Source organism: Sylvia atricapilla, chromosome 27 (assembly GCF_009819655.1).
Source record: "Sylvia atricapilla isolate bSylAtr1 chromosome 27, bSylAtr1.pri, whole genome shotgun sequence".
Classification (NCBI taxonomy): Eukaryota; Metazoa; Chordata; class Aves; order Passeriformes; family Sylviidae; genus Sylvia; species Sylvia atricapilla.
The window spans coordinates 4,939,472-5,004,062 of NC_089166.1; the positions used below are offsets into that span (position 1 = coordinate 4,939,472).

The 64,591-nt window shown below is 45.4% G+C and overlaps 1 protein-coding gene and 1 pseudogene across 1 annotated transcript; one reads left to right on the forward strand and one right to left on the reverse strand.

The window, feature by feature from the left end:
* Nucleotides 1-21,515: 21,515 nt before the first annotated feature.
* Nucleotides 21,516-34,044, forward strand: LOC136372377 (CMP-N-acetylneuraminate-beta-galactosamide-alpha-2,3-sialyltransferase 1-like; annotated as a pseudogene).
* Nucleotides 34,045-34,611: 567 nt separating this feature from the next.
* Nucleotides 34,612-60,677, reverse strand: LOC136372378 (endoplasmic reticulum-Golgi intermediate compartment protein 3-like). The gene is given in 14 exon segments (XM_066336975.1): nucleotides 34,612-36,797; nucleotides 39,359-39,414; nucleotides 40,258-40,394; nucleotides 41,164-41,174; nucleotides 41,177-41,227; nucleotides 42,890-42,986; nucleotides 43,629-43,660; nucleotides 55,134-55,191; nucleotides 56,812-56,977; nucleotides 58,121-58,214; nucleotides 59,481-59,600; nucleotides 59,719-59,806; nucleotides 60,351-60,421; nucleotides 60,567-60,677. Coding segments are annotated over 14 exon segments (1,149 nt in total). The 5' UTR covers nucleotides 60,655-60,677; the 3' UTR covers nucleotides 34,612-36,717.
* Nucleotides 60,678-64,591: the final 3,914 nt, after the last annotated feature.

Consider the following 64,591-nt stretch of genomic DNA (forward strand, 5'->3'; position numbering starts at 1 on the left):
GATGACCAGAGGCATCATGGGCCCAGTGAGCTAAGAATAATTTTCCCTTGTGCTGTCAGTCTAGATCTACTTGTGATACTTTCACCTTGGCAGCTTTGTTTACCTGCTCGTTGTTGCGATGCTCCTCACTAGCTCGGCTTTTGGGTATATGCGCATTTACATGTCGAACTTTCACGGTCAGCCTTTTTACTCGGGTGGCGATGTCTTGCCAAATGTCAGCGGCCCAGATTGGTTTTCTTCTGTGCTGCCAATTGGCTTTTTTCCAGCGATTCAGCCATCCCCACAGAGCATTAGCTACCATCCATGAGTCAGTGTAGAGATAAAGCTTCGGCCACTTTTCTCGTTCAGCAATTTTTAAAGCCAGTTGGACAGCTTTAAGCTCTGCAACTTGACTCGATCTACCTTGTTCTTCGGTAGCTTGTGCAACTTGTCGTGTGGGGCTCCATGCTGCAGCTTTCCATTTCTGGTTAGCTCTTACAATTCGGCAGGAGCCATCAGTGAACAGAGCATTTCGTCTTTCAGTCTTCGGTAGCTCATTATATGGTGGGGCTTCTTCAGCGCGTGTTACTTGCTTTTCTTCTTTTTCTTCTTCAGACGATAATCTAAAAGTTTCACCTTCCGGCCAGTTCGTTATAACTTCTAGAATTCCAGGGTGATTTGGGTTTCCAATGCGGGCGCGCTGTGTAATGAGGGCAATCCATTTGCTCCATGTGGTATCAGTGGCATGATGTGTGGAAGGAACCTTTCTCTTAAACATCCACCCCAGCACTGGCAGTCGGGGTGCCAAAAGCAGCTGTGTTTCAGTGCCAATCACTTCTGAGGCAGCTTGAACTCCTTCATAGGCAGCCAAGATCTCCTTCTCTGTGGGAGTGTAGTTGGCCTCGGAGCCTCTGTAACTTTTGCTCCAGAATCCCAATGGTCGGCCTCGAGTCTCCCCAGGCACTTTCTGCCAAAGGTTTCAAGACAAACCATTGTTTCTAGCTGCGGAGTAAAGCACATTCCTCACATTTGGTCCCGTCCTGACTGGGTCTAGGGCTACTGCATGAGCAATCTCTTGCTTGATCTGAACAAAAGCTTGTTGCTGTTCAGGCCCCCAGTGGAAATTGTTCTTCTTGTGGGTCACCAAGTAGAGAGGGCTCACGATCTGACTGTACTCAGGAATGTGCATTTTCCAAAAGCTTATGGCACCTAGGAAAGCTTGTGTTTCCTTTTTGTTGGTAGGTGCGGACATGGCTGTGATTTTGTTGATTATTTCTGTGGGGATTTGGCGACGACCATCTTGCCATTTGACCCCCAAGAACTGGATTTCTTGAGCTGGTTCTTTAACCTTGCTTTTTTTAATGGGAAAACCAGCTTTCAGCAGAATTTGGATAATCTTCTCTCCTTTCTTGAAGACTTCCTCTGGTGTATTCCCTCATATGATGATGTTATCAATGTACTGCAGATGCTCTGGAGCCTCACCCTTTTCCAGTGCAGCCTGGATCAGTCTATGGCAGATGGTGGGGCTGTGTTTCCACCCCTGGGGTAGTCGGTTCCAGGTGTACTGCACGCCCCTCCAGGTGAAGGCAAAATGAGGTCTGCACTTCCCTGCCAAAGGAATGGAGAAGAAGGCATTGGCGACATTAATGGTTGCATACCACTTTGCTGCTTTGGACTTCAGCTCGTACTGAAGCTCTAACATGTCTGGCACAGCAGCGCTCGGTGGTGGCATGACTTCATTCAGACCACGGTAATCAACTGTCAGCCTCCATTCTCCACTGGACTTACGCACCGGCCAAATCGGGCTGTTGAAAGGTGAATGGGCTTTACTGACCACCCCTTGGCTTTCTAGTTTACGGATCATCTCATGTATGGGAATTACAGAGTCTCTGTCAGTGCGGTATTGCCGACGGTGTACTGTTGCTGTGGCAATTGGTACTTGTTGTTCTTTTACTTTCAGCAGTCCCACAGCAGAGGGGTTATCTGAGAGACCAGACAAAGTATTCAACTGTCTGATGTCTTCTTTCACTACTGCGGCTATCTTAAAAGCTCAACAATATTCTTTTGGATCTTTGAAATATTCATTCCTGAGATAGTCTACGCCGAGGATGCATGGGGCCTCTGGGCCAGTTGCGATAGGGTGTTTTTGCCACTCGTTCTCAGTTAAACTCACTTCGGCCTCTAATACAGTCAATTTCTGGGACCCTCCTGTTACTCCTGTAATAGAAATGGATTCTGTTTCTACATACTTTGATGGCATCATGGTACATTGGGCCCCAGTGTCAACCAATGCCGTATATTTTTGTGGGTCAGATGTGCCAGGCCATCGGATTCACACAGTCCAGTAGATTTGATTGTCCCTTTCCTCTTCCTGGCTAGAGGCAGGGCCCCCCTATTCCTGGTCATCGCATACGTTGTTTTCTTTTTGTAACTGAGCTGCTGAGGTTCTTTCAAGAGGATCAGTCATATCATCATTCTTGTAACGTCTGGAGTTCTGTGCACGAGAGACCGGAGCAACACTGATTCTAGATGAGTTTTTCGTGGTAGGCATTTCTCTTTTCAGTTCACGTACCAGGGCTGCTAAGGAGGAGGTAGGTTTTCCATTCCACTTCTTCATATCTTCTCCTTGCTCCCAAAGAAAAGACCAAAGGTTACTTCGGGGTGTGTATCCTCTCTCCCTGGCTGGGGGACGCCTGCTCCTAATCGCAGAGACTCTCGTCGGCTTTGGTGAGATATCGTAAATTTTTTCCTTAAGTTCTTTTTTCAGTTTCTGATGGCTTTCTTCAATTAAGTTCCTGACTTGCTCAGCCAGTCTTGTTTCCACAGATGAGACATGGGCACGAACTGGGGCGGTGACAGTGTCCTCGTAAATTCTTAGTTTGTTAGCCAGGACATCCACTTTGTCTTCACCTTCTCTCCATTGCAGTGTTGCCAGGTAACGTGAGTACATTTCTGGTCCAAGCCGTGCAAATTTCAACCACATCCGTGATGTGCACTGGACATCATCTGGGCTCTTAGGAAATCTCTCATCTTCTGCAAAAATGATCTCCAGCACAGCCAATTCCCTTAGGCATCGGATACCTTGTTCTATTGTGTTTCATTTTTTTTGGTGCACTAGGAGGTCTTCTTTACAAAGGTATCTGTCTTTCACACTTGTAAGCAGTCGCTGCCAGAGGCTGAGAGTTTCTTGGGTTTTTCCAATTCCCCGGTCAATGACCACATCCCAGGACAGTGATCCCAGTTGCCTGGCCTCAGTTCCATCCAGAATGGTGTCATTGGCTGCAGCATCCCAGATGCGGAGCAGCCAGGTGAGGATGGACTCGTTGGTCTGACGGGTGAATTCCCTTCGCAGGTCACGCAGCTCACCCAGAGATAGAGAGCGGGTGATGATCTTTGTCTCTGTCTCTTCAGCTGAGTGCGAAGGTCCTGCTCCATCTTCGTCAGTCGCTATGCGGACTGATTTGCTTATTGATTTCTTTTTTTGGGTGGTGGCAACTGTTACTGGTTTAGGCTGTTCCGGTTCAGTGACGGTTTGTGTGGAGATGCTGACAGCACTTTTGGTTCTTTTCTCTTCTGTAACAGTCTGTGTAGTCGTCGATGCTATTGCTTTGCTTCTTTTTACCTCTTCTACTTCTTTAAGAACATGCTCCAACACACCATGTAGTGTTTTGATTCTAACCATGGTGCAGAGAAAACAAAGCAGGACTAACAAGAACATTATGCTGTCCTTGGCATCTAGAGGGTACTCAATATTTTCAAAAACTGCTGTGTTTTTCCTGAAAAGCTGGAAAAAATCATTCTTTACTCCTCCCCACAGGGACTGGGTGAGATTGTTGAGGCTCCAGACGTAGCATCCTAGACTAGAACAAGAATACAAAACTGGGTATATATTCTGAATAATGTTCATTGCCTCAGATTTTATCAAGCAATGGACATAATAGACCAGTAAAGCAATTTTAGTACCATATCCTGGTTTACGCAGGAGTATTAAGGCCGGCAGATAGTGCCCCACGTTTGGAAAAATATAGAGAGATAGGTATAAGACACATGTAAGCATGTTGGGCATCATAACAGACAGGTGTCTTCTTCAATAAAATTGTAATTTCTGACTTTTTTTATTGCCTCTGCCCCACGTTGGGCGCCAAAAATATGTTGTGGTTTAAAAAACAAACCAAGAGGCTCTAAGTCAGAAATAAAATGTAATGAGAAGAAAAGGAAAATAAAATAGAATAAAATAAAATAAATACAAAAAGAAAAAAAAAAACCAGTGACAGAGTCAGAATACAACCTGATCAGGGTGATGGAAACAGTCCAGATGAGGTGGTCTTCTTGAAACAGAAATCTTGTCGAAAGGTCTGGTAGCTCCGGTCCTCTGGGAATCCAGTGGGTGAGGGCTGCTTCTACTGTCCCAAATCCCAGCTTATATTCAGTGAGAATGCTTGGCTCTTCCCCATGGGCGGAGCATCTCACAATGGGATGATGAGTCATGGAAGAGGGCCTTGATGGCCCATTAAAGAGAGAGATAACTCCCAGAGGGTGTTATCTCTGAGTCATGCAAAAGGCATTGATGGGCCATTAACTGAAGATGGTGATAGAATACATCCTAAACTACAACCCAGGACAACTGACTACTTAGAATACCACAAGAATACCTCAAGGAGACTCAAGAATCTTGTATTCACAGTGAAGGCCCTACCACTGGTCTGCAGATACTCTGCAGTCCCTTCAGGTGCAGATCTCTTGCTGTTCCGTTCTCCCTCCCAGCTCATGTGACCCCAACCAGACTCATGCTGCAGCCCTTCAAAGGGGGGTTTTGCAACAAGGAGGTGTTACAGCAACACCATCACAGGTCCCAGCCTCTGAGTTTAATCTACAACCCCTTCCACTCCTTGGAGGTCTAACTGAAATAAAATGGTTTTCACTTGTTTGCTCTTACATTCACACCTCTGGTTGTAAGCACGGAGACCAGGGTGTCCAGGTGGTCTGGGTGTCCATCAGGCATCAGGACACACATACCAGGTAGGCCCAAACCTCTCTGTGGTGACAGAGAGGACAAGGGATGTCACCTCCTTCTCTGGTTATATAGCCTTGCTGCTCTGGCAATGACAGTGCTCTTCTGTCCCCCTCTCTATCCTGACCCATCTCTGTGAGTCATCTGGATTTACTCCTCCTCCCTCCTCTCTTTTTTTGCATCAGCTTATTCATCTTCCCACCAGAATCCTTTAATGAGCTGAGCTTTTGTTCTGATCTGGGTATGGGCTGTCCCTTCTTTTAGGCTTATTTGATACCAGACACCTCAAATGTGACATTGCTCTTAATTTCACTGAGCACAGAACAGGCTCACGGGCTTCAAGGCTGCCGCTTCCCCTCACAGCCAATAAAACAGGAGAAACAGTCCTGGATGTTGCAGGGATGAGACACTCCCTATGTGAGTGTGAAAGCTTTGCAGGAAAAGCTTTTTTAACCACCCCTCCAGTTTCAGGACATGTTCCAACAACAGAGAGTGGTGGGGGACTGTAGAGAACTGTAGAAAGGACAAATTGTTTCACCATTGTCTGGCTCTCTCAATAAGACTTGCAGTTAAAGACCCAATGCAATAATGGGTCATGACCGTCAGTAGTAGTGGCAATGAACCTGCACACACAGAACTGGGTGTATCACACCAATTTGCTGTGAACACCAATGCTGATGTGGGAAAGGTGCTGTTGCCACAGTCCCCAAGCTGGAGCAGAACTGCTGAGGCACTGCCATAAAGCACTGCTCAGCTGGTGCATGAGTGAATGCTGGAACATCCTGGCAGAGCTCTCCACCACTGACAGATGGAAGAAGAAAGGATCAACATGACTCTGCTCCTCCATAGTGGTGACTGTCCCTTGTTTTCTGTAATTCTTTGCTTTTTACTGCTTTCCTGTCTTCCTTGTTTTCTTCCTTGGTAGTAAACAAAAGTGAGTTATTGTTTTGGTTACTAACATTTGACCTAGTTTGTGTCTTATTCTCATTTTGGCTGTATTTGAACTTCTCTCTGCACATGCAGACTGGGACAGGGACCTGCACTGTTTTGGACCTATGGTCCACATGGCCATGTGTCTCTCAGCGTCTCCAGTGTGGGATGCAGAGGCAGGCATAGGGAGGGTCCAGTGCATGTTGGCTCTACTGGCAGGACAGTTTAGGGCAGACCAGGGCAGGGTTTACCTCCTGCTTGGGCAGTAGGACTTGGATCTGTACTGGGACTGTGTATCTCCTCAGCAACTTCAAGTTTGGCTTCTGCTATATCATTATTTTTGTGTTTGGAGGACTTGGCAATTGGCCCTTGCTGCTGGGTAAAGTTGGGGACCCTTTTGAGAGGTCGGGCTGAGTCACGACATTCACACCGAGGCTGTGTTCATGTCGCACTGGCATTTATTGTTTGTCTCTTCATGTTTATTCTCTTGCAACTTTATTGACATTACAAGGCAGTTAAAAAATGTACACATTTGCTGCCTTAAGGAGGCCTCTGTATTAACACTATAAAACTACATATGAACACTCGTTAGAACCTGGAACACCTTAAGGGAGAGAAGTGAATTTTTTGCTGCGCCACAAAGGCTCACAGGCTCTGCAGGCCAAGGGTCCAGTCTGGAATTGCTCACCTTATTCCAAATATTTCTGCAACAGCTGGGGAGCACTGCTTGCAGCTGCAGACACTGGTGAGTGGTCAGATATGCAGCCTTATGGGACTGGTGGGACAGGATGGGTCTGGTGGGTTCTCAGGAAGATCCTCTGTGCCCCAGCTGCTGAAGGCCCAGAACAATCAGTTCAACAACTTCCAAGTCCATATGCAATACGAGTGGTGGTTGGGACAAGATGGCACATTTGAATAGTGATGAAAACCTGGATGAGAAATGTTGGCTTGCAGCCATGCATGCTCTTGCTGCCTCACTCCCACTGTGCTGAAGTGGGTGCTCCTGTACCTGTCCTGCTGTACCCACTCCATCTAACCAGAAAATCCCTTTTTTCAGCTGGATCTAGAGACGCTACCACCAGTGAGCAGACCAGAGGCAGCAGAGGCTGTGCCACCTGTACCTTGCCAACAGCCCACCTCCACAGACTGGATGTGCTGCATAATCCCTCCTATTCCCTTCCATTCTTGCCCCAGCAGGCAAAGCAAAGTGAGAGTCTGCAGCAGGGGCCTGTGGGGGCTAGCATGATGAGCTCCTGCTTCTGCAGCCTAGCACCATCAGTAGAGTGGGGCCTAAGAGGGAGCTGAGCCCCAGCAGGATGTGATGGGTTGTCTGGCGCCCTAGGAGACCTTTGTTCCTGAGACACCAATGCTGTCTTGTGCTGGCTTCTTTGACCTAGCACTGATCTCTGCTTTGAAGAGCAGTATACAATGTATGTGTGCCTTTGTGGCTTCTCCACTGGTGCTTGAGGATGTGCTGTCCCCTCCCCAATGCCGTTGCTGTTGGGAGAGGCAGAGGAGCACATATTTAGAGACAGGGCTGGGAAGCCAAAGCTGCAGGCAGAAACAGCGACATCATCACAGTTATGCTCCTTAGCCAGGCTCCCACTGTCCTTTGCCCACTCAGCTTTCCCATGACATTTCCCACTTCCAAGAGTCCACTCTGCTTCCTGGGACACTCACCAAGTCTTGTTTGACCTCCTCTCTTGTAGCAATACACAGCTGGTTTACAGCTGGATATAATGAGCCTGATCATAACAGACCTAATTCAGCTGACCTGGCTTGTTCTAGAAGTCCTTAGGAAAATAAAAACCTCAGTGTCCCCACCTAAGCCCTGGGTGCAGACACATCACTGGCCAGAGATCTGGGTGGTGCAGAGATTCCCAACCAATAGGCTTCCCAAGACCAGGAAATTCAAACTGGCTATAAAAAGAAGCTTGGAACAATAAAGTGAGTTACTGGCTGTTGCCCAGGACTCAGAAGAGGTCTGTGTCATGCGTCTGTTTCCAACCCACAGAGTTAGTGTTGGCAGAACTCTCTGCCAGTTCCAATTCCAACTACATCAATTTCTCAAGTCATACCTGTAAGCAGAGAAAAGAAAATCCGTGCCCAGATATCTACGCCCATTCTTGCCTGGAGCTTTGCCCAAGAGCCCTGCTTAGCAGCATCTTGCTGCAGCCCCTTGATCTGTGTTTAGCTCCCTGGGGGACATATCCAATCTTCCTTATTATCTTGTCTGGGCTTTTCAGTCTTTGTTGAGGACACAAGCAGCAGGAGGAGGCAAACTCTGAGTTCAAGCATCAAACACAAGCATGCATCCTTGAAGCCAGCACCTTGGTAACTGCTCTGCTCTGAGCAGCCCACCTGATCAGCCCCCCTGCAGTTAAAGACAGAATAGGCTCAAGACGGACAAGGAGCCAGACCATGGTGGTGTAAAGGAACCTGCTGAAGGTCTGTAGCTACCTGCATTAGATCAGGTTGTTGGTGGCTTTGTCCGGCTGAGTCTTGATCATGGGTCAGGCCAGTGGAGTCTCTTGCTTTGACATGAGGCTGTGAGAGCTGTGAGACCTCTGAGAGCTGCAACAGTGGACAGTGTGCTTGCTCACTGTGCCTCCACTGTAGCATCAGGGGGCTCCCCACATCCTGGCTGTGAGATACAAATGCCACCAGGCCTGGGTTATTCTGGGGTTTACTGGGCTGTTGGAGATGCTGAATTTGGAGAAGGGAAATCCCTGTTCCTAACTTTCAGGCTGTGGGTTTGTTTCCATGGATGCCCTCTGGCAGAAGGATGCTCGCTGCTCTCACACACCCAGGCAGGGTGGCAGACTGAGGGCTGAGGCAGGTTGTTCCACAGCACAGATCTTTGACAAAGGTGTGAATGCTGCCAAGAGCAGCCCCAGAGTTTCCAGGCTGGTCAGCTAGAGCCTCTGGGTGCATGGAGGAACCAGCTTCATTCCAGCAGAGCTCAGCAGTATGGGGAACATGGTGGCAATGAAGGGTGTCAAGCACATGATGTACAGCAGCTGCACCATGATGCTGGCAGCTCTTGAAACACCTTGGAGCTGCATATCTCTCACTTCCTGGTAACATGCTTCTCATCCCAACGTTCATGCTATGTCCTTCTGCTTCCTGGCCATGTCCTCTTCCCCTGCTGCTGCTCTCCATCTTGTTTGCAGTCTCTTCCCTTTCCAGCTCCCAGAGTGATGGTGTGTTTGTTGCCCACACCATGGTAGAGCACCATATTGCACTGTGTTGCCTTACAGTGGAGGTTGCTGTTGTCCACCTGTGACAAAAGCTGTGAGGAGATTACTGTTACTGTGGTGTCAGAGACAGGAATGTGACATTAACACACTGTGCAGCAATAACAACCATTTATTGTCTGACAGCTCCTTTTTTAGGGCTTTCAAATTTGCTTTGCTTACAGACATGATTGACCAAGGCTCTCAACCCCACCTAGCTCACTGGCCAATGATATGGGTGCATCCATGCCTCAAAGGGTTTGGCTGACATCCTCTGTTTGGGTTTGAATCTGACCTATTGTTATCATGCCCAGAGACTTGTTTACTTCGAGCTAGGCCAGTCGAGCTGGTATCTCTTAAGCTGAATTATCTGTGCAGCTACAAACCAGCTATATCTGTCACAGATGACCAGTCTGATAGTTGTGCCTGAAAGCCATAGACCTTATCTGTACATCTGACCCAGCACAGTGGAACAGTCTGGCCCACACTGATCCCTTCAGGAGCTATATCCAGGTTCTGGCCATGCTTGGGTTGTATCACCCCTTCTTCCTTGGAGGAGTAATTTGGTAGGTGGCCAGAGGACAGATCAACTCAGCTCCCACATCTGTCAGTATTTACTCCCTTTGGTTTTGACCTGAGTTGGTGTTGGCCCTAGCAGTTTCCCTTTTTAGCAGTGCTGTGATTCCTTGGCATTGACATCTCCCTGCTAAATGCTAGGAATGCTATCTCAGCGTTGTTTATGATTTCAGGTTTTTGGCAGGTCACAGAGTGAAATTTTGGACATGGAGAAGAGTGCAGTGTCTACACTGGCCCTGCTTTTCTGGGTTGCAGGAGATATCTTTCTACCTGAGGACACTGCAAAGGCAGAGCCCTTCCCTTAGGAACACCTTGCTTGGTCTTGAGATCATGGTGAGCAGCACTGCTGGGTCCCTGAGCAGACCTGCCCTGGGAAACTGAGACCTCATACAATGCACCTGCATATGCCTGGGGCCTGGTGCAAAGAATCAGCTGCCTCTGTAAGGATGCTCCAGCAGAAGGAGGCATCTTCTGGATTCCTCTCCCAAACTCCCAGGAGATGACTTGCTAACCTCTGCACTTCCTCTGCACATGAAATCTCCTAGTCTCTCATTCTTCACACTGTTGCCAGGGGCTTTGGGATCAGGACAGTGGAACTAGCTTTGGTTTGCGTCTGATGAAGCTGTTCTCTCCTTCTTGCAGAATCAACTGCTGCTCTGCAGGGTTCATGGTCATTATGACTGTGGTGAGGATTGAGAACACTGGAGCTTGGGAAAGCAAACAAGTGGAGCCAGCGCCACAGGGCCTTTGCTGTCCCTAATTCCTCCCACCCATGTTTCATTCTCTGTTAGATCCAGAAAATGTGCTTTATGACAGCTCAGGGCACAGCCCCTGCCTGGCTCTCCAGTAGAGGTGCAGAGGCCCTTTGAGCCTGTCAGCAGTAAATACAGACTCTTTACGTTTACCAGTGCAGTACCAGTTTGAATTTCTAGATCCTTGTTCTTTGGCCCAAACTTCCTTGCAAAACCAAGTGTTGACCTCCCCTTGGATAGAATTACTCATAGTTCAGCTTGCACTGCTTTTTCCTTGGCTGTGCTTTTCTAATTGTGCTGAGCATATTTCACAGTCCTCTGTCCTCTCTGAGCCAAAATTACATCCAGGTGTGCAAGAGTTCTGGTGAGGTGCTGAATGTATGAGGCTGTTGAGAGATCTGCACTGCTGGTGTCAGTGAGCCATCCCAGCAGGACACACAAATGTGGGAACTGACAGTGGTCAGGGAGAGAATATTAAGGCATCAAGCAGCAGTGGAGTCTGTGGGAATGCTTACTTTCCCACTCTGGGCTGTGAGAAGATATTCCAAACAATTTCTAATCTCACACCTGCTGTTCTAACTGACTTGTTCACTTGCAAAGATGTTTACTAAGGAGCATTGGTCTGAAACGACCAATCGGTCCAGTTGTACTGAAACTTGGTATACAAAGGATGTGCCTTTTAATAAACATTGCTTTTAAGTTCTCCAAGAAGATTTGGAGTAATATCATTATTAAAGCCCTCCCAAATAATAACAATATCTGGTGACCTCTGACATTCATTGCAGCCAAGAGCTGAAGAACAGAAGTCTCCCTCTGCCTCCTCTTGAGAGGTATGGAGTTTTCCCCCTGCACCTTCCCGGAGAAGGCTAGTCTTTCCAACAGCAGGGTAGTGGAGCCAGACGAGAGCTGGCTTGAGATGGTGCCCCAGCAAAGCTAGAGTTTGTGATCCAGAGCAAACCGCTGCTTACTATAGGCTGTTGGGGAGAGGTCTTCCAAAAACAGAAAGACCAGTTCTCTATAGAGGACAGATTGTACCTTCTCTGAAATTTTTCCTTCATTGACCGACCAGCAGCTGGAATCCTCCACTGCAGGCAGCTCGGGTTGCCTTGGCTTGTTCCTCCACCTCCTTTTTTAGCATCGCAAGTGACTATGGAAGGCTCTTCGCTTCATCAGATACCACAGGTGATGGGTAGCCTGAGCCTGCCCGGAGCCAGTCCGCCTCAGATCCAGCCCGCCTCAGATCCAGCTTGAAGGTCTTCTTGACCTGGGCACTGGCATCACAGTCATACCCTTTTCTGTGTGGTCTCCTGCGTGGCCACTGGCTGTGGGACCGACTCTGGCAGAGTTGGGACGCACAATGCAGGCCTTTGTTTCACGGTCTCTCCTGATCAGGAATGCAGAAGGACAGAAAGCAGCTGCCCGGCCCTGGGACGCAGCAGTTCCATACAGCCTCTGGGGACAGGATCTGCTGACAGCCTGGCAGACCGTGGAGAGGCTGCAAACAGCAGAGGCTGCTGGCCCGGGGGGGGGGGGGGTGATGGTGGAGACTGGGGTTTCAACTTACGATTGTCTTGTGTTTTTCCTATATTTGTTCTATTAGGGCTTGTTTGCTGTGGTGGATTTTTTTGTTGTTGTTGTTGGTTTTTTGTTTTTTTGTTTATTCCCTCCGCAGGCATTTTGGGGATGGGGGGAGATGGAGATGCCACGGCCTCGAGAGGGCTATGGCGGACTGAGCCGAGAGAGGTTGCACCGTGTCTGTGCGGTTTCCACACACATCCCCCCCCCCCCCCCCTTATTCTGTGCTCGGGTCCCATGGCACCGCCGAGCGCTCCGGGCAAAGAACCGCCGTTGCGATGGTGGCGAAGGGCAGGGCAGCCGACCCGGGACCGGAGTGCCGAGGACAGCCCGTGCCGCTTCTGGGCTCTATATCGTGTTAAAAATGGGCCAGGAGACCTGCTCCTTTGAAAGGCCTTTATTAGTCAGCTCTTTCAAGGGGGAACTCGAGGGGTCGCCTGCGCCGTCGCCGCTCCTATCGCCGTTCTCGCCATTCTCGCGGTTCTCCTCGCCGTTCTCGTCCGGGCCGCCGCTGAGGATGATGTGTCAGACGAATCTGCTGCTCTCGCCGCAGCAAAGTCGGGAGTTCCGGCCTCGCGGGAATCTTCAGGAGCTCAAGTAGGTACGTGTGGTCTAGGGGGTGTTACTGTTGCACAGTCTCTTTGTGGTCATGGCGAGGCGGCAGAAGCAGAATTCAGTCCTTAGGTGGCTGGGGGTCTTCTCGTTGTTGTAGTGTCTCTCTTTTATCTGGATTTTGTGCTGGGTCGCGGCTTTTGGGTCCGTTTGCCGGCAACTGCACTTCGGTTTGGAGCGGTGCACCATGGAAGTCCTTGGATTTTCCAATTAGGCGGGGCCAGCAGTTTGAGGAGCCGGCGGGGAACGGCGACAGTCTAGCCCGACGGAAGGGGAAGGGAACCCGGGGTTTTAGAGGGGGTATACAACTTGGAATAAGGTTTTGAGGGTACAAATTTTGGTACAAAACAGCATAGCTTTCTTAACAGGCAGGGTACAACTGGCATAACATTTTAAACAGCATAACCTTCCTAACAAATGACAGACTGTGTCAAAATGGGAATTTTTTACATTTTATTCATTTCATATCGGGCTGCGGAGTGGCAGCTGCCGGAGTCCTCTCTGTGCTTGCCCCTCCATGCCACTGCAGGCGCTGCGCAAGCAGCCACCCCCCCCACCCCGGCGCCTCCCGGTTCCGGTGTTCGGAGAGGGACGGGGCATCCAAGCGGAGCAAGGAGAGCTAGGGCCAAGCCCCAGCGCTCCTGGCTCTTTCTATCAGCTGCAGGTGGGCCGGGAGCAGCTTCGGTTCGGCACGGTTCCTCCCCCACTCCTCCCCCCACGCGGCGCTGCGGGAACCACCACTGCGGTGTTAACGAACTGGGAGCAGCAGGGGGCGATTGCTCCGCTTCAGAGAGATGCTGTGCATGGGCAGATGCAGGGGGGTCAAGGGAACAGCTCGGGTTTGGCCTGCGCCTGCCTCCCCAGACAGCTTGGTTTACATTTTGTTAAAAGGTTTCTTTTAGAGGGAGACGGCCTTGGTTTCTGCCCGATTCTCCCCCCACCCCCGCCCTTTTCTTCTTAGGGCATCTCCAGTTTAATAGAGTTTGAAATTTTAAATGCCTGTTTGTGAAAGGAGGAACAGGTAACTTTCGTTGCACTCCTAGGTGTAGCATCTGGTTGTGAGTAATCTTACCAAACCACCTGCAATTTTGTTATTAGAGCTCTCAGGAATTCATCAAGGTTACTGGGAAAACAACAGGATCAAAGATGGGAGCAGAGAGCCTGAGAAACTGTCTGCAAAAAACATAAACAATAGATAGGGGAAGCACAATGTGATGATGGACGCTTGACCAATTGGATGTCCTGAAGGATGTGTGCCTGCCTCATGAAGAAGCAGCTTAGCCAACTCAGAGATATGTGCTCACATGGACAGTAGACCTAGTATCTATATCTGCCATGAATTGTAAACAATAAACGCCTTCTGTTGGAATCATATTGATTCGTTTATTCAGTGGCCCATTTTTCCCCTGCACCTGAGTGTTATTTTAATGTCATACGCATATGGCTGCTTAGGCAAGTGTTGTCTCAGCTTTTAAGGTGAGTGCTACTGATATATTGATGGCACGATGTGAGTTCATTGCTTTCATAATAAGTATTATTTATGAGATATCATTATTGTTTTATAGCCAGCTTCTTCTTCTCATATACTATACCATCTCTTTGTGTGACACTTGTAATTTCAGAATTTTTCCTTCTTTTCTACTTGTGTATGCTAGTTTCAGGACTGGCTCAGTGCTGTTTCATGATTTTTGAAGTGTTTTTCATAGCTCCAAGGAACGTTGTTTGAACTTTGTAAGAAGCCTTCTCTACATTGCAGGATTGGTATCCAGTTCCAGTTCTGGTCATAGAACCACTCCAAGAGTTTACTAAGTTTAAAGCGCCCTTATCCTGACAGAATTTTGGAGGAGACCAGTTATTACGGGTTCAATTAGTCTTTAACCCAAGATTCTTAAGAATCTTGTTTTATACCATGTTCACGGTATTTTCTTCCAGGTAGAGTTCAAGCAGTGGCCAGGCCTTAGATCTTTCTGGATGAGGAAAATTGCCAACATGTTTTTGCATCAAAAAATACATACAAGTTATTTGACTCAGCAATTTGACCTGGAAATATGACAGCTGAACCAATTTTTGGAGTGAACCGGAGACCCTTGCTGTTGGAAATGATTAAGATTTACAAGGAAGTTTTACAGATATGAATGCTTAGCAGAAGGCTCTCTGAAAGTAAAACCTGTAAGTGAAATAGAAATGAAAGCAAGTTTTGATATAGAGGAATAAAGGATGCCTAAAGTTAGAATTGCTGAGCCAGTTGTCACTGGACAACTAAGAAAGCAAAGGTTAAGTCAAGTTGGAAAGAGCAAAGGACATGTTGACCACAAACAAAGGTGTTTTTACCAAGCAGAATTAGATCTTAAGAAAAGCAGAAGATACTATAAACAAACAAAACCCATGTTTTTACCAAGTAGAAAAAAGGTCTAAGAATTTTCCATTGCAAGAAAATAGAAAAACAACTTTAAGCTTAAACTGTAACATAATATGGTAATTATAGTAGTTATGACAGGCTAGAGGTAATAGGAAAGGTATTGTGTATAATGCTGATTGTTTTTTATGTATTAAGATGCTCAGCAAAGAAAACTATTTAATGCATTGTAATCAGAGCTAACTCGGCTTCAGGCATACCAAAGCTGTAGCTGGCAGCTTTAGGTGTGGCTCTGTCATCCACTACCCAGGACTGCTGTAACATCTTTGATACAATAAACAGCATTTTGAAGAGCCATCTGTTGTCTCAACATCCTTCTTCGACATTTCTTCTACACTTTGCCCAGGAAAGGTGTCCAGGTCTTCACTGGAAATGAGGTTTATCGGCTGTTTGCAATTTTTGGACTCATGGTGCAGTCTTTCGTGCTTGATAATAATTTGATTTCCCATGTGATATTGCTTGTGTCTATTATCTGACTAATTTCTGATTACTGCAAGGTTTGTTTCCTACATGTGTTATTTTGCCTTGATGTTTGTCCTGGGTTGTAGTTTAGGATGTATTCTATCACCATCTTCAGTTAATGGCCCATCAATGCCTTTTGCATGACTCAGAGACTCCCTCCGGGAGTTATCTCTCTCTTTAATGGGCCATTAAGGCCCTCTTCCATGACTCATCATCCCATTGTGAGATGCTCCGCCCATGGGGAAGAGCCAAGCATTCTCACTGAATATAAGCTGGGATTTGGGACAGTAGAAGCAGCCCTCACCCACTGGATTCCCAGAGGACCGGAGCTACCAGACCTTTCGACAAGATTTCTGTTTCAAGAAGACCACCTCATCTGGACTGTTTCCATCACCCTGATCAGGTTGTATTCTGACTCTGTCACTGGTTTTTCTTTTTGTATTTATTTTATTTTATTTTATTCTATTTTATTTTCCTTTTCTTTTCATTAAATTTTATTCCTGACATAGAGCCTCTTACTTGGTTTGTTTTCAAACCACAACAATGTTTTATCCTGTGTATAACCACAGTCATACATCTCATTTTTAAGAAAAAAATAAAAAAGGGGAACTTAGTGCCCTAAGAATGTTTGAATAATACAAGATGTACATTAGAACTTTAGAAAATAGATAATTCTGAATAATGCAACATTTATACTAGAAATTTGAAAAAGGAATTATTAAATCTGAATTTCAATTGAGTAACAACAGTAAAGCCTAATTGTTTATTAATTTAAGAAGAGATGCCTGTGTTTATCATCAGCAGGTTCAAAGCTGTCACCTGTTCAAAATTCAATCAGACACCAATCACCTCTGAAGAATGAGGCCTGGTGAAAACGACAATCTTTGTACAGCCTTTGTGGCCAGAACAAGGTCAGAAGGAGGACTGCCAAAACAGTTATGTCTGGAAATTACAGGGACAATTTGACAACAAAGGCCCTATGTTAACATCATAGTGTTGTTTTTCTACTGACCTTCAGCTGTTCCTTGTTTCATAATTCAAGAAGACATCCAGTGATATCAGAATCAATATCTTCAGCTGATGGACCTTTTCCTGAGTTTCAATTATCTGGACTTTAAAGCAACATTAATTTATCTTAATTCTCCTAAAAGGATGGAATTATACCTCATGTAGTATCTCACGTGCCTTTGGTGTGTCTTTGCAGATACCAAAGGATGTGGTATTAATTTGTGGTGATTGGGATCATGCAGATCTTCAGGGATCTGGTTCTATTATTACTGCATTCCTTTTACCACCTGAGAAAACTGTAGCTCAAGCCTGAGTTCATCTACATTGCATCCTGCATATTTGGAGTCATACCAATTGTACTGGCTTGAAAGCAAAACCAGTGAGACACACCAAGTCAGAAATACAATTTAATGGGGGGGTGGGGGGAAGGTAAAATAAAATAAATGAAAAGCAATATTACAAAAGAGACCCCTGACAGAGTCGGAATACAACCTGATACCCTGTTAGTCAGGGTAGTGGTAGCAGTCCAGATGAAGTCGTCTTGTTGAAGCAGTAGAAAGGTAGAAAGGTCTGGCAGCTCTTGTCCTCTGGGAATCGAGTGTGTAATCCCTGTGCTGTCCCAAATCCCAGATTATATCCAGGTGGGAATACTTGGCTCCTCCCCCTGGGCAGAGCATCTTACAATGGGATGATACCATTCTATGAGTTAAGCAGTGGGTTCTTTATTGCCCATTAAACAAAGATAGCCCCTGGAGGGAGTTACCTGTGAGTCATGGGGCAAAGCATTGATGGGCCGTTAACAGAAGATAGTCCAGAGGCGGGGAGCAAGGGAAACACTGCCCCACCTGGTTTCAACAGTTCATCAAGATGATGATAGAATACATACTTTGGGCACATCTTACATTGTAACCTAGGACACTAATTTATAAGGTTTCATGCCAGAAGGTAATGCCAGGGCTGACTGGTTTGCTAATCCTGCATGGGTAGCACCTCAGCCTGACAAAATTGTATATGCCGAAACATCACATGATTTTCTCCATCAAAGTGTACGTACTCTGTGGAAGCAGTTTCAGTTAGCACCAACTGAGGCTCGTGACACTGTCAGTTCTTGAGGCAACTGTCATCAACTTGCAGTGGGGGTAAAACCCAGAGGCCTTAAAGACTCGCAGCTTTAGCAAATGGATGTCATTCCTATTGCTGAATTCGGCCGATTTAAATATGTGCATGTGTTCAGTAACACCTTCTCCTCTGCTACGTGGGCATCTGCTCATACCAGAGAAAAGAGTCGCGATGCTATTGCCCATTAGAAGCTGGCTTTTACAATCTTAGGTATACCTTCTTCTGTGAAACTGATAATAGTCTCTTGCCTATATCTCACAGAAGACATGGCAGTTTTTGCAGTTATGGGGAGTATTGCACCCATTTGGTATTCCACATTCTCCAACTGGTCAAGCCAGTGCTGAATGCGCTCATGGAACTTTAAAGTGTGTTCTAAAAACAAAAAAGGGGAATGCCTGGAGAAACTCTGCACAGTCAATTGGATAAGGCTCTATATACGATTAACGACATTATAGTGCCACAAAATTCAAATAATCCTGTAATTTCAAATTACTCTCTTTCATTGCAGTCTTCAAGTAAGATGCACCTGCCTTAAATGAAAGTCTAGATATGGGATCTAACCACTATAAGTGGAAGGACCCGTGCGAGCTTATCGCTTGGGGTCATGGGTAAGGCTATGCATATGTTTCCATAGATATTGGAGTACAGTGGATACTTGCAAGATGCATTCACCCTGACTTGCCACACTAAAACCTGAATGTGGCCAACATGCAACATTTGAGTGATGATCAGGATGCTGATCATCAATCAAATGGTCTCTCTACAAGTAGAGAATGAGCATCCTCTCTCTTCTAGAGTAGAGTGTTGACAAGTTAGACTGCCAGTTCTTCGAGCAGACTAAGAATGTTTTGTTACTATATTAGAATTAGTTTACTCCTTGCAAGAATGAACAGCAAAGCTTGATGTTGGTGCATGGATGAGATTGTGAAGAATTCGAAAGAATCTTCTTGATCATTCTAAGTCAGTGTCTGATTGAGGTTCTATCTAGTAACCGTCAAACTACTAAAGGGACCTCTTGCGCTGTGTTTGTTCTCCTTCCCACAAGGGCCCTGCAGGAGATTACAAATACTGCCTTCTGCCTTTAAAACAAAAAAGAGTGAATTATGGGAATTGACAGTGGTCAGAGAGAAAATTTTAAGGCAGCAGTGGAGTCTGTGGGAATGCTTACTTTACCACTCTGGGCTGTGAGAAGATATTCCAAACAACTTCTAATCTCACACCTGCTGTTCTAACCAGCTTGTTCACTTGCAAAGATGTTTACTAAGAAGCATTGGTCTGAAATGACCAATCGGTCCAATTGTACTGAAACACGGTATACAAAGGATTTGCCTTTAAATAAATACTGATTTTTTTTAAGCCCTCCAAGAAGATTTGGAGTAATATTGTTATTAAAGCTGTCCCGAATAATAACAATGCACAGGGGCAGAGGGAAGCTCCACTCCAGGCAGCTTCTCCCACCCAGAGGAACTTCTTAATCATTAAATTCTTGATTTGGCCTTGGAAACCTGACTGGGGCATTCACCTTCTGGGCTGCATGGGGAAACTGTAACCAGAATGCCAGAGTGTCAGGTACTGCTGAAGAAGGGACAGCAGCTCTGACCTCACTGTACCACCCACAGTTCTTCCCCAAAGCATGGTGCAACACTTCCTCTTCCTGTGGCAGTTGTTGCAATTGCAACAAACACTGGAGAGGCTACCAAGCCTGGAAGCATCACTTTTGCCTGCTTGTGCTCAGTGAAGCTTCCTCCTACGAGGTGAGGGGACCTGGAGAACTGGCTGTGGACCAGATGGTCATGACACCAGAAGAAGCTCTTTCCTAGTTGTGAGGCTGTGGATCTCCTGACAGTTTTCCTTGGGGCTGAGTGGGGTCTGACAGGTCTATGGCACGGTATGTAGCCCAATGCAGGGGCTGAATTGCTGTGGCATGTTGGTTTGTGGCAAATATCTCTAGACTGGGGCACCTCTGGACACAGGAACAGAGGGATTCCTTGAGCTGCTGTTGGTTGTGTGGGTGCATGTTCTGGGTTGACCTGCCTCCTATCCCATATATCCATCCCATATCTTGGATACATTGTTATGTCTCGCAGCTGAATCCCGCCCTCTTGGGCGGGAGCCTGCAGTTCTTTCTTTTTTTTTTTTTTTCTGTTTTCAGCTCTTGCTTTTGCTAGCTCGGCTGCTTTTGCCTTCTTCGCTTCGCTTCGCTTTGCTTTGCTCTCTGGCTGCCCCTGCCGCCGTTTTTTTTTCCCCCGCTGCTTCTGTTTGTTTTTTTTTTCCCCTCCTTCCTTCTTCCCCCTCGCCAAGGTTTGAACCGGCTCCGGACCTGACCTGAGAAGTTGGAGAAGTCCTGGGCCTGCCAGAGACGCGTCAGCACCCTCCTCATCACAGTAACCCATCTTTTTCCCACTATTCGGCGTTGGGGAGTGTATTTTTGTCAATAAATTGGTTTTTCCACTTTTCCTCCGAGGTATTTTCCTTCCCGAACCCAGGGCTGAGGGGGGAAGGGGTGGTGGAGGTTTGGTTTAGGGGACTCCTTTTGGAGGTTCTTCCCTAATTTACTCCAAACCAGGACATTGCATGAGGGTGTATGGAGCATGGCACAGAGAGAGATGTGGGGCCACTCAAATCTGCCTGTCCAGAGCCTTGCCTGCTCCAGCCACAGATGGTTGCAACAAGCCACATGCAATATTCCCTGTGTTGAGTACCCTCTGTCTGGGCTTACTGAGGCAGCTGGTACTGGCCATTCAGCCCTCAGCCTGCTCCCATGTCTTCATGAGCTGTGGCTTAAAAAGCCCTGAGGCTTCAGGAGTACCTGAACCAGCCTAAGGGACTGGGGGCACCTGGCCTGACCAGCTCATCAGATGGGTACTCTTTGCCTCCATCATGGCAAGTGACTGTGGGTGCTTGCAGGAGCATAAAAGAATAAGTCACAGGGACTTGTGACTGCCAGCAGGGAAAGTATGGAGGCTCTGGTAGTCACCCTGACCCTGTGGGGAAAGCTGGCATTTCATAGCAGCTCCCTGCTTGGGAGAACCCACATCTGGGTTTTCAGTGCACTACTGATGGCTTGTTTGTGCTTCCCCCTTTAATATGAGCTGATGGTTCACTGGCTTTTAGAAAGGACAGGGTGACACAGATAGTACAACCTGCTGCAGCTGCCTGGGATCATGCAGGTTCTCCCATCCTCTTCCATCCCCTATCTCTGCTGGTTGCCTGGACCTTTGGGGCAGAAGTTTTTTTGCTGTCTGTGACATGCTCTGGGAACCAGATCAGAGTGCAGTAGGTCAGACACCATTATGAGCAGGGACGTCCTTAGAGCTCTGTTCTCCAGGAGCTGCAGAAAATGGTTTCTATGGAGAAATGGAACTAGTGCACATAGCAACTGAGGGATGCACAGGGTGCTAGTGTGGGATTTTCTAGTACAGAAGGACACCTCCACAAACCAGCTGTGTTCTCTTCTGACCCTGGATGAAGGCTGCCCATGAAGCTCTGCTCTTCATTCTTGCCTTGGCCCACAGAATCCAAGTCCTAAGTCACTGAGCACTGCATGAATTCCCTGAGGAGTATAAAACCCTTTTCTTTCTGATCTTAGGCTACATGAGAGCTTTTTGACAGAGAACAGAAATGTTCTTCCTAGCAATGATTTAGTGTCCTTATGAAGCTGCAGAACCCCAGGACCGCTACAGTGGGAGCTGCATGGTGCCTGCATGGGCTCAGCCAGGGCAGAGAGGCTGTGGGGGTCCTCTGCCCTAGCTTCTCTTCATGCATGGAGAGGAGGGCTCTTGCTAGCATTGTGCACTTGCTAGGTGAATGTACACCACTCTGGATGGAGAATCTGGTGTTTGACTTGTGGCCAGGGTGATGATGGTTTGCTGCTTGTTCACAGGTCAGTTTGCAGGCCCTAAAAGTGCTGCAGAGAGCAGTTTCCTGTACAGCACATGCTGCCAGCCAGCCCTGTCTGGCCTGAAGTAACTGGTGGCAGTGGCAACAGCAGAACACAGCAATAATGTCATTGAACAGTTAGAAAAGGAAATGAATATTGGGCTATTTCAGGCCCCTCAGAGTGGATGAGCATCCAAAGGGGTGTCCTGGCATGCTGGGCAGAAAGGGTGGGTGAGAAGGCATTTGTGGTGTCACTGCCACAGGTTGTTGTGACATATTACTGCAGATGGCACATGGGATGCTGTTCCAGAGGTACACAAAGATGGTGCTGGCCCTGTGCCTGCTGCTGATCCCATAGCCATGTTTCTGAGCCTTCACAGATGCATTGATCCTGTCCCTTGGGTTCCCTCCCTCCTCCACAACCCTACTGCCTGCTGCACTGTCCCTACCAAGAGCTCTGCATGGTTCAATGCCCGCTACAAGGCACCCATAGGGCCTCTGCTGACAGGTCTAGACCACGAGCTTTCTTTGGATGTGGTTCAGTCGTGGCTGGTAAGTAATGGGGAGGAGCTTGTGGTCTTCCCATGCTCCCTGAATCTGTCTGCAGTGGGGCAGGGCCAAGAACAGATATGATGGGGATAAAGGGATGCAGAGATCCCAGCTCAGCCCTTCCTCCTTTTCATGCCCTGCCCCCTAGACTGTTTTGCACCCTTTTCCTAATATACCATCTGTTTTTTTCTGTCCTTTCCCGGGTCTCTGCTAGGAGAAATGGGGCTCTGTATCCCTTTGGGTTACAGGTGGAGGTGCTAATGCTGTCACTGTGCTTGCTCCCCTAGTCCCTGCAGGGTCTCCCAAGTGGTGTCCAGCTCTAGACCATAATTCAGCAGCTCTTCAGTGTCCTCCAGGTCCCAACAGCTGATGTGTGGGATCTGTCTTGCTGAAGGACTTACGTGGTAGTAGAGAACTCAGGGCGGCTAAAAGGGTCCAGCCATGGGCTGCTAATGGATGCTCACGACAGGGTGCTGAGGTGGGTGACCTAAAGGGACTTGGTCTCTCCTTGTCTTCCCAGAACCCTGGCATGGCCCAGCTCCTGGCCATGATGTTGAAATCTGCCAACACAAACGCTGTGATGGAGGTGACTGTCTTACCCTGCTCTCTGGAGCCCTCCATCCTGGGACACACAGGCCTTGTGTCACCCATGTCCACTCTTTGCTGCCGGTTAGGGTGATGTGCTGTCCCTGCCTGGTGGGACCAAGACCCTGCAACCAGCAGGGCTTTCACCTTTGCTTTGGGACACACCAAAAGGACATCCTGCTGTCCTTTAGGATGAACAGAGCAAAGATCGCTGGCTTTGAGCTGGATGTTAGCATGACAACAACCCATCACTTCATGTACCCAGAGAGTACAGTGAACTTCAGGCCCGATGTCCACCTTGTCCTTGTCCCTTTCAAATCTCTGCACTTGCAGTGGGAGACCAGTGCCTTCTGCACTGGAGAACCCACACGGTGTGTCAGCTTTGGGGAATGGTGTCTCCTGTGCTGGAAACACTGCAGATGGTGCAGCGTGGTCTGAGGGTTCTGGTGCTCACTGGAGCCCTGGCACTAGTCCTGATGGCACAAAGAGTCCTGGGTATCCCTCTGCCCTGCAATTTGAGGTAGTTGGGCATTAACCTGTCCCAACATGTTGGGATTCAAGAAATCTGAGCTAAGGCCATAGGAAAAATCCCCCTGGACAGAGTGAGAGAAATCTCACCCTCAAGGCTTCATGGGAGTTCTTTATGTTAGTAAGACTAGAAGGTTCTCTTTTCTTTGTTCTATGATTGGTTAATTTTTGCTGCAGTGTTATGAATATTCATTACTGTATTCCCTCACTGGACCCTATCCCTAAGACTCAGCCTAAACCTTACCTATATAAGTTACTGTAACCTCTGGCCCTTGCCGTTTCAGTGCATCCCCATACTGAGTTTTGGTTCGCTGTTTGTTGCTTTACCCATTAAATCAGTTCTGTTTTACATTGCATTGAAGTGTGCCTGTCCTTCATATCAGCCCCTGCAGAGTCTCATCTGACTCCCTAGACATCGGAGCCATTGTCGGGGCCTGCGAAAAGTGGTGCCTGAACAGGGATGTCTCAGACTGAGGCAACCTGTTGGGACAGTCGGAAAGCTCCACACCAACTAGGCTAGCCTTCCCATCCTTGTCTACAGACGACACCAACAAGTCAAAAATCAGCGGGTGACTGCCTTGGCTGCAAAAGGTGGAATCCTTGGAAGGTGAAGAAATGTGTTGGAGCCCCTGCTGCTGCAGCAAAATGAGGGAGTTGTGTCCCCCTGGGGTTCAAGTCCCCAGCCACACTTCTCCTTAGTTCAGGCAGTGTGTGTTACCCACTTTTCCCAAATCCTTAATTAATCCAGTTCCTGATGGGGTCAGCTTTGTCCCAGGTAGAGAAGGAAGTTTATTGTACCTTTATGTTTAAATTGGCTGCTCAGGGAAAAAAAAAAAAATGGGTAAAAGGAATTAAGGGACATTGTGAGATAGGCTTTCAAGAAATTTCCAGATGCTACAGTGTCCATGATGTATAAACCGGATTTCTGGGACTCTGTTGGCATCAAATTGTAAGACCTCACTACAAAAAGAGACAAGGCAACAGCAAAACTGCTACCTGTATTTAGAATTATCTATGAGACTTTAAGAGCTGAAGAAAGAAACCAAGAGCCCCAAAAAATAAATTGGAAAGAGACTGAGACAGCCAGTCCCCTTACATATATCCTTATCCCAAACCCTGGGGTGGGAACATGAGAGCGGAGCCCTAGTGCAGGGTATTGCAAAAAGGTATGGGAACTGGTTGGTAACTGAGGAGAAATCCCAAACTATTCCCCTGCTTCCGTGCTTCTTCCCTTCCAACCTCTCAGACTTTCCAGTAGATGAACTTCCAGATAATGAGGGCCCAGTTATCTCAAGTCCTCCTATTCCTTATATCCTGATCCTTTGTGTGCTCCTCAAACCCCGCCCCCCCCCCCCCCATCCTCTCTACCTTCTCAACCACATGCACTGAGGTGAAACAAAATGGTGTTGGAGATCGAACAAGTCAGTGCTCCCAATTAACATTTAAAATGGCCACTCACCAACCTCAAGCCTCCTCCTACTCTTCCCAAGACTCCACCTCGGGGCCCACCCCTTCCACTCTGGGTCATGCCCCTTACAAAGCAGGCCACACCTCCCTTTTGGATGCCAGAAATCACCCCTCAGACCCTGCCTCTTCCTGTAAAACCCGAACACCCCCTACCTGGGTTCCAGAAGCACCCCCCTCCAAGATGGCAGTGCCCATTACAGTAACACTAAACCCTAACTCAAAGCCTCAACACATGCATAAGCTCAACTTAAATAAAGAGCATTCTGTTGTGTCACATAGTTCCTCCAACTCATCAAACCTTGAAAACTTATACCTTCCAGAGCCCTGAGAAGACTCATGGCGTAAGATAAGGAAGGCTGCAGTAAGAGAGGGAGAGTGGGATATGGTATTAAAAATGTCAGCATTCCCAGTATGTTATAGAAGAGAGGGAGCCTTTGAGTGGGAACCACTCGCCTATGGGGGAGGTAAAAGAATAGTCCAAGGCCGCATGGGAGTATGGAAGGCAATCACCACACTTTCAAAACCTGGTGTCAGCAACATTTGCAGCTCATGTCCTAATACCTCACGACATGAAGTACAGAATGACAATGCTTCTATCCCCCACTGAATACACCTTTGTGGGAGATAGGATGGAAAAGACCGCTCAATCAAATGTTGTGTGACCATCAAGGAGATCAGGCTTGGAGGGAATTAACCATCAAACACATAGCCGGGGAGGGAGCTCATAGTGACCCTGATGACCAAGCTGCAGTTTTAACATGGTCAATATTAAATGGAATTAAAGAAGCTGCAAGGAAACCCATTGTCCAAGTCCCAGATGGCTCTAGACCAGACTTTGATTTTGCAGATGTTTGCCAAGGTGCAAACGAACCATATATAAAATTTTTGGACCAATTAAAATTAGCCTGGACAGGCAAATTCTACTTGAAAGGGCAAAAGAGGAGCTGCTTAAAAGATTATTAAAAGCTGCTTAAAAGCTGAACAATGCAAAAGGGTATTAAGTACACTACTCGTTGACCCAGAGTCAATAATACCCCAAACAGTTGAAGCGTGCAGTCAGCTGGTAACCCCTGAACACGGTGCAAACATCGAAGCTCAACACCATGCCCAAGCTTCAGCAACATTTCAAAACAATTCTCAAGATTCACAAAATTGACCTTGCTTTAATTGTGGAGATCAAGGCCATTGGCAAAGTGACTGTAATCAGCCCAAGAAAAAGCCACCCACTAGGCCCTGCAAATGTAAACATCAGTTAACTAGCAAAACATCTCTCAAGCAGGGAAAGGTTTCTCATTTCCAGGGAAATGGGAGATTGAGAGTGGGGCAGTGACATGTGATGGCAAAAGTCTCCCTATCAGCCGTGCCCAGAAGCATTGTCAGCCAGGAAGCCCTGTCCTGCAAGACCTCCTCACTAGCCTCCCTGTAAATGCACCACCAGGTACCAGAGTGGAGCTGGTCTCTGTCAATTCAGTAATGATTAGTGATCTAATGATGCACGCTATTTTAACTGGATTCTTGGGACCTGAATCAGACCCACAGGATTTTATAATTTTGAGTATAGCTCAAACATAATCTGAGGGATTTTTTGTTTTACCTTCTGCTCTTGCCATTACCTCTTCCCAGGAATTGACTATGTTAGCTATGTGCCCTGACCCTCCATGTTTTATTCCTAGAGGTTTAATTATTGCACAAATTTTTCTGTTGCCATAGAATAACCCATCCTCCCTCGTGATGTGGACAAAGCTCATCAGATAACACCAACCAAAACCTGTACTTTATAACTACATGGTAAGCAGATAATTTTAACTAGACATATTGATACAGGATTGGATGTTACAGTAATAAACAATGTCAACCACCTGAGTGATCTTTAAACCTAAGTATGGACTCTCTCTGGGGATTGGTGATAGTAGTAACAGCTTTAGAAGTGTATACTCAGTTACCTTTAAAGGCCCAGAAGGACGAGTAGCTACCACCAGATCATTTATTGTTAAGGCCCCTTGTCATAGGTTAACACAGTTTGGTTTTTTTGGTTAATGAAATATGGCCCTGCCAGGACCTCACACTCTGTTTTAGAAAAGACAGGGACCTATCAGAGGCCAATTCTTTCTCTTTGGCCTGTGATTTGACGACTGAGAAAGCTGAAGGCGACTTTTAGTCATACCCATATAAAGTGCCCAAGCCAAGCCCTCTTTTTCCTTCAGCTGGAGGAGGTAAGGCAGTCCCAGCTCTCTCTTTGTGGGAGGGGACAGGAGGCCTGGCCTGCCTGGGCCCGGGCTTTACAGGAGGCACGTCTGGCTGGTAACTCCTAGGCTGGGGGAGGGGATGAGCATTTGTCCCCATCCCGGCCAGGACTGTTTTTTTTAGCAGCTGTAGAACACCCTGCCACTCTCCCTATGGGGGGAAGCTGGGCCTGAGGCCTGGCCATGGGCCTGGGCCATTTCCCCCCAGCATGGGGAGGGGGAGCCTGCAGCCGTCCAAGCTGCGCCATCCTGGATGAGACCAAGGGGTGGGAGCAGGAGGCATCCATCAGCCAGGCTGATCTGAAATCTGTCTGCCTGAGTTTTCTCCTCCCATCCCTGCGGCCTTGAAAATCTTGGCAGCTGCTGCTGAGCAGAGATCACGTGACTGATCTGCAAGAATGTTTTTTCCTGACACAGGACTAAGACTTTTAAAAACTTAGCTCTTCCCAGTGAGAGAGAAAAAGACAGAGTGAACAATAGAGAAGACCCAGAACAGTCAGATGGAGAGAGTGAGTAAAAGACTAATTAGAGGAAGGATGAAGGAGTTGCCTGCTGGCTGGATTTTCTTATTGAGCTATGGAAATAAACTCTATAGGTGGATTATCCTTTAAATCATAGAAAAAAATATGCATTTGGGGAGACGATTTGTGGATTTTTGAGCAAAGGTGTTTGTGATGGACTGAATAATACTGCATTAGAATCTGTGATTCTTGCGGTCTCATGAGATGCCTGAACAGATAGAAAGAGAACCCCCTGCACCAGTGAAAGAAGTGAGAAGGACATCTCTGTTTCCTTGAGATGAAGAATCCTTTGCTTTTGAAGTTACGCATTTTTAAAAGGTGACACTTCAGATGCCTGAGCTTGGGAAACCGCTAATGGGAGGAGGCCACATGGAAGCAGGTTCCCCCCGGGCGGCTGTTTCTGTGAGAGTCTGAGGGCCTGCAAGAGAACTGGTCTAGGTTGTCAGTGGGGGAAATTCCATGGTGAACTAAGAGAGACTCCTCTCCTAAAGAATTGCTGAAAGACTATATTTAAATGGGGAAACTAACTGAAAATCACAGGTTTTGTCTCTATGTTGTTTTAGAAAAGTGAACACTTGTGGGGGGAAGAGAAGGGTTTGAAGGTTTCATTTTTTTTCTTTTTCCTTAGTGTGTGTTAATGAAACTATCTGTTTACCTTTAAGTTGGGCCTGTTTTGCCTTTTTCTCCCAGAGGTAAAAAAGAGCAGATACTCAAACCACTACGCTAAATCTGGCGAAACAGAATTTGGCAAATGTGAACACCTACACCCCCATTATCCTATGGGGCAGGGACATTCTTTCTCAATGAGGAGTCAGATTTGAGATGGATTTCAGTGTGGGCCAATGAACTGTTTGGACCCCAGAAGTTACCATGGAAAAACTGATCACCCAATCTGGGTTGATCAGTGGCCCCTTACTGACATTAAATTATCTGTGCTGAAAAAATTAGTCGATGAAAAACTGGAGAAAAAGGGCATTTAGTTCCAACAAATAGTCCTTGGAATACTACATTGTTGTCATTAAAAAAGACAACAGGCAAGTGGAGGTTAATCCAATCCTTAACTGAAGGATTAACAATGTGATTGAGAATATGGGAGCATTACCACCAAGGTCTCCCCACCCCTGCCATAGTACCTCAAATTGGAAAATGGTTATTACTGATTTGACAGACTGTTTTTCAGTATCTCTCTTCATCCTCAGGATGCTCTGTGTTTTGCTTTTTCTATTCATTCTGTTACTCAACAATTGTCTTTGCAGCACTTCCGTTGGACAGTTCTTCCCCAAAGGATGAAAATTTCTCCCACAATATGCCAGATGTACCTAGCAGATTCTCTGATTCACCAAGAACATCCACAGGCAATCATCTTCCACTACGTGGATGATATTTTAATCTCTGCTACTGCTACTTCCTTAAATGAAGTCTTTCAATTGACCATTACTGCTGACAAGACTGCTGGATTTGTTGTGGCAAAGAACAAAATTCAGAAATCCCCACCTTGGGATCTAGGGAAATATCTGGAGAAATATGCCCTCTACAAATTTCTGAGCAATCACTTAAACCTCAGATGATTCAGATTAAAAACCCAAAGACCCTACATGACTTACAGCAACTTTTAGGTACTATCCATTGGGTTAGATCATTATTGGGGATTAACAATGAAGACTCAGCACCTGTATTTGAACTGTTAAAGGGTGATACTAATTTAAATTCTAGAAGGATCATTACACGAGGTGCAAAAGCTGTTCTACAAAAGGTTGAGCAAGCTATTAAAAAAAGGCAGGCTTATCATTATGATCCTATTTTACCATTTCTCCTTGAGATTCTAGGAAATAACCCTAAATGATACACTTTGATTTTTCAGTGGGACATTAATGCACCCTATCCACTGAAAATTCTGGAGTGGGTCTTTCTTTCTTTCAGAAAAGACCATCACAACATCACCTGAAATAATGGCACAGTTAATCATTAATGCCCGGTCTTAGCTGTCTTCCCTTTTGGAAAAAGATTTTGCAATTATTTATTTGACAATTATGTTTGCTTATCTTGAATGGCTCATGCAAGGATTACAGTTTGCTTTACTTGTTTTTCAGGCCAAATTTCAATTAATTTTCCCAAGCATAAGCTACTTCATTAAATTTGATTTCAAAACCCCTTCAAAATAGCACAGCATTGGAGGAACTAATGTTTTTTACTGACGGCTCTGGAAAACCTCAAAAAATCTGCAATTACCTGGTTTAATCCCAAAATTCTCAAATGGGAATCCAGTGTTGAAAGAGCATCAGTATCCCCACAAAACACTGAACTGGCTGCAGTTGTGAGAGTTTTCTCGAAATTTACCTTACCTCTTAATTTAATAACAGATTCATTTTATGTTACTGGAGTTGTTGAAAGGGCAGAAGCTTCTTTAATTAAACAAATTCCAGATGAGCCACTTCATATTTTAATTAAGAGATTAACTTTTCTTCTCCCTTTTAGAAGGTAACCATATTTTGTTTTCCATATCCACTCACACACCATCCTTCCTCGATTTATAACAGAGAGAAATGCTAGAGTCAATCATTTAACAATGCCTGTGCAAACTACCTTACCTAAACTTACAGAACAAGCAAGATTAAGTACTGATTTTTATACCAAAATGATCTGGCTTGGATGAGAACATTTAAAATCACTGAAGAACAGGCTTGCTTAATTGTTCAGTTGCGTGCAGACTGCCAAAGACACTCCCTGCGTCCATCCAGGTGAGGGGTGAATCCAAGAGGACTAAAAAAGTCTTCAACTTTGGCAGTCTGATGTGACCCATTATTCTGCTTTTGGTAAGTACAAATACATCCATGCTTCTGTTGATAAATTTTCAGGAGCTCTGTATGCCTCAGCCCATAGTGGGGAGAAAGCTTGGAGTGCCATTAAATATTACTCAAACTTTTGCATCTCTAGGAGTCCCCCAGGAGATTAAAATAATGGGCTGGTATACATCTCCCAAAAGCTCCATAATTTTTTTCAACTATGGGGTATTACACATACTACCAGGATACCACATTCCCCCATGGGACAATCGATTATTGAGAGGTCTTGTAAGTCCCTAAAAGACCTCTTAGAAAAATAAAAAAGGGGAATAAATGCCTTAGCTATTACAGGAAGGCTATTAAAAGCTCTGTACATTTTTAATTTTCTAAACAGTTCAATGATTGAGACAAATCCACCTATATATCGACACTTTTTAATACATCTCAAGCCAAATTAAAGGAAAATCCACCAGTACTAATTAAGGACCTGGATACCAAACAGATCTCGGGGCCTTTTCCTCTCATTACCTGGGGCAGGTGATTTGCTTGTATCTCCACAGGACGTGGACTTAAGTAGGTATCAGAAAAAACATCAAGCCCTACGTGCAGAGGAAAGAATCACCTGCCAGGCCAGCAGCCCCAGATCCAAAAGAAGGAGATCAAGAAGAAGACAGACCAGGACCAAGAAAACCTGGACAGTTAAAAATAAGCTAATATGGCCTCTCTCAGCTCCCGTAATTTCTTGTTTGTATGCATTCTTAATACACTCTCTCAAGGTGATACCTGGATAGTCCTGCAACCAAAACAAAATGTATGGATGTTGGAGTCCAGGGTATGGGGAAACCCCTCAAATTGCCCTGGGGCCCTGAGACCGTTGCTGGGACCCCAGGAAAGCACTGCTTTTGACTTAAAGTCCATGGGAAAAATTGCCAACACTTATGGATGAGATGAAAACAACAAAAAATTAAATTAGATAGTAGTTTAGTTTGTCACAGGGTGAAAAACTGTAGCTTTGGGTTTTTAGAACTGAAGTAGATAGGAGCAAGATGGAGAATTTTGGGCAGTGTCTTAAGTTCTTCTTTTTCGACTCCATCTTTTGCTGTGATGGTGGCACAAAGACATTGGTAGAATGTATGGGATGTAGAAATTGCGTGTCTAGAATTGGTAGTAATTATTGGTACAAAACTGTAAATATAGTACTTCTTAAAAGTTAATTGGATTAGGAACCTTTAAAAGACCTTGAACATCAGGTCTCATGTTCTTGGCAGCGGTGTCTTTCAGCATGCTAAGCCTGGTGTTAGGCGGTGTGCAGCTTTTGAGATAAGAAAATTGAATAAACACCTTCTAAGACCAAAGCTGCAAGTTCCACTCATCTTTGAAACCCTGGCACAGGACTTTGAAAGGAAAAAATACTAATTAGGGGGATCTTGGACTCAAAATACAAATATGAGTAACTCTTGCTAACATTACAAAGCTGGAGACTGTCCTTCTTTCAGCTGCCAGCCCAAGTAACCCTTTCTCCGCCTGTCTAGTTGGGTTACCTATGAATGTCTGGCCAATACTGGTGGATACCACCTGTACTCTGCAAACTCGGGGCCAAGGTACTAAAATCTAGAAACTCAATCCCATAGATGCCTGCGATCACTGGATGAGGAAATTACCACATGCACCAACTGAGCCCCAGGAATTAGAACTGTTGGGGGTCAGTAAAAATGGACTACTGTATCAAATTTTATAATCTAAGGGTTTCAAAGTTATTTCCCCAAATAATAGATTATATCAAAATCAAACCCTGTGGTGCAATTATGCCGCTACTCCTATCTGGTCCCAATACCAGATTGTACCCAATCCAATTAGCACTTGGAGACCTTTATTTGAAGAGACAGAGCTTGGCCTGCAATATCACAGTGGATTTAGAGGCGGCCCACGTAGTTTGGGCCATTTAACTCTGTTACCACCTAATCTAAGCATGGCACATAAACTGGTACATACTAAAAGAGCCAATTCGAGGCAGATTGTAATATAAAATTACCAATTGAAGTAAGTCAACAGAAATTGTTACGTCTATGCTACTGACATGGGCAGCTGCAGCCAAAGCCATAAAATAATTAGATAGGATCAGATGCTGACTTAAAACAATGCAACTTCAGTCGCCCTCAATAAGTTACTTACTGATGTAATGGCCGATAGACACTACCCTATAGAACAGAGCAGCTATTGACTTCCTTCTTCTAGCCCATGGCCATGGTTGTGAAGACTTTGAGGGTTTGTTGTATCGACTTGTCTGATCATAGTAATTTGATACATCACAGCATAAGCCTTCTGAGAGAGGGTGTCAACAAGCTACAAGATGAACAAAGAGCTGACTGGTTTAATAAGTTGTTCAAAGGATGGAACATTTCAAGTATGTAATATCTGTTATCAAAACAATGTTACTAGTTATGTTTGTTATCCTTATAGTTCTTACTTTTGTGCCTTAATACAGTTGCTTTTAAAAGTTTCCAAGAACTCCATACAAGCTACACTTGTAGAAGATAGGGGGAGATGTTGGGATTCAAGAAATCCCTAAATTAAGGCCATAGGAAAAATCCCCCTGGTTGGAGAGAAATCTCACCCTCAAGGCTTCATGCGAGTTCTTAATGTTAGTAAGACTAGAAAGTTCTCTGTTCTTTGTTCCATGATTGGTTCATTTTTGCTGCAGTGTTACGAATATTTGTTATTGTATTCCCTCACTTGACCCTATGCCTCAGACTCCACCTAAACCTTACCCTATATGTTACTGTAACCCCTGGCCCTCACCCTTTTGGTGCATCCCCATACTGATTTTGGATTGCCATTTGTTATTTTACCCATTAAATCAGTTCTGTTTTGCATTGCATTGAAGTGTGCCTGTCGTTCATATCAGCCACTGCAGATTCCCATCTGACTCCCTAGAGATTGCAGTCATTATCAAGGCCTGCAATACCCACATGGCTCAGCCAACCTGCAGTACCATACTCCTATGAGTGGAATGGCAGCTGTCTCCACAGTGGGGCCATGGGCTTGATGCATCCCTTCCTACAGCCAGGCCAGGAGATGCTGCTGGGCCAGCCCAAGGGGCAGGGGATGCCACTGGGCTGGGTGCTAGCAGACAATGAATACCCTCTGCAAAGGAATGGCCCCCTCAGCAGCGGGTGTACTATATGATCACTGTTTGCCTCTGCTTTTGCAGCACATTTTAAAGAGAGGTAAACGGTCCATCAAAGCTGACAGGAACAAGGTAGTGGCTCTGTGGGCTCCAGCTCCCAAGGAGCAGGCAAAACTCTGCTGGGCAGAGAACCAATAGCTGTACCATGTTGAGCTGGCTGTCCTGTTCCAGCATGGAGAGCACCTGATCACTCCCCCCTCAGGTGTTGATCCCAGGCCCAGCTTTCCTCAAGTACATCCATGACGACAACTGGACACAGCATCATGGTGGTGGTACCCCTCTACTGGCTTCACAGCCCTGCTCTTTGCCTTGCACATCTGCTGGCAGGTGAGCACAGCTGGTGGTACCAGATGCTACCACTGTACCTCCCCTGAACTGCTTGTCCTTATGCTTGCAGGATGCCCCAGCATTCACACAGCCTTGGCTCTTGCTGGCACGTGCACAGGTCTCCATGTTTGGCTTCAGAGCAGACAGCGAAGGGAACTGGCACCACTATTGGAAAAAAACCTGCTGGTCCGGAGCCTTACGCAGGACGAGAGTCCATGATGCTGACGTCAAATTCAGCCTCATTGAGAGATGGGCACATGAAGGCAGGACTGTATTCTACAAGTGATGCATTTCCAAAAAACTGGAGCCAGCTGTTTGGCCAGGAATGGGCCAAAGGGCCCTGCCAGCAGCTGTCCTAGCTCTTTAGCTTTCTGCTCCACCCTACCACCTGGACTCAAAGACCCTATGATTCACAGGGTTTCAGTACTGCTTGTAATGGTTCTCCCAGCTGGGTACTGTGGGTGCCATTCTCCCATGGCAGCAGTGATGCTGCACTTAGCTGGACATAGGGTGAGCACAGTTCTGCCCATGCTGGTTGGGAGGGACAAAGGGGAGATGTTGGGGCTGGAGGTGGGCATGGTGCCTGAGAGCTGCTGTATGTGGCCCTGCAGGACTGTGAAGCCAGTGGTGGACAACAGCTGCTCAAATGTGGCTGTCTGCATGACAGAGCTGATATTTCCACCCACAGATGGCATTTGCGGGAGGTTTGTAGTTATTCTTAGGAAAGGAAGATGCCCCCCTCAGCCTGCCCAGTCTTTTACTAAGACTTTTATTCTTAGTTTTTAACTAAGGGAATACTTTTTAAACTGCATCAAGGAAGAGTAAGAAGGGAAAAAAATCAAACATGGTGACAGAAGACAACAGAGTTGAATAAATTTGAAATTATCTTATGTTGAATTAACTTTGAAAGCATGTGAACCACCATTTCCTTTGCTTTTTGACCCCTTACAACTTTGAAAAGGGCACCCCTTCAGAACATGACACCCCTGCAGAACAAGACTGCAGACCCTGGGGATGTCTGCAGATCCCAAGGCAGGTTTTTCTCCTCCAGAGCAGGGTTAGCAGGATGTCTTTCATAACTTTCAGTTACTAACATCCTTGATTAAGTTTTATCATGGTTCTTGGACACTTGGGTTTTCAGTCTATCAAAATCACAGAACTCTTGTACTCATATCCTTCCTGCTGATAGTAGAAGCCTGTATTACTTATTAGATTGATCAATTTTCTGCCTTTCAGGCAGAACCTTCAGTTCTGTGTCTTCAATTTCTTCTTTCCACTATTTCCAGGCTTCCCATGATGAGTAAAAGTATTGCACCTTCCCTTCATCTTTCTTTACATGCTCAGGTGTGCTCTGGGCAATGATCTCCAATCCTTTTCCAGTTTACAGGCAATTGGCTTTCTTATCAATGACAAGCCAGTCATTGATAGGAAACAGTGATAACTGTTTCACTCTGGGTTAAATTCTTGCTGCATTTCTTCCATTCCTCTTTCTCTCTCCAGACTACTCATAAATTTATTACAAAGCTGAGTGCATTGATGAGCCATTGACACTATTCAGGTCACATGTTCCTGATGAAACATACAGATACAATGTTTCCCTCCTCATGCTGTAGCAGTACTATATGATCCTGGCCCACTGGATTCATTAAATATCCTTGTAAAAATACATTTAAAACAGACCTGCTTTTCAACATTCTTGCTTGAAGATAATCATTCTCCTTACCCACACCACAAATTGCTTCTCTCCCCAGCTGAAAAACCAGCAGTTTTTAGACTCCCTGGTTTGTAATTAAAAGAACCAACCACCCAGCAAAACCTGCCTTAAAATGAATTAAATGAATTATAAAACAGCTTTCTCTCTGCAGTATCTGATCCTGTGCCTGTCCAACTGCTTGGACCAAGATTAGAGTCCTACCAAACCAAATCTGAGATCTAAGAGTAATCAATCTGTTTTGCAATAAATAAGGCAAGAATTCACAAATTTTTTCCTCATTATTTTCAATTTTCTCCCAATACAGTTTTACATACGAAGCAGTTTACTCACTTGTGTAGATGATTAGACAGAAAAAAGGGGGATCATCATCACAATCTCTATGTACTTTGCCACAACGCAATGTCTCTTTTAATTCTAATTTCCAATTCAGTATCAGGATTAGTTCAAATAATTTAATTATTCCTCCATATGCCTTACCAGAACAACAGAGGATGGACTTCAACTGAAAATATACACCAAAGGGAAATGGAAGAAAAATGCAATTAAAAGATCAATTAACATTCCAGACACTTTTTTTTTGTTGAAACATCAACTTGCATCTTTCATAAGAAGAACAGCTGGGAGCTCCTCCAGCACAGAAAGCATGTCCCAAATGCTTAGGCTCCCCATGCAGCCCAGGATGGCTCGAAGGCAAGAGATGGAATTCAGCACATCTTCACAGAGGTCTGACATACAGCATCAGGACACCCAGAAACATTTAAAAGAAAATTTAAAGAAACATTTTAAAGAAAAGAAAAATTAAAAATCCCTGATGGTGCTGCTAACAAGCTTATTTGATGGCAGCTTCAATCCATCACAGGTCTCTTGACAATTAAGTACAATTATTCCTAAAGGCAAACAGAATGCAGTATCTCCAGCATCTCTGTTGGGAAGGGGATCAGAACTGAAGGAACATGGACTGACAAAAAAGGAGTTTGACACTAGGATCTGCAGAGCCAGATATGATAGCTAATCTTTATAGCAGCAAGGTTCAAGTTGCTCCATCCACAGACTAAGGCCAAAGAATGATGGCACAGTAACATAAGAGTGGTTAGGGCCAACTGGAAATTACAAACCTCTTCTCCTGTGCACTCTCAAAAGATCATTTGTGTTTCAAAGAGCCTGTTTAGTTCTCCTTGGAGGCTTGGGGATTTTTTTTGTGGTTTTGGTTTTGTTTTTAATGGGTAAATGCCATAGCTTATTATATTAAGATTATTGCTTATGTTGTCTTCCCAAGTTCAATTTTCTTCTGGATGGCACGTGCTGAGTGATAGATTCAAGGAGTCAATGAACCTGCACCTAACAGGAAAAACCAAATGGAATGAAGCCAGACATGCCTCAAAGAGACAAACAACTCCCAAGGAAAGAAACACAAACCAGCTGTCAGAGTAAAGGAATCCCAGGTCCACCACAGAAAAAGGTTCTCCCACTGCTGCTCAGAATAATAAAGTCCTCATCTCCTCAGGACAGACAAGACCCAGCCTGCAGGACAGAGGTGATGCATGCTTCTCTAGAGAAGACCCCTTTTTCAGAAGTAAAGAGACAGGCTGAGTCATGTGTGTTTACTGATGACTGAGAAGAGTTTGGAGAGGAAGCTGATGTGGAGGGCTTTAGGCCACATTGTTGCCTTGACTCAGCTTGCAAAGGGAAGTTTCCCATTCTTGTTCATTTCACAGCAACATTAAAAGCACCAGATGCTGCCCTCGAGGGATGCCCTTACTGGAGATGGCAATGTAAACCCACCAGACAAAAACCATACAAACCGCTGCCTTTAATTCTTCTGCAGTATTTCCCCCAAACCTCTCAAGCCCTGAAGAAGCCTATTCATTCAGTGCTGCTTGTGACCACAGAAAAACTCACAATGGGTCTACTGTACCAAACTCCAGACAACCAAGGTTTTCACAGGACTGGAACCTGCGCTCCTGCTAGGAGTGAACACAAAGGCTGCTAGGAGCCTTTTTTCAATGATTCAATTTATAAAGCTTCATATTCTTTCCTTTATTTGAAACATCAGTCAAAGGAATTAAGTAAATTATTTCTTGGTTGTATACAAAGACATACATTTCAATATGATACAAAGCATTGCAGCTAAAATGGGAATTGAATATCTTTTGTTATTACTATATATAGGGAATTACTGGACTAAATATGTGTTCTTTGAGTAATACTTCAGGTAACTCCTGTGTTGGTTGTTTTTCCGTGGAATTATCTGTACTTGTGGAATCAATTCGATACTGTTACATGAACACTCTTACAGAGGTGACTTTAGAATAGCACAGAATCATCTAGGTTGGAAAAGACCCCTAAGGTCACAGCGTCCAATTGTCCCCAGCATTGCCAAGTCCACGCTAAACCACATCCTTAGTGTCATATCTACATGTCTTTTAGATTCCTCCAGATAGGGTGACTCTACCACTGCCCTGGCCAGCCAGTGCCATGGCTGGACAATCCTTTCCCATTATGAAATTTTTTTTCCCCTTATACCAATCTAAGCCTCTCCTGGTGTAACTTGAGGCCATTTGCTTTTGTCCTGTCCCTGTTAGAAGAAGAGACTGACCCTCACCTGGCTCCAACCTCCTTTCATGTAGTTGTAAAGAAGGTCCCTCTTGAGCTTCTTTTTCTCCAGGCTGAGCACTCCCATCTGCTCCTCATTAGACCTACATTCCAGTTCCTTCCCCAGCTCCATTTTCCTTCTCTGGACTCGCTGCAGCACCTCAATGTCTCACTTGTCATGAAGGGTCCAGAACTGAACCCAGGATTCAAGGACACATCACTAGAGTGTAGCAGGGGACAGTCACTGCCCTGGTCCTGTTGGGCACACTATTGCTGGTACAAGTAATCGGCCTTATTGGCCACCACTTGATTTGATCTCTAGAATACAGAAGATTCTGAGCATGTTGTATGGCAGCAAAAATGAATTGGCTGTCAAACCTAGTCAGCATGAAAGGGCACTTCAATTTGTCATGAAAGTAATATTGAATGATTTTTCAAATCAGGGAGATGAATAGGATAAAATTTAATGTAGACAGAAATTCTGTTTAAAGTATCAGGTTAACTGAGGACTGTGACACTTCAGATGATGAGAAAATGTTGCAGATAAAGGTATGATGTTACAGGTATGTGATACAGATGTTATGTGATACAGAAACTGGCTTCTCGCGGTCCCTGATGACATCTTCAGGCTGGCCCTTAAAACCTGTATCTCTGACTATGAGCACCCTGGATTACTACCTGGAGAGCATGGCTGGACCAAGGCTGCTCCCAATGCACAAAGCTGAACAGATACTGATTAGCTATTCCAGATGCCAGCAGAGTGAAGTGCAGATATGCAGATGGATCTGCAGGAACAGCCTCTCCTCACAAGACCCCATCTAGTTCTTGCATTACATTAACTGAAGCTCCTATGTCTGGGAGCACAGTTTGATATCTCTAAGATAGATATTACACTCATGGCAACCTGGGTTCACAGATTTTACTAGCTTTGGTTCCACATGAAAACAACTATCTGCTTACAGACCAAGCTGGCCAAGATGCTTTCATATGGTCTGTGAAGAACAGCTTTGTTTGAAAATAAAATGTCCTGTAGAGCAGCAAAATGAAATATGACAGGTCTACAGGTCTAATGAAATGAAATGCTGTAATAGGTCTACATAATCTACAGCATCTTGTAAGCCTCCAGTGGTAATTTCAGTCTGATGCCACTCCTGTGGCTCTGCAGAACATGCTGTATTGCTTCCTGAATGCTGAAATCATCTCTCTTCATTGAACAGGGATTTTATTACTAGACATGCAGACTTTAGAAGGCGTAAGACAGTAAATGTTTACACTTTTGAAAGCAAAATGATTGAAAGGTACAATACCTGTAAATATGCCTCCAACAATGGCACAAACTCCAGTGAGAAAGTGAGTAAAGGACCTAGAATTTGAACAACCAGCATGAATTCAGATACCAATGTCACGTGTGTAACAAGTAACTAATAATTATAATAATGTTCATCATACCATGTAAGTATGCATTACCTAAATATTCATAGCTGACAATTCTCAGATTAAAGAATTAATTAACCCTATTTGCTAGAGAATGGAGTTTTCACTGTTACTTTTAGTCAGAAGCACTAAGAGGAAGTACTGAATTTATAAACTTGTAAGATGGGCTTTTAATCCTTAAGACATTATTCATTCCTACCCAGTGAGAATGCACAGCAGGGTCATGTAATACAGTAACTAAATCCCTAAGCACATGTTAATACATTTCTGTCCCCCATTATGAACCTCAAAGATGGGACAGCTACAAGCCCTTCCTTTCCCCTGCAGTTGCATGCTAGCCATTGATGCAGAGAGAAGAAGAGGTTCCAAACTGGCTGCAAGATGTAGAAAAGCTATAGCAAATGCTATAAGGAACCAGTCGGGACTGTGTGGGTGCTGCTGGTAAATGAGTATGCCCTGTAAATCTAATCTTCCCATCAGAAGGCTGAACCAAGAACACTATATCACACATCTATTCCTTGCACCACTTTCCTTTTCCATTGACACTGGATTACAATGCTTCACACAGTCACAGGAAAAAACCAATCCCTACCCGGGGTTCACATGGAAAGGAAGGGCATCAGTGAGCACCTCTTCCTCTCCACTGGCAGGGGAGGAGTTTGGATGAATTGCAGCATTTGCACTGTCATGTCTAAGTAAGCATGAAGTTTCAAGCTATGCAAGATGACAAAATCAATGAAGGATGAACGAAATAGAATGAAATGTCTCTTACCTGTGTTTCTCTGTCAGCTTCACCATCATGGGTGAAAGCTCATACAGCACAATGACACCAGGCAGACCCTGGTCTCCCAGTAGCCCATTTGCTATTTTCTCATGTTGTGTAACTGAGAACTGGTTAGTTCTTACCACCTACCAGGAAACAAACACAGCAAACACTGTTTTGCTAACAGGGCATAGGAAAGACTACTAAAACATGAGTTCAATGAACCACATCAGCATAGCCTGCCCATGCGGGCAGCCTGACAGTGGTTAGAAAGAGTCATGAAGAGCTTTGTCAAGATCAAGTATTTGCTATCAGGTCTATTTTTACTGTAGGCTACCAGTTAAAGCCGCAGCTAGCCCATAGAATAAGGAATGCATGACACCCAGGCAGGACTATTTGGTCTCTGCTGGCATAGAATGGTATAAGCTGGCCCTGTCATCCCAGAGTCTGTCATCCTCTATGAAAATGCAGTCCTGCTAAGCATGCTTCAGGAGACAGCACTGATGGCAGAAAGCCGTAAATAATCAAGCATAGAGGCAGGAGAGTGGAGCAAGACAGAGATAGCCTATCTTCACATAAATGAAGGTCACCATCCAGCATTCTTCTGTGCCCTGCCATTCTTCTACATGTCATTCATACTAGTCCTATTCTTAGAGCAATTAAACTGGGTTCTGTAAAATGAAATTACATTCTATCATCCCTACAAAGTTATCTGACACAAATTACAATCCAAGCTGATTGTATCCTGGTTTCTTTACCAAATTCCACACTTCAGAGTTCCAAGTACTGAATGTACAGTACAGCCCCTGATATATCTGGCAACACCTCTGGATCCACAGTTACTGTCAGCATCAAGAATATGAGGAGAAAGTGAAGGCTTTCACTTGTCAAAGTAACAGGGAAAAAGGTACTTACTTCACCATCACTTTCCTATACACAGTGAGGACCACTTTGACAAAATACTGAAACATCATGGAAGCTATAAGCAAAGACAAGGAGAGACAAAATTAATATCCAGTAATAAGCTGGAAACTTTTCACTGACAGGTGAGGTAGACACAATTTGGTTTTGTTCAGCTTGTCAGGGAATGTCTTTCGGCATGACAGCTGCTGGAGGTCTTCAAGGAGAGTAAAGCTAATGTCTGAAATGTGTCTTCCTTTTGCCAAAGTGAATCTCATTTCTGCTCCAACCAAAATCAAAACTCATGCCATTTTAGCCTTGACTAAACGGAAAATCTACAAACTTGCTATAGCTTTACCAGTAAAGCTTCTTGCAAATTTGATTCTAGTCCAGGAAAATTTCTTATTTTTAACAACACAGCCCTAAGAAAACATATTCAGTTCTAAATGAGTACCTCATATCAACTTCATTTAACATCACAGCTTATTCCTGCAGAAGCATGGCATTTATTGTATAAGAAAATTAAAAGGAAGATCTGGACCAATGGAGAAAAATTAGAAGAACCCTTTCTGTTGCCTCAGACCAGCCTGTTCCTTCAGTTCTTTTAAGGATAACATAATGCAAGAAAAAAACTATTTTCTATGAAATTCCCTAGAGAAGATTATTCATCCCTTTCTACAGCAGAAGTAATTCTTGCATATGGTATCTTTAGTTGCAATAAACATAAATTTGACCTGCAATCTACTGCTCCTACTTCTTTACTGGAGCATGTCCTCAGAACGAATTCTTCAAGAATTTACCAACTGGTTCCCTGAGGCTCAGGATGAAAAGCTGGAGCTTATGCAGAAATTTACCAGTGAGCTACAGGTTCTCCCTCTCAGACAGTTTGTTACTCCACAGAATAACTACAGCAACATAAGTGTATTGAACATTACAACGCCTTTGAATTTTCTGTATTTTTTTTAAATGCCATCCTCTGATTTGGGTACAAGGATCAAAATCAATGGTAGAAAACTTAAAGGAATGGACTTAGGCAGGATTAACAATCCTATCACCACTTCAAAGCAAATGACTTCTTTCTCCAAGCTTTATTACATACAGCTCCAACTACCTTCAAAGACAAACTCTTCAGACCTCAGTGGATCTAAAAAAAAAAAAACAACTCTGCAGTGGCATGTAAAGGACCTTTCATAGAAAAGCAGGTTTGTGGAAATAAAATCCTGTACAGCAGCAGCATGAGGAAAAACCTGTTTTTCATTCTCAAGCCAGCAAATCTGGAGCTATCTAGAAAAGATCAGCAATATTTCAACTTCATTGCAGCTTTTCAAGCTGTTGGGTATGTCAAGGCCAGGTAGACACCACAGCTCTCCGGCAACTACCAATTAGGCCTTTTTTCTCTACCACGCATCTTCTGGTTCTCTCTCACTGCATGCAGTAGTTAGGAAGGGCCCTTCTTGAGCTATATCAGAGGTAGGCCTTTAATAATGATGTGCTGTACCTGCTGCTGTGCATCCACAAACACTGAACAGAGATATCTTTCAGAAACACCACAGAATCCAAACGTTGGCAGATTTCTTCCAGGTGAATGGAGACAGCTGCTCCACAAACAGCACAACGTGGAGGAGTCACATTTTACATAACTCTGACAGGGTTTTTGTTAAAATTTGGAACTTTGGTCCTGATCTCTTCTAACTTATTAATACAGACACTTAAAAAGAGACTTCTTTCAGCTGGCTTTTACCTTGCTGTGCAATGACGGCTGTCCCATCCAGAGGATTCACAATGCCTGGATAATCCCTTCCAAATGAGAGATGTTTGATATAGTGCGTCATATTGATCTGAAATGGAAATGCTAATAACTTAAACCTGCACAACACATGAAGAGTAAGGTAAGAAGCCTGAAGTTCATTATTTGTATATTTTTCTGAGTGTGGCTCTATAATAGACAGGCGCTCCCTTCCTCTGTGCACCCTAATGGTAAACTCCAAAACATTTGCTTTTCTTTTTTATTCATAGGAGATTTCAAGACAAGGAATTTCTCCTTCTTCTGCCCGAAATCTTCAGATCTTGGTGCCCTTTCCTCCCATTTACAGAGCAGGCCCTCCCACCCATTCCTCTCCCTGCCATAAGAGCACATGCTATCAGCTGCCTTGGAGGAATAAGTTTGAGCATCATCTGCTTTTCTGCCAGCACAAGGTAAATTCCAACAGATCCAGAAGCAGTTGTGACAGTATCAACCTTAAGAAACTGTGAAGCATAAAGGAGAAAGGCAGGCTCAGGAAGAGAGGCACAGGCTTGACAACCAGCATGCAAACGTCACAGAATGCATTTCAGAACCCTCTGTGAAAGCAGGACCCAGGTTCTGCTAAGACTCATAAAGCCAAATCTGCAGCAATTTAGGATCTTATTGTGGCAATGGGAGAGAAATGCAGAAGGAAAATAGACTAAGAGAACTAGAACACTGCTTTAGGAACACTTACATTATCAAGTCCGAAGCTCTGCAGATCGTGAACTGTAATATAAAAATAGTTAACAATATAGCTCACATTGTCATAACAATAATATCTGTCTACCATATTCTAGCAATAAGGGAGCTCCAGTCATTTCCATCACAATCTAAAATGTCAAGAAAATGCCTGGGTTTCTGTCTTGCTTGCATACCAGGGTGTGTGAAAGATGAAACTGCTGTAACACCCCTCCCTGACAAGAACCACTGCTAGAATGAAGGTAAGTAAATTTAATTTGGGGTTATTTCAGATTAGGTATTCAGTCTTCATCTGCGTGTATTATTTATCTAGGGCAAAAATAAGATCCCAGAGGCCGGAAAGGAAAGCTTTGCTGTTAGCCACACATAACTCCTCTCACTAGTGTAAAATACAGCAGTATTGTAAACACTCTGCCTAAGCAGATTATTTGCAAACCACAGAGAGGGCTGCAGTGACTGTCACCAGTGGTGTGATTTGGGAGAATTTGGCCTGTCCCATCTCTGCTCTTCCACATATAGCAATGTGACAATGCTGGCAGCACCACACACCCCGAGAAGGCATCTGCCAGAGATATGGGCAATTGGAGGCAATGGATATCTCTTAAATGACTTTATGCAATACCAGAAGCATCAGTTTCAGGATGAAAATATAAATTGAAACTCTGTTTCAGTTTCACTCCTACCAGGTTTATCTGAAGTCACACAATCAACAAAGAAGCCAGAGGTTCTGGTCATTTTAACAGGCAAATTCATGTGCTCAGGAAGGCAGACCTCACCTTTCACTTCAGCAAAGTGAAACATAGTTCAGTAATTGTGGGCTATTACTTTAGAAGCTAATGGAGACAGATCACCAAGTGTCGCTACATTATTAACAAAGATTAAAAATGCTGCTCCCTTGAGAGCCTAGCACAAGACAAGCTGCTGTGTTGATTTGGCACACCCTGGCTTCTGGTAGCAAGGAAGGGCCACAGGAGTAGCTTCTGTGAGAAGCTGCTAGGAGCTTCCACCATTTGTGACAGAGCAAATTTCTGAGAGCTCTGAAGATGGACATGCTGCTGGGCCAATCAGAGAGGTTGGTAATGCCTCTGTGATGACTTAAGAAGAAAATCAAATCAGTGTGCATGCAGTTTTTTCTAGGGGTGGTGAGGCACCACAGCTGCTGCCATCCTGGCGCAGAGTGTGGCGAGCCTTGAGTGCCTAGTCACCCCTAGCCAGCCGTGCTCCAGGAGCAGGGCAGGGGCAGGGGCAGTGGCAGCAGCTTCTCCTTCCCAGCACTCCACATCAAGAGGTGTTAAATAGCGCCAGCACCATGGTAGCTGCCACTGTCCACTTGGTGGTGGAAGGGCTACATGGCTGGCAGCAGAAATATGGTGAGAGACTCTCCAGCACAGAACTTAGATGAGATCGACCTCTTGGAGCTGCAGGATTCTGCAAGAATCTCTGAATTAGCACAACTTGTTATCAAAAGTAGTTATGAGCAGCAGTTTTTCTTCTAGTCAGAGAAGAGGAAGTGAGGACATGTGAGGGAGAACAAGGTGACACCAAGGTCAGTGGAAAAAGAGGGGGAGGAGGTGCTAAAAGTGTCAAAGCCAAGATTCCTCTTCAAGCCATGGTGAGGACTACGGTGAAACAAACTGTCCCCTGTGATATATGAAGTCCATGGAGGATGCAGAGATCCATTCGCAGCCCATGAGAGAAGTGCTCATGCCAGAGTGGGTGGATGCCAGAGAAAGTTGTGATCCAGTGGGAGATCCGAATAGAGAGAGAGAGGACCTGTGCTTCCAGAGACAGAGAAAGAGAGTCCTTGAAGCAGAATTCCTTAGAGATAGAGGGCATGATTTATATCTGGAGTGAAACTTGAGCAATTCCAGGCTGGGCCCTTCGGCCTGCAGGCCCTGTGAGCCCCTGAGCCCGCAGTATCTGCAGGCCTCAGTGACGCAGTTAGAAATTCATAGTTGTAGCGTAGCAGAAAAACTCACAGCTTATATTAAGGTGTTCTGGGAAGTAATGGGTTTCTAAATGTAGAGTTGTAGTCTTAACACTGGAGCCACCTTAGGATTTAGATAAATAAGGATTGTCTGCATTTTTTGTATATCCTGTAACTATTAACTATGTAGAAAACCTATATAACTCACTGCAGGCTGAGAATAAACTGGAATTCGACATGGACGCCATATCAGTGTAGATGTGTCGTCTGTTCTGTCCGATCTCCTATTAGTCAGGGACCCTGCTACAGGTCCTTGCTTCCAACCTAGAACAGCCCATCCTTAGAAGACCTGCATCTGGTGGATGAGTGGCACGCCACAATAGTTTTGCGAAGACTGTTTGTCCGTGGGAGGGACTCAAGCCATAGCAGAGGAAGGACTTCTCTTCCTGAGCAAACATAGAAAGATCTCAGGTGATGAACTGACCAAAACCCCTACACCCTCCCTCCCTGCACTGTCAGTGGGAAAGACGGAACAGTTGGGGGGAAAAAAGGTTTTTTAAAGGCTTATTTTAATTCTCATTATTTTTCTCTGACTCTGTTAATAATAAATTTACTTTATACCTTAAATTTTAACCTGTTTTGCCCTTCCAAGTCCTGATGTCAACTCATGAGCCCTTCATTAATTTTTTTCCCCTCTCTGCCCAGCTGAGAGCAAGAGAGAGTGAGCAAACAACTTTCATGGGTGCCTGGCATTTGGCCAGTAGCAAACCACAACAGCTGCAAAGCTAAAGATCTGATTTTGAACTAGCCTCTCCTTTAAAACATTTACTTGAGTGTGTTATGAACTCTTTCTCTTCAATTAACATTTTTCAGTAACCACCAGAAGCTGTACTTGTATCTATATAAAACTCTTACTAAACCCAAAGAGATATGCATGCAAAACAGAGAATGTACAGTTTGAAAAGGAAATGCTAACCTCAAACTACACTCCTCCTAAGGCCCTGATGTAGGGAGAGGTCCTTGCATTTCGCAGCTAAATGCCCAGAGACTAAGGCTGCAGTACTCAGAATTAAGGCAATGGTTATGCATTTCAAAGAGCTCAGAGCTCCACTGGCTTCAGATACTCCTTTTGCTGTCTCTGACTGGAGCGCAGACCTGTCACCTGCCACTAGCATAGCGACAGCACACAGGCTTGTGTGCCTGTGCTGACAACTGTATCAATGAACTTTAAAAAAGAAATTCCTAGTCAAAATTTGGAAGTATATGTGATGGTGGGCAGGGGAAGGAAACGAAAGGAAAAGTGGCCCTGGCATGATGCTATGCTGTTTTTCTTAACAGTTACCAGCAACAACAGACTGTTTCATGTTGCACTATTATTTGCACTTAAGTCAAGAGCTCTGTGGCTTAGCTGCCAGTGAAGTGTCAAGTCTTGCTGCCTTTTATACAGACACTAGCAGGCTAACCTTCATTTATAACAAATGAGAGACCCTGGCTCTAGTGAGTCTGCATTTAAACTGGAGCTACTTGATTATCCTTGTGGATCCCTTCTAACTCAGGATATTCTATGATTTCATACCACTGAAGAAATAAAACTTACTTTTTCCTGCCAGCTTTTGCTCCCACAGCTCATTCCTATCCCATCCCACCTTTCAGTTATGAGCCATCTCAGACTGTAAGAGTCTGAAATGCAAGTCTTGCTTTATGTGAGGCTATTCTTCGTGTCAGAACAGCTCCAAAGTAAGGTTAATCCCACAACAGAACTGGTACAGTGATGCACAGAGAGGCACAGGGATGATCCTCCTAGTAACTGTGCTCCTAGAATCTTTTGCAGGATTATGGTGTTTATCAGATTTATAACCTGGGTAGTCACATGTGTTGGTCCATGTGAAGTTGTACTAAGACTAGTGAGCATGACAAAGCTTACAGGAATAACACAGTACCAGAGACATCCCAGGACACCACTTGAGAAGGACCATATATTAACTAACATGTTACACTAGATTTACATTGTGTGTGACCCCTATTAATAGTTATGGCTATTGAAAACAAAACGTCCCCAGAGTGCTCTGCTATGCCTTCCACAACCAAGTAGCTTTTATAAAACTCACCAGTAAGTGATTTACAACTCTGCAGTAGAGCAGTTCAGTTTCTAAAGCAGTCTTCCATCAGCCTACAGGTTTATTTCTCCTTGATCACTGATGATTATGCTAAGCACATATGTACATACATTGCAGATACATGTTTACCGTAACATAAACCAGCAGGCTTTTTAGCTGGCTAAGATAAGGAACAGGACAAGGAAGCAGAACAGAAGACTTTTACAAGACTGTCTGCTAGGACCAAAGACCGTTATTACTGAAGAAACAAACACATTTCTTTGTTTCCTTAATCACACCTAACAGGCAAAATAAAGATACCAGTTAAACATCTTAAGTTTGTCAAGAACTCTGCCTGCTTTATAGAACCAAGCGTTCTTTGTGGCTTTTGTAGCACAGTTTTAACAACCACTGTCTGTCTGAAGAACTCTCCCCATCCTGCATTTCTGACTTCAACAATCACAAGGCCTCCTTGGACCTCAAAATTCAGTCCTTAACCCCAAAAGGGGATTAAAAGAACTTACATCCATTCAACGACTCTGTCAATAAACATGTGAAGGTTCCAAGAATCCAAAGACTGGCCCCCCAAAGACATTGCTCCAAGGTGAGATAGGACATCACTTTTCAAACTGGGGATTAGTTTTATAGGGGAAAATATCTTACAGGAGCACAGTGGCACGAAGATGGAAGTGGCATTAAGATGTGCTGTGAAGAGGGGAATGAGACAGGGAGCAACACAGAAAATGTTGCAGCTAGGAGGAGTGAGCAAAGCTGGGGGTCCCAGCCCTCTGCAAGATGTTACTGACTTGAAATACCACATCTCAACCTGCAACTGCCATGATTACCCTCAGAAAAATCCAGTGGTTTGCTAACCTTTGTAAAAGTTCCTACAAACCACTCACAGATCAGCTGGCTTAGTACATGAATTTTCAAGAGATATTCTCTAAGGTATTGTACAAATGAGTTTAAGTGAGATAATTCTCTCATCTGACTTGAAAAGGCAGAAGTTGCTCTAACATGTCAGCACGTTCCACTCAAGCACATTAGCTGCACGGTGCAGCTAACATTTACCAAAACATTATCTCCAACATGAAGATATTAAAATCATTTAAGACAAAGATTCTCAACCTTTTCCACCTCGTTTATCACAGAAGAATGATCTGGCATAGCCCTCATTTTAGCTTCCTGTAAAGCTCAAATCCCAGTCTAGATCAACAGCTCCTTCCAAAGGAGATTTATGGGCTCTCAGCAAATAACAAAAATTATGTTAGTTTGTAGTTCTGAGGAAAAAAAAAGATACAACATCTAATCTCAACAGCATGCACTGGCAAAACAAGCAGAGTAGGAGAGAAAAGAGCAATGTTCACATCGTTACAAAGAAATGATAAAGAGATTCAGGTAGACTAGCATTTAAAGTTCATATCAAAAAGGAGATGAGTAGCATCTGTGCTAGTGTGCTTTCTAGGCCATATAAAATGACCCCCTAGACAGCTAAAGGACTGATACATGGTCAAGCAATCATTTAAAGTGTAACAGAGAACTCAAAATGCAGTAATTAATCACCGCAGGGAAAAACACGGTGGGATGTGCATACATGTTAATTGAGCTCCAAAGCAGCATGCCAAACAATAATACTGGTTATATTTAGATTCTTTTCCAGTCATAAGGTAAGAGAGGTCATTTTAGGAGCAAAGCTATTTAGAAATGTACTCAAGGTTTATATTTACAACATATTAACATTCAAAGATCGGTAACAGGTTTTTTACTCTTAATCAGTCCTGTGCTATTTTCATCTCACCTGATGCACAGAGAAAATGACAAACCACGAGGCTGGTTTTGCTCATTCTGTTGCAGGATCCTGACAAAGGTGAATACCAAGAAGGATTGGGGGCAAGGGAATTGTATGTTTGAACAGTGTATCTCAAAGGAGGTTAAGTAAACTCCTTTTTTGTTTGTTTCAAAATCTTATTCATTTGTATTCAACATTGTGCAATATATATATTTAACACTAATCAGTAACTATCATAGACTTACAGGGCCTTATAATCTTATGAGCCTCTGAATTCTTCCCACAGCAATTCTGATCCCCTCTGCCACATCTCTGCTGGTGCTTCTGCAACAGCAGGATTTTTGGTATGAAGGAAAGGCCGCTCCAGAGGGCTACTTAACAAATGTTAAACATTCCAAACAACTTGTACAACTTGAGTTCTGATGGATGATAGTGAAGTGACAGATGCAAGTGCCATCACTGTTGTCTCCAAAACAGACTTGATATAACTTGAAAACAGTTTGTCCACCATATAAATGTGTGAGACCTTGCATCTTCCAGCACCAAGACAACCAAACTCTGATAAGACGCCACTAGCGTAAAAAGAAAAGTCCTCAGCAATGCTGAGGATAAGTAAGACTCTCAGTGTTCAGTATTCAGCATGAGGATAAAAACAGTTCCCTAACAGACACTACTCTGGGACACAAGTTAGAATGAGCTCATACATTCCTCTTCTATGGCAGGAATGGTGTACAGGTGATCAGAGAATTTGGATCTCCTCCACACTGAACTGGTGTCCTGATGGAGACTGAGTCCCATGTCATTTTTTTTCAAGTATTGTTGCTGTGCAGGAGAAGAAGTCAGATAAGCAACTGCTACTTGTAGAGATCTGTGCAATACTAACAGGCCCACAACTAGTTGAGCTATAGGACAGGAACAAAGAAGGAGGCTGCAATCTCTGCAGAGAAAAAGAAGTTAGTATCACTTGCTCTTGGCTGATACTGAGAAGGTGCCAAGGGACTTGAAAAATGACAACCAGTCTGCAAAGACTTGGTATTTTTTCACGACTCAGTAATCAAAACACTAAAAAGTATGTAAAATAAGAGAGGCTATTTGGGGTCATCCACACTGTCTAGGGATGAGTTCAAATAGTTTCTGGCTGTCAATCTCTAGCAGAGAAAGAAACAAGCCCTTCCTTAAATACATAAGAAGAACATTAATGAAGATATACAACTGACCAGTGGATCTGACTCTTAGAGCTAACAAAGCTTCACACCCTTCTAAGCAAAGCTTGGTGGCTCCAAGTAGGCAGCTCCTTTTCCAAGACCTTCATCATCCCAAAGAGCAGCTTACCTGATTTTTCCCTTCCACAGTCATCACCAAAAAGAGGATGAAAACAAGCAGTAATCTCTCAAAACCAGCATTCTCAAAGATAATTTTTTCCTCCAGCTGACATGTAGGGTGTAAGAAAACCACAGCATTTGGGCCACATACAGACTGCTTCAATCACAGAAATTGTCAGTCATTGAGAGTGTGTCTTCAGGATGCTGGAGGCTGTCTTTGCAGATACAAAATTGAAAGAGAAAACTTCACTAAAACCTGAAGCACACTGCATAACCCAAACATAAAATCTCAGTTTAGGATTCAAAGCCTAAAAAGATATAACTGTAAAGCAACTCCAGTCTCAGCAACAACCAAATGAATAAGAAACAGTTTGAGGCTGTGCTGCTTAAAAACAGAAGACTCTAAGTATCAGTAATGTTGACTCTGGCCTCCCTTAATGCAGATAGTGCCAAAACTACTAGTTCAGTGTTAACAATTCTGACTGGAAGTGTTTCAGTCCTCCTCACAATCTCTTTCGATCCTCCTCCTAAATGATCTGGGATTTTTCTGTGCAACTGAAAAACAACTGACCATTTACAGCCAGTATGACATTCCAGAGCTGGGGGCCTTCTCTGACACTGACAATGTCACATCATGGTGCAAGCCTTAAAGTGACCAATTTTAAATTTTCAAATAACTTGGGATGAAAGCAGCATCACTATTTCATTCAAAAGCAACACATTTCCAAAGGTTCAGCTTGGATTCTCAGGGAACATGGGATGTGATGAACAGAGATGGAGAGTACCTGTCCAAGAAGTTCAAATACTGTATTTATGCACTTGCTAATAGGCAATTAATCATTTAGATAGCACGAAGATGTATGATCAGCCATGTGCATATCCTAGACAGGACAATTCTGATGACCTGAGATTAGGAATGAGTAGCAATACACACTAAAACATACAGTAATAGTGAAAACTAGGTAAAATACTACCTCTAGTAGAAAAGTGCTCAGCCTCTAATGGAGAGCTGAGAACACAGACCTTATGCAAATAAAGTTATATATAACTGAAGTTAAATAACTAAACAGAAATAAAATTGCACCTTATACAATGCTGTCATGTGTGTCAGCCCCTCTATTGTACTTTATAAAATAAAGCCATTTCAACTTGCTTCTCCACAGGAAAGAAGTTACAGTTTCAAGATGATAATACCAAGCACAGGACAAAAGTTCAGAAGCTCAGATCAGGAATATATTTGCAGTCAGATCTACAAAGTGCCACTTAATAGGACCCTTGGCACTGTCACAGTGATGCCCATCCCCATTTCCTGGCTGGAGATCTATAATACAACAGGAACCCTCAGCAACAGAAGAGAGGAACAGTACAAGAAACTGAAAAGCTGATATCCAAGCTTCAGTATTTCAACGCCACCACAAAATAAAATTCAACCATCAGCCGTACAAACATGGCACAGACTCCAATGGGAGGCAAGAATAATGGTGCAGTAGACTGAACTTTCCACTGTACTGATATTCTTCACCCCCATATTCTCTAACGATTCGTATTAGTAGGGAAGAGAAGGAAGAAGCAAAAATACTGTCAGTCATTAAAGTTCTGCATCAAGTAGGTCTATTAAAATTATTTTGTGAATTGTTAATGTGATTTCCAACAACAACAGTCTGGAATATTCTGACTTCTCTTAGATGTTCAACTTCATCCTGCATGACATTCTGTTAAGTGGATTAACAGGACTGCATGTTAATGCGGACCTTACTGAAGGAATCAAACACCACAAATACCTAAGTTCTTGTCTAGAACTATGATTCAAATGAGGTAAGAGTTCCGGAAATATCTCACAGAACTCTGTCCTCTAATACTAGTGAAATTCTTTATCTGTAATTAAAGGGAGAGAAAACAAAGAATTACAAAGAAAGGTCACAGCGAGTCATGTACAAGAAAACAACCATGCTCTGAGCAGTCCGTTTTCCTTATGGGTCTGGAAAAATTCCTTGTTTGTTGGCTAGTGACATGAAAACACTGCAAAGGAAAAGGCTGGGTAAAAGGAAAATCATACTTTACACATAACTAGGAAAGTAAGAGAGAACAGAAGGAAGAAAATCATACTTACTGCATCTCATGCTTAGCCTGGACCTTAATTCTGGATGCAGTCTGGTACCTTCAGACAGAGCTGAACTGAAAGAGGTTCAGAGAAATCCTGCAAGGAAGCTCAGAGCTCAAATGGCTTCCACAAATGACCAGCTTCATAAGCTGTGACTCTTCAGCAGGGAAAGATTCACCCTGAGCCCTGCTCTTTTTCCACAGACGAAGAGGAGGCCATCAGATACAGCCAGTGGGAACAAGCAAATGACGTGGATGAGGTTGGCAGTAACTGCACTACCGTTTTGGTTTTTATCTGTGTATGTTCCGACTGAATTTTTAATTCAGCTATGCAGCACTTCTGGAGGACATGGAATTAAGAGAGTATCCTGACCTTATTCCCTCCTCTCTGTACACAAAGTACATCCTCTGAGGCAGCCAGCCTGCATTCCTGTTACAGAGACATGTAATACAGAGATGCCTCTCCTTAACATGTATGCTTGTGACTTTGTTGATCCTGGCTGTTGTACGGTTGCAGTTGTCATGATAGTTTAAGCACAAAAAGTAGGTTTTGCCACAATAAGTGAAATACTTTCTTTATTACTAAAAATCAGTATTGTGGGGAAACCAGTCTCTTTTCATTATTGCTGTTTGTACAAATGTGCTGCTTCTGTGCTCAAAAGTTTGTCTGTTTTTCTACAAATACACCAGTTACTCTCACCAAGCACATTCATATTCTCCCCTAACCTTAACTTCAGTGGTACAGATTAAATTGAAGTGAGTTATAGAAGGAAAAATACTGATTTGATGTGTTGACTCTTCACTGGATAAGGAACTGGTCGGATGATCACATCCAAAGGATAGTGGTCAATGGCTCAATACAGAGATGAAGTAAAAAGTGGGGTGTATGTTAGGACCAGTACTGTTTAATACCTTCATCAATGACACTGACAGTGGAATTGAGTGGACCTCAGACTGCTTACAGATAATAACAAGCTGAGTAATGAGGTTTACGTGCTTGAGGGACAGGATGCCATCCAGAGGAACGCGTACAAACTTAAGAAGACGGGGAGAGTGAACTTCATGAGGTTTAACATAACCAAGTTAAGGTCATTAAAGGTGCTGCACCTGGGTCAGGGCAACCCCCAGTACCAACACAGGCTGGGGATGAACAAGTCAAGATCAGCCCAGAGGAGATGGAATTGGGGGTGTTAGTGGATGAGAAGCTTAATACGACCTGGCCATATGCACTGGCAGTCCAGAAACCACTTGTAAATTGAGTTCATTCCAAGCAGCATGGGCAGCAGGTGAGGGGGAGGACTCTCCGTCTCTATTCCACTTAGCTAAGACCACATCTGCAGAGATGCCTCCAGCTCTGGGATCCCCAGCACAGGAAAGATGTGGACCCGCCGGAGTGAGTCCAGAAGAGCCCACAAAGATGCTCCAAGGGCTGGAGCACTTCAGCTATGGAGAGAGGCTAGGAGAGGCTGGAGAAGAGAAGGCTCTGGGCAGACTTGAGAGACCCTTCCAATATTTAAATGGAACTATAAGAAAGATGGAAACAGACATTTTAATAAGGCCTGCCACAACAGGACAAGGAGCAATGCTTTTAAACTAAAAAAGTGCAAATTCAGACTAGATATAAGAAACTGTATATGTTGAAGGTGATGAGGGATTTACACAGGTTGCCTAGAGAGCTGGTGGATGCCCAGTCCCTGGGAATATTCAAGGCCAGGCTGGACGGGGCTCTTAGTAACCTGCTCTAGTGGAAGGTGTCCTTGCTCATTGTAGGGAGGTTGGACTACATGACCTTTAAGGTCTCTTTCAACTCAAACCATTTAATGATTTTGTAAACTACCACTGTTATTCTGGCCGTGCTATATTTATATATATACTCAAGAAAGTCCTTCACAGCTTTAATTTTACTCTGAAACTCATGCATAGAGAAAAATATCCCTTCCAGAGCTACCGGTAGTCAGGTTCTGGACTGAAACTTTACCTGAGGTTGCTGGCAGAGCAACAAAGTTTTGCTGAACTGAGAGACTGCCCAGAAATATTCTCTGCCAAGTTCTTCCACACTCACATGGCAGCAGTCCTAGAAACTAGTTTTCTGTTTGTCCATGATAGTTCTAAACCAATGTAACAAAACTTCAACAATGTCCTCCCCACTGAAGCAGTGATATTGTTTACTACAGACAGCATCACTGTAATGTGAAGATATTAAAGAAAATGGTCAGGCACACTTGAAACCAAAAGATTCAATAAGGAGGAAAAGCAAATACTTTACCATGTACATGAGACTGTTGAAAACTTTTTCCTGGTGCAAAGTGGAAATTTCCAGCTACCTGCAGGAGAGAGTAACCTTCATTAAATGGTCTGAGTCTATGTAAGTAAAGCAGTTGTACTGGTGTTTGGATTTTTGAGACTTGTTTACACATGACAGACACCAACCAACCAATTTTCACAGGTGACAGTAGAAGCACACATTATCCTAAGAGAGGTATGAATTTCCATGTTCATTACAGGCAGTGATGCTGGAAGCTATAACTAAACACTGACACCATAAATACTGATAAATACTGATACTGATTGTGGATAACAGTTGTTGCAGATTATTTAGTAAACATAAAAATGAGAAGAAGGAAGAATTAACTCCAAGTAGGGAACTGTCGGGTCCTTCAGAAAATACAAAACAGTTTCAAAGAAAAGGAGAGGAGGAAAGTTAGAGTGAACACTGTAAGAAAACACTTAAAACAAGAATCAGCAGTGATCCAATGTATACACCCATGAAAGTAACAGCATGCAAAAATAAAGCACTTAACCTACCAAATCCCCCTCTCAGAACAACCCAACCCCCAAAAAATATGGGGAAAAAAAAATATATCTGTAAAATTTCATCCTGGACTCTGAAAGGGGTATAGATACTAGGTGCCAATCCTCCCTGACACTTGCTAGCAATCATATACACTCTGTCCCAAAAGATGTGAATGTTCCAAGCTCTATATGTACCATATTACATCTTCAATGCCTAGGCAAACCTATCCTTTATGTTAACTGTAGACCTGTTGAGAATGAAGATGGGCAAAATTGAAAGTGCCTAAAAAAAGGCCCCAGAAACCTCCCCAGTGACACTCACACTTGGACGAGTACATCCAGTACTCCCCTTCTTGCTCATCATATATTGTGAGAGAGGGTCCCATAACAGTTCCATACCTATGATTATGCTCAAATCACAATGTCTGGATTTGTGAGTACAAGGTCTACTTTCTAGAAATAAAGACTGTGTTCTCTAGGAAGAATACACAAGGAAAAAAAAAAAAAAAAGAATTTGAAGTTAAAAAAATAGCCTGAGTCTGACTTCTTCTAGAAGGTACTTGGGTATGCAATCTGTGTGTTTGTGGGGGTAACCTAATTACCTGGTAACACAGTAACATAGTTACCTGGGGCATCTTGTGCATTTTCATACATCACTTGCAAAAATCACCTCTCTGAGCATTTTCAGCCTTGACAACCAACTCCAACAGCCTTGTTTCCACTGTTTTTCTAAAGGAGGGTAACATTTCACTCTCTCCAACACCTCTGCAGGCGAGCTGTTGGCTACTGCTATCTCCAGCACGTGCTTGCAGCTTCTGATTTACAACTGAAAGGGCAGGCGAAACAATTCAAGCTCAAAGAAGCTCTCTTCGCCTCCAGAAATCTTAGCAAAAAAGACTCCACGTGGGTGGAAAAGGCAAACTTCCCCAGCTACCATGACTTCCTACCAGCCCACAAACACAAACCAGAATTAGCCTCTTTCCCACTGCTCTTCCTGACTGTACTCCTGAATCCCATGACAAGCACAAGATGCTGCTGATCCAGAGATTATTTAAGCACCTAAAGCTGGAAAATGAGAGGAATTCCCCAACTCTGCCTTTTCACAGTTCTTACCATCATGCAGCAGGTTCACAGCAAAAGCTCTCTCTCACCTTGTTGACCTCTAGGAAACCATACACTTGGCAGCCCTCATTCTTCTGCTCTTGCATTTTCTGGCTAAACCCTTCCCTCTTGCACTGCTCTATGCTATCTGGGTTCTTGAAGGCCCAGCCTCGCCGCCTGTATGCTTCTCTGACATCGTCACAAGTGTTACAACACCTGCAAAAAGCACAAGAACCATCTTACCATCTTTATAATTAAGAAGAGATTCTCCAGCTCAGGACTTGAATCCTTGACGGATTCTTCCTCAACAAAGCAACAACACAAACATTGGGGTCTGGACTCTGAAAAGCGGGCCTAATGCTCCTGAATGAGAATGAGCATCTTGATGCTCCTTTTGAGGTTTGGATGCATGCTGTTTGAGTTCAGGACTGGAGTCTGAAGAGGGCTGTGCCTGGCCATTTACAGACCCATAGCAGCCCTTGGCAAAGAGATTTGCCACAAAAACAACATCAGTGTCCCACAATTATGAGCAGTCTGGAACTTCCTCATGTGAAGAAAGCATCTGCCTGCTTCTATTGCTCCTTTCCTCTGTTTTTAGGAAAAGACATTGGACTAAAGGGGTGCTTAACTGCAAACTTTCTTCATACTTTTCTAACTGTTGATAATACCTTGGTTACCAGAAAAAAACCCAGGGTTTTTTCTGTGGTTTCATGTTTTGCTGGACATGTTGAAGGAATTCTTGCTGTTGAAGGCAGCAATTATGAAACTCTCAAGATGAAAACATCTCTGGGAAAGGACACAACAGATGGGACAAACCAAGTTGCCACTGAGCCAAAAATAGCCAAGATTAGTCCAGAACCTATATGGAGTATCATGGATCCATTCTTACAGTAATTTCCTGTTAGGAGGAATGAGAAATACAGAGACATCTGTAGTTTGTGTGAGCCAGAGATGTCTAGTCTTTGCTCCTGTAAGGATGCAATGCCAGCAGCAGAAGAAGGCAAGGCCAGGGCATAACCAGGTTTTACGTCAAGATAGCTCACATAACAATGAAATTGTTTATACACCTCTGCTCTGGACACCAAACAAACACAGAAAATCTCTTTGTCTGCTGAGATACAATTTTTGTACAGCTTAAACAGGCATGTCGACAATCCAAACAACGTACAGATGCACCTTTTCAACAATCTTGACTGCAGCTTCCAAATGTATAGCCAACCCCAACAGCTCTTACCACTGAACATGTGCCTAAGAGCAGGATTTCATTGCACAGACCTTCACAGACATTTGGAAAAAAAATGCATATAACATACCTGGATTCAAGTGCTAAGAAGATAGGAAAAAAGGTGTAAAGGTTACCGAATGTCATCTGACTCTGCCCCATAACAGCTCTCGCAGCGATCAACATCCAAAGAATTTGGATCAAACACTTTTTCTTCTTCTTTTCCCAGCTCTAAGACAAAAGAAGATTCAAAGTGATGAGACACATCTAGAAACTCTGTCTTGTACTCTTGACTGTTCCACACACAATGTGCCGCTGCACATCTTGCACCCAACACCCACCTCAAATGGTATGTATGTAGCCTGCTGAGGTGTGAATAAGACCAACAAGGAGCATAGTATTTGTCCTCTCAAGAACAGCCTTCATGGAAAGAACTGGCTATCTGTAAGCCTTGCTGGAGCATCAGACATTACTTGCATAAAGGCATTGCTAAAATATGTCTTCAGTAGACCCAATCAGTACATTACGAGTGATACAGGACCTGCTTCACAACATGTAGAATAGTTTTTGTCCCCAGACAATAATTTGTAAAGTCACAACCTGTGGTAGCTGCTAAGTGACACAATGGTAAGAACACTATCACCACACTCCTACAACAACTGGAGAAACCCTTGTGCCTGCCAATTGTTCAGCTCTTGGCTTAGTTTAGCCTTTCAACATCGACAACAGAAATGTTAAATCTAAACTGATATAAGCTAAAATGTGGTCATGTTGATACGCAGAACTACACTGACTCCCAGAACTACACTGACTCCCAGAAAAATAATAACTAACTCATATTTTGGAAAGGAAAAGCCAGAACAGTATTACTGTGCGACTGAAATGCTTTGTCAGAATTTTTTCTGGTTTGTATCAAGAAAAAGATGAGTCATAACATGTAAAAAATGTAGAGAAGAGGTTCATGTAGCTGAGGATCACTTATTCCAGCTTGCAAACAGTAGACCAACTCACATATATTGATCAGGTGTGCATGAACACACACAAAGTTAATCGAGTAAGGTGAAAATTTAGGCTTAAAGGTTAAGTCACTGAAGCCTTCCCTAGAGAAAGGCTCTTTCCCTGACCACACAGTCCTATTTGTTCACCCACCATGATTTAAAGATACAACCAAAGCCAAGTTTTGCAAGAACAGCTGCTTGATTTCTAATCCCCAAACACTGTGCAGCTTTATTCCTCAAATGCAGTGATGGGTCTCTCTCATAATTTCAGAGGGACCAGGGAAAGACTTCCTTGCAAAAGTACTGATGTAAGAGTAGTTTAATAGATCTGCCTGCTACAAGGTTGTAGCATTAAATCTGTTCAATGTATTAAATCTATTCAAGATTTGTGGCACTTAAACACTCTACAGCTGTCACTTGCCCCCACGAATCTCAAAACAGGCAGACAGTGGAAAGACTAACAGAGCATCCACCCAGGACAGGCAGAACAGCATCTTACCATGTCTCTCAGCTTCTGGAGTTACACGATTGCCAGCTTTATCCAAACGTTGTTTAAACAGATTGTGCTCTACATCCAGCTGCTGCTCTCCTGCTACATCCATTGCATCAATGCTCAAATCTGAAACCAGCGCGCAAGGAAAGTGATCTATAAACATACATTTGTTATGGGCACACTGAGCCTCTTGAGTCCCTGCCAAGGATGAAAATTATCATCAGCATTCAGAATGCTTACTCACAAGCACAAGGCATATGTGGAAAAATAACATCTACATTGATCTTCAATTTATCTCCCCTTGATTTGTCAACATACAATTCTGGATGAACCTGGGAACAAAGGAAAAACAGAGTCCCATTTTACTTGGAAGCAAATCAAAATGCTTCTTTCCCTCAGTTCTGTGGCCCAGCAGCTGATCTTTAAGACAGAACTGATTTGCCAGACAGCTGAGGCACTGCCATACACAGCCCAGCGTATGCCATTTACAATGCTGTTAAGTAACTGAGAGATCTCTGAACGTGGGGAGGGAAAAGGGGCTCAGCGCTTGCTTCTCCTTCTTTCCCTTCTTGGCATGGCATGTGGCGTGGCGTGGCATGGCATGGCTGCTCGCAGGCGGCAAGACGTTGCACTGTGCAGGCGGGACGCCACATGCATGGGAGGGCAGCCCGCTCCCACCGCCGCGGCGACAGGCCAGGGCACAAAAAACCACCGCGAAGCGCGGGTCTATGGGTGGCGAAGCTGCTGCCTGGGCAGCCCAGGGGGGCGGCCTGGAGGGGGCAGAGGTGAGGGCCCACCGATCGCCCTGAAGGGTTGTCCGCCGCGAGTGGGAGGCAGTACCGGGGGGGATGAGCCCGCCTCATCGGTGGTAGTTACCTCCTTGGTGAGGTAGTACTGCAGCTCCGAGAAGAAAAGCAGCACCATGATGAGCCCGCTAACAGCCGTCACTGCCGGGGAGACGAGAACCACTGTCAGCCCCGCCGCAACCCGCTCGCCGCCGCCCCGAGCTGCTGACGAGCGCCGGTCCACTAAGGTCCCCCGGCCACTCGCAGCGCCCACCTCCCCCCCCCCCCCTTCCCCCCCCCCGCTCACCCAGCGCTCCTCCGCACGTCTTGACCCGAAAATCTTCCAGGGTTTTAGGAAACGCGTCGAACCGCTTAAGACGCCACAACGACTCCATGACGCCGCGCGGCCCGGAACCGAAGCCTCTTTCCGGTGTCGGCCCCCGCCTCGCTCCCGCTCCCGGGCCCGCCCCTGGCAGAGGGCAGTCCTCCGTACCGGGATCAGGCCCCCGTCCCGTCTGCGGCCTTCACGTGCAGGAGGGCTGGAGCTGGGCACTGGCAGCCTTTGGAGAGCAGTCGAATTGTACCCTGGGCCGGCTGTGGCGGCAACAATGCGGAAAGCAAAGCATCTCGGCAGATAGTACCAGTGCTTTGAAAGAAAAAGTGAAGAAAAGGGGAGAGAAGAGGGGAGGAGAGGGGAGGAGAGGGGAGGGGAGGGCCCAAATTTCTTCTACCGGGCGGCTTTAGAACATGGATTATGGAGAAGGCCGAGCTGACTGTCAGCTTGGCGCAGTCCGTCGGAAGAATGCTGTGTGTGAAGCAGCCTGGGAGCAGGCTTGACCTGCCTGGGGTGGGCCAACGGAGAGGCCTTTTCTCCCCTGCGGCCTGAGGCCCTGGCCCTTGTCTTTGCAATGGCCCTGGAGCTGCCTGCCAAGGGGCCTGTTTCACTGGGATGAGAAAAGTGCTACTGCACGACTGTCCTCAAGCCGCTTCTGCAGCAGATGTGCCTGAGGCCTGCTGATTGCTTGCAGGCTCGGGTGCTGTGTGTGTGCAGGTAGAAGAAGTGAGGGAAGGAGGGAGGGAGGAAGTAGCTGTGCTGGGGGTGAAGTGTTTCTATCCTTGGGGGGTTTTCTTTCTGGTTTTGAATTTAATTCCCACCCCCTGTCAGCTCTGGCTGGAGCTGTGTAAGTGTATGTGACACTTGCCTGTGGCCTGGTGGGGGCTGCCAAAGGGGATCTTCCTGGAGCTGTGTGCAGACCAAGGCCAGCCACGCCGGGCCAGGCCTGCTCAATGGCCGGTCACTAGTGTTGAGTGGAGGCAGCTGCCGACGCTTGCTTCCCTTGCAGCGTCTCCAGGCAGGGCATGTGGGGGCTTCCAGCACCTGTGGGGCCACAGAGAGGGGAAGGTTGGAGCTGCCCTGCTGCTGCCCCACTCGGCAGAGCTCTGTCAGCCCCTGGAGTGGACACACAGGCAGAGGCAGAGGTGAGAACGGCACAAGGGGCTGAGCTGACAGGGAGGCAGAGGGGTGATGGAGTGCAGGCACTGGTGACCTGGGCATCCTTGGGAGGGGTATCCAAAGGCTTCCGGGGCTGCAGCAGCCCTCAGGGCTGCGAGCATTCATTCCCTGGGAAGCCTGGTCAGTGGCCCAGCCCCTCGTCTATGGGAAGGAGTTTTGCTGCTCTGTGGCCGGGAGCCAACATGGCCAAGTGTTGCCTGGGCTGCTTCCAATAAAGGAAAGAAAAGAAAAGGAGAAGGAAAGGAGGAAGGGAAGGAAAAAGGAAAGGAGAAAGGAAAGGCCAAATTTCTTCTCCCAGGTGGCTTTAGAACATGGACTATGGAGAAGGTAGAGCTGACTGTCAACTTTGTGCAGTCCTCTGGAAGAATGCTGTGTGTGAAGCAGCCTGGGAGCAGGCTTGACCTGCTAGGGATGGACCAATAGAGACACCTTTTCAGCCCTACAGCCTGAAGCACTGCCCCTGTCCATTGCAAAGGGCCCTGGACCTGCCTGCCAAGGTGTGTGTTTCACTGGGATGAGAAAAGTGCTGCTGCAAGGTGCCCACCCCATGGGTGTGTCAGCTCATGGAGAGCACAGAAAGCACTCAGGTGTCCCATGTCTAACGAACTCACCGAACCCCGCTACCAAGCATCCCGACCTGGCTTCCTGCACTCGCACTCCTGCAGTGGTCTTGCAGGCTCATGTGCTGCCCTATGGCTTGTTGGCTCGTGAAGAGCACAGAAAGCACCCCGGCGTCCTGCGTTGAGCGAAGCTACAAAATCCCCTCCCAGGCCACCTGACCCCACTTGCCGCACTCTCCATCTTGCCGTGGTCCTAGAGGTGTCGGTGCTGCTCAACGGGCTTGTCGCCTCATGGAGAGCACAGAAAGCAGCTGGGCGTCCTGTGTCGAGTGAAGCTACCAAAACCCTGTCCCAGGACACCCAGCCTGGTCTGCCACACTCTCCCTCTAGCCGTGGTCTTGCAGGTTCAGGCGCTGCCCCACGGGCTTGTCGGACTCATGGAGAGCACAGAAAGCACCCGAGCATCCCATGTCGAGAGAAGCCACCGAACCCCCTCTGAGGCCACCTGACCTGGCTTGCTCCACTCTCCCTCTAGCCATGGTCCTGCAGGCTCTGGTGCTGCCCCAGGGGCTTGTCAGCTCGTGGAGAGCACAGAAAGCACCCTGGCATCTCATGTCGAGTGAAGCTATCAGAAGGCCCTCCAGGCCACCCGACCCCTGCTGGACACACTCTCCCACTGGCCATGGTCTTGGAGGCTCAGATACTGCCTAACGGGCTTGTCGGCTCGTGGAGAGCACAGAAGCACCCGTACATCCCGTGTCAAGGAGAAGCCACCAAACACCCCCTCCCAGGCCACCCGACCCTGCTGGACACACTCACCCACTGACCATGGTCTTGGAGGCTCAGGCACTGCCCACGGGCATGTCAGCTCATGGAGAGCACAGAAAGCACCCGGGAGTCCCGTGTCGATGCGAAGACACTGAACCCCTCTCAGAGGCCACCCGACCTGGCTTGCTCTACTCTCTCTCTTCCCGTGGACCTAGAGGTGCCGGCACTGCTCCACGGGCTTGTCACCTTGTGGCGAGCACAGAAAGCACCTGGAGGTCCCGTGTCAAGCAAAGCCACCGAAACCCCCTCAGAGGCCACCCGACCCGGCTTGCCACACTCTCGCTCTTGCCGTGGTCTTACAGGTGCTGGCGCTGCCCCACGGGCTTGTTGGCTCATGGAGAACACAGAAAGCACCTGGGCATCCTGTGTCAAGCGAAGCCACCAAACCCCCCTCCCAAGCCCTCCCGATCTGGCTTGCTGCACTTGTGTTCTTGCCGTGGTCCTAGAGGTGCCAGCGATACTCCATGGGCTTGTCGGCTCCTGTTTCAAGCAAAGCCACAGAAAGTCCCTCAGAGGCCACCCAAACTGGCTTGGGGTATTTGCCTGCTTCCCATGTTGCTGGAGGCACGAATGATGATCTGCACCTGTCTCTGCTCCTGGAGAGACAGAAAGCAACTGGGCGTCCTGTGTTGAGAGAAGCCACCAAACACCCCTCCGAGGCCACCCAAAACCTCTTGCTACACTCTCACACTTGCGTTGTCCTAGAGGTGCCAGCGCTGTCCCACACGCTTGTCGGCTCATGGAGAGCAGAGAAAGCACCCAGGCGTCCCATGTCAAGCGAAGCCACTGAACCCCCCACCGAGGGCAGCTGAGGGAGATTGCCTCACTCTTGCTCTTGCCACAGACTTGGAGGCTCAGGCGCTAACCCACAAATTGGTCGGCTCTGGAGAGCACTGAAAGCACACAGGGCTCCTGTTTTGAACAAAGACACAGAACCCCCTCTGAGGCGACACAAACCGTCTTGCAGCATTCTCCCTCTTCCGATGCCATTGGAGGCACGAACCATGGTCCGCATCTTTCTCTGCTTCTGGAGAGGACAGAAAGCACACTAGGCTCCTGTTTCATGCAAAGCCGCAGAACCCCACTTCAAGGCCACCCAAACTGGCTTGCAGCGATCTCCTGCTTCCTGTGCCGCTGAAGGCACAAATGATGGTCCACAGCCTTCTCTGCACCTGGAGAGTGGTGACAGTGCTCTGGGCTCCTGTTTTGAGCAAAGCCACAGAAGCCCTCTCTGAGGCCACCCAAACTGGCTTGCGACATTCTCCCGCTTCCTGTGCCATTGGAGGCATGAACAATTGTCCGCAGCCTTCCCTGCACCTGGAGAGCACAGACAGCATGCCGGGCTCAGTTTCAAGCAAACCCACAGAAGCTTCCTCTGAGGTGACCCAAACCAGCTTGCAGCATTCTCCCGCTTCCCATGCTGCTGGAGGA